Raw genomic sequence first — 72,089 nt, 5'->3', positions numbered from 1 at the left:
CGCTAGTTTATCAACAATAGTGCTAAAACCCTATCAAAAGCACTCAATCAGCTATACGAAAGTGCTCAAACCTCAAACGCGCTAAAACAACCTCACAATAGTGCTCATTAAAAGCCATAGCGCTCAAATCAGCACTCAATAGCACTTATTAATCAAAAGCACCTAAACATGCATGTAATAGCGCTAAAACAAAACAAAAGCACTCAAACAATAGGCCAATAGCGCCATTACGGCACAGTAGTGCTAGTTAATTGAGCAAAAGCGCCAAAACATAGTTCCAGCGCTATTGCTCTGACTCAACTTGGACTCAACAAAAAACGTATCAAAAATGCATAAAAATTAAAATTTCAAATTTGCATACCGCTGGTCCGTAGCCGTCTAGCCGCTAGAATTGACGGACTCGCTCAAACCGGTGCTCAGCAACTGGTACAGGCATCCTGACTGCTGCTCACTCCTCTCACAAGTCACTTTCAGAGCTCTGGATTCACAATGGTCGCGGTCACAAATGATCCTGTTTTCACCCATTTTTCCCTATTTAAACCCTTCGCAGTCATCGTAATTTTCCCCCACTCACCGTCGTGGTCCCCGTCACCTTCCCAAGCCTCCCATTTCTCCACTTTACTCCCGATTCCTTCTCTTTTTCACCCGCGTTACTAACTTCTTCTCTTCTACCACCGTACCAATTTTCATTCTTTTTCCAGAGATCGCCCGATTTTTCAAAAAAAATTCGGCCCATACCACCCATTAAATTTACATTTTATGGGGCATACCACCCATTAAATTTACATTTTATGGGGCATATTCTTCACACCTATTTTTCTTTCTTTGAAATGACGCGATAAACCACACCGTCTCAAAGAGGGACAAATGTAGTCACATAAATCTGTCCAGTTTAATTAAATGAATAGTTGCTATTTATTTAATTAAAAATCCACTAGCCATCAGTTAATTAAATTAATATTTAATTAATTCATCTTCAAACATTCTCCTATTAATTAAATAAATTATTCAATTTATTTTAATTAATTCACTATACCAAATTCACAATCAATTAAATGAATAAAATCTATTTATTTAATTAAATCCCCCTTTTCCTCTTTTAAATAAATTAACATTTATTTAAATCATTTAAACCCCCCCCCACTTGCATTTTCCTACAAATGCAACTTGCACACATTTATTGAAATAAACTAATTTTATTTTAAATAAAAATCCTATTTTCCCTCACCCACCAAATAAAAATCCTATTTTCCCTCACCCACTAATCGAAAATGGCTCTGAGTCATTGAAAACTGAGATAGGTCATTGTAGAGGAGCCTCTACAACCCCATGGGATCAAACAGATCGACCATATGTGTCCTGGATTGGAAGAAACAATTCGTCAAGTTTTGACAATTTTTTGGACTAAAGGCACTTAAGAGATCGCACCGATATAGTATGACTCTCGACGTTCTGGTGCTTTGGGATGCAATATAGGGGCATTCCTAGTGTAAACTTGCCCACCCAGACGCGCTCGCAACATCGGTTTGTGCACACGACGAACCGAATCAATTCTAGCCAATCTTGCAACTTTTCATTGCATGCAACTAACAGTTTTTGGAGCAGGCGAAAAAATGCTACTAATTGAAAATGGCTCCAAGTCGTCAAAAACTGAGATAGGCCATTGTAGAGGAACCTCACATGATCCCACGGGATCAAACGGATCAACCATATGTATCCTAGATTTGAAGAAATAGTCCGCCAAACTTTGACAATTTTTTGGACTCAAGGCACTTGAGAGATCGCACTGGTACAGAATGACTCTCGATGTTCTGGTGCTTTGGGATGCATGACAGGGGCATGCCTAGCATAAACCTTCCCACCCAAATGCTCTTGTAACGTCAGTTTGTGCACACGACGAACCGAATCAATATTTATATATATGTATAAAAAAGGCATGTCTGCCAAGTCAATACAAGTATTACAAAAATGTGGCATATGCCATGTCCAAATCGATATATAATAAAAATGTAAAACATATTTACATGTATTGGTCATTCTATGACCAAAACTAACACTATATGATCCTAAACTTGTGTTGGATCATCAAAATCAAGCCTCTTTGATGCAGTACGCGGCTCTGTAGATGGCTGCAAAACCACAATTCAAAAGCCAAGTTAGAATTCTTTTGTAGAAAATAGTTCACAATTAACAACATAACTATGCATTTAACTATAATTCCTTTGCAATTGAAATATAGATTACCTCATCAACTAATCTAGGAGCTAATGTCTTTGCTCTCCTCTCCTTGTCACTCTTAGGAATTTTCTTGAAGACATACTTAAATGGATCCATGTTATGGTCGTACCGCGAAGGGGTCTATTGTAGATTAAATCTACAATTAAATATATTAAAAACATTGAAAAGCTATAATATAGAGAACAATGGCGTACCTATGCCTAAGATGCTTCTCCAATGGACTAAGGATGGCTCGCCATCGATGTAGAAACTGTCACTATTACCTATACAAAAAATGTTCAAAGATTAAATAAAATTAATATAATGATAAGTATTGAAGGTTAAAAACAATTAATTTTACATATCAAATAAAAGTGTACCGGACCCTGAGATGCTTCTCTAGTGCACGGAGGAGGGTTCGCCATTGATGAAATAGGTATGGATATTTCCTGTATGAAAAAACTATAAGATTATAATATATCACAAGTTGACATGTACGCGTGCATATAATCATGAAATCAAGAAAATAAAGTAGAGATGCATACCTCCTCCCTCTCTTGATCCACAGGCGAATTAGGTGCATTCAACAAATCCACATAGCTCAATAGTCGTTGTACATGTAAAATAGACAAAAAACACTAATCAATCTGCAAACCCCAACTAATACTTGATTTCAACATTTTCAAACAATTTTACAACTAAAAATGTGTTCAATTACCTTCTTCCCACGTTTTGGCGTCTTCGAGGAATTCTTTTTCTTAGGACGAACCCTAGATGCGGAGGGGGTACCCTAAAAAAACAAAATTAACATGAGATATTAGTACAGATAATAAATTAAACATAATTTTAAAAATGTAAAATGAAATGACTTGCATATTCCATCAAAACAGTACATAAAAAGAGTTGTACAAAATATGATACCGTATAGCCTTGTAGGCCAAAATCGATTATTGAGAGCATGATATCATCAATCTGGGACATTTTGTCCCCTGTCAACACCTACAAACCAGAAATTGGACCAAGCACTAAAGATAGTTAGTATATCTTGTATTTTTTTGAATTCAAAGTGTACTATTCTATTTTAACATGTTACAAAATTTATACCTCAGACATCGAAGTTGCAGCTATAGTAATTGGGGGAGGTGTATGGGATACCGCTGCTGCATCCTAAAATGCATATTATTTGTCTCAATTTAAATCGATATATAAATGCAAATTCATTTATGTAATTACAAATTTAAAGTGACTGATAAATAAAATGTTATGAATTCAAATCAACACACCTGTGTTTGTGGCTCATGGGCAAACACCATGTCCATCAACTCATCTGTCAGTGCGACATCCTCAACCATGTGAGCCTGACATCTATAGCCGTAAATTGTGCACAGATGATATGAGAATCCATCTACACCGGTTGCATCATCTATCCCCGAGAAACTGACACACATATGCTTGATGGGCTCTTTGTCACCCTCTAATGGCTCATCATCCAATACAATAGGGTGTGCTAATGGCGTCCCATGCTGGATGATGGAACCAATCAATGTTGTGGCTGCCTGAAGAGTTTGTAGCTCCATCAACTCTTTCAGCTCTAATGGGACAGCCTGATGCACCTTGGGTTTGGGTGCTAGGGGGCGGCGACTCTCCGCGGGTAATCACCTATGCGCTCTAGGTCTATCTTGGGCAAAGCCACCACCTCTACCATGAAACTCTCTCATGTCAAAATAGTTTGACCGCACATTGAGCACAAACTCACAATATATTTGTATCAGAAAATATAATGGCACCTCATAATTATTACAAGGTGGATCATCAAAGACCATCCACCACCTCTGCCAAAAATGATTCTTCATCTACACATTGGTACACCAATGTATGGGAAACCTCTTTGCATTAAGAGGTAATGACTGAACAGTTTTGGGATCAACAAAAAGGGCACATATTTATTGTTTAGTAATATTTTTGTTTTTTACTCCATCGTATGATAGCCCATTGGCATAGAATTGACGACACCTATCCCTAAAGCTTCCCCATTTGGTAATTTCTGTGGAAACAACTATGGCACCACTAGCTAATGTTTCTAGGCTAGTGGCGAGGGATTGATGATGGTCAAGTTTAGGAGTTTTCAATTTAACAATCAGTCTATTTATTTTAGACGTATTTTGTCCTAACTGATTAATTAATTCTTCCTGTGTTTTGGGTGTGCGGTCAAAAGGAGGAATTGGGGGTTGTTCTTGTGTGTTTTCAAGAGGTGCATTTGGTTGTTCTTGTGGGTTTTCAGGAGGTGCATTTGGTTGTTCTTGTGGGTTTTCAGGAGGTGCATTTGGTTGTTCTTTTTGTGGATTAGAAGAATCTGGTTTTTGAAACAAAAAATGAAAAAACCTAATCAAAATTAATGAAATTAAATTCAAAATGTAAAACAAATTGCATAAACCGGAAAGAAAGACAAAAATAAACAAAAACTAACCTTGATCCATAGCTTGGAGAACAAATCTAGCACCCCGTTCGCGGTTTAGGAGAGGAAATGGGGAAAAAACGATGTTAAAAACGCGCTATTCACAGGTAAATGAGACCCAGTTTTTTTTTTAACTTTTTTTACCAGGCACCACGTACGTGGTTTTATTTGGATTATTAGCGTGTACGCGCTCATTTTCCTATGAGCAGCGCGTACGTGCTCATTTTCCTAAAAGCAACGCATACGCACTACCTTTTCTAGGCTCGGGAAAAACAAACCTAAGCGCGTATGTGGGAATTTCAAATTTTAAAACTGCGTACGCGCTACTTGTTTTTCCATTTTTTTTTTGGGTGGTGTCCACTTTTTTGACCACCATCTTTGTGCACATGCCCATAGGGTATATAGGTCAGTTGGATTAGATCATTTTGATATAGACATGAAATAGGATAATATGGATATGCGAATGTAATCAAATGTGAAATATATCAAAGAGATTTTGTATGTGAGGATATTTATGTAAGGGTTATTCCGGTAAAGGGTTTGGGGTTTCAAGTCAGAACAGATGGAGCTTAAATCGGAACTATATTCTGGCATAAAAGATGCTATCTTAGCAGTTCATCACTTCTCCGAATTGTAGTCTGGATTTATATGTAGTCAGTGAGGCTCCTTTTGTGATTGAGCAGTGTGCTCTAGGCTGTAAGCCTTCCTACAAGTGCAGGCCCCTCATAATTTGTAATATCTCTTTATATGGCCAGTGGATTGATATTGTGGGTCATGAATCCCATCGTGGTTTTTCCTCTTTGAGGTTTATCATGTATAATTATGTGTGTTATGATTATCATTATGTGATTGGGTTATTGGTTGCTTTACTTCTTTCAATTTTGTATGTACCGGTATATTGGTTGGTGTATGCATGTTTTAATAAGGCTAATATTGATCAATCCGGTATAACATTGATTCACCCCCCCCCCCCCCCCCTCTCAGTGTTATTGGATTCCAACACTTGGAAATTATACATTAGATTCATCCACATCCATAATATGATGTTGATGAGTCTCAACCACGAAGGCAACACAGGAGGAGAGCCCAGGTGGTGGGATTTGTGGGAGGAGATGGATGAGGTGATGACAATGGAGGTCAAGGAGGTGGTGGAGCACAAATATAGTCACCTATCCCATAGGTGGGGTTACCACCAATACCACCTAGGGGACAAGGATAACAACCCTAGGCAAGGGCACAATTGGTAGTTCAGATCTAGGATTATACTAATTTATAGACATAGGAATAGGGACATGATCAAGGGGAGGGAGAGAGTGATAATTATTGGAAAGTTGTAACATTGCAAGCATAGATATATGTCCAAGATTCCCAAATCAAATTACTACAAGGAGTGATAGCAGTGAGAGACATAGATATTGCATCTCTACAAAGACACATAGTAGACCTGACTAGGTAGAGGGACATTATCATCATATGGTATAGGCGATCAAAGGCTATTATCAAAAAAGATAGGACTATTTAACATGGTGATATGACTGGAACTAAAGAGTTTATCTTCCAATCTTATCAAGAGACACTCTACTACCAACAGTTATATGAGTCTGTAGTGAGTGATTTTGGGGCTTAGAGTAGCCATTTTTGTAGTTATAACATTATTGTACTCTGAAGCTAATATATATATATATATATATATTAGACAACCAGTCGATGCAACATCCATAGAACATAATCTTTACCATCCGAAGGAATGCAAATCATTCTACCAATGAAACATTAAATATTGTTTCCTTCATACATTAAATACTCTTACCTACATATTGAACTTGCCACAACCAACACCAAAACATCAAAGCAATACCAAACACTAAACAAGGAAATCTGCAATAGTACAAGAACATATTGTAATGGTGTGGATTTGGAATTAGGGTTTCAACAATTAAAACCACTAACTAACCAAATTAACCATACATTAAAAGAAGGGGGTAAATCTAATAGATCTATCCACAATTTGATTAGGGGCTAAGAATACTAATCAGATTTACCAATTTTGTGTGGTGGGAGTCTCCTTCTTTCTTAGTTGAATTTGGAATGTAATAATGAAAATAGGGCAAAATGACGGATAAGTGAAGTAAACTGACAGAAACCAATAAAGTACAAATGTCCCACAGAGCCACCAACTGAGATGTAGGCAAAATAAGATGTTTATAACCTATTCCCAGAAGTTCGGCCTAATTTTTTGGGACTGGGTTGTATAGATCCACCTTGGTCCTCTAAATTTTCTATTGTCAAAAGTATAACCTATTCGTCAATGTCGAATTAGCCGAAATTCCCGAGTATAGCTCTTGTACGTGTTTCCTACACACAAAAATAAAGGTAAAGATGTCGGGAATAGGTGTTTTCGTAAGTCAAATCTCGGTATAGGAATTAACCTTGAATGAAATAATGCAAATACTAAATTTTAAAGGAGATATACCTCAAATCTATAATTACTAATGATGATGCAATGTTATTTGAATGTAATCACAAATGTTGAATGTAATGGCATGAAAAACACATGGACATGAATAACCTTAGTCACACACACACACACACACACACACACACACACACACACACACACACACACATGTTTGCATGACGATTGATGTAACTGTGCTCCATAATGCTTGAATGATGTATATGTAGCGTTGAATCTGAGAATATGCTTGATGATGAATGCTTAACGAATAGATGAATGATTGAGGTGGAGACTTAGATCTAAAATTAATTGATAGGATGTCTTTATATAGGTTTCCCTAGGTAAATTACCGATTGGGATTACCTCTAACAGTCATGTGTAGCCCTAGGAATCAGATGCTATCGGGGATATATAGACCCTGCCTCATTTCAAATTGGGGCCCATTTGAGAGGGACCAGGGTGTTTTGGGGTGCCCTAGTCCAAACTAGGGCATCCCACGCCTTGGTAATTCTACAAACAGGACCAAACTAAAAAGCCAAGGGCAAGGGTATCCCATGATAGGACCCACCAAAGGGTGTTCATGACATCAAAGTTGGAGAATAAGGTCAAATTGGACCTAGAGAGGGCATGGGGATAGGACACGCTAAAGTAGGAGCACAAACATGAGGTGTAAATTGGACTAGTTACAATTTATGATGCTACACATATCCAAACCACCAGGTTTGACATCAATGACAACCAAACTCAAATATCAAGCAAATAGCTCAGATTTCCAACACTTCTATCTTACAAAGGGCATGTAGATCATCTGGATCTAACTCATATCTAGATGGTTACAACCACTTGTGATAATAAGATCCATGATGATGGGTTTAATGATAATAAGATCAGTGATGATCATTAGACCCATCATCATGGATCTTATTATCACAAGTGGTTGTAACCATCTAGATATGAGTTAGACCCAAATGATATACTTCTCGTTTGTGAGGATAGAAGTGTTGGAAATTTGAGTCGTTTGATTCATATCTAAGTTTGGTTGTCATTGATGTAAAACTTAGTGGTCTAGATGGAGTTTAGTATGGATATGATCGTGTACTATTGCAAGTTTCCTTGTTTAGCGTTTGGTATTGGTTTGATGTTTTGGTGTTGGTTGTGGCAAGTTCAATGTGAAGGAAATGGTACTTAATGTATGCAGGAAACAATATTTAATGTATGATTGGTAGAATGATTTCCATTCCTTCAAATGGTAAAGATTATGTTTTATGGATGTTGCATTCACTAGTTTTCTAGTTCGTGGATTACAGAAGTTGGTTGTTACTATTCTCTGACAATAAGGGTATCTATCAAAATGGTATGGAAAGTGTTTGGTGGCCTTCAGATATGTTGAATTGTATGTTGTGGTTTAGTGGAAATGGTTATGTGGCTTGTGCAATATTTTTAATGTGATTTTATGGTGGTGTTTTTGTTTCGTAAGTGAGTTACATTGATTCATGATTAGTATATTCAATTGTGTTATGGTTCGATGTGTCTGGTTGGATTATCTTTTTTGGATCATGCCTTTTGGTCAAAATATGCTCTTAAGGTTGAGCTAGAGCATTTTTATGGGTCTCACCATGGTGTATGGAAATCCACATGGAATAATTTGTATTAGAAGATGTCTTTTTGTCGATTGATTTCTAAGTTCTATTGTTTATCTACACATTACATTTAGTGGCATATTTTGAGGTTGTTTTAGCGTATGTGGATAATTGGATTTGACTTAGCAAAATGTATTTTGATGATTTTAGGTCCTCTCTTTCTTCTAGAAAGGACCACCCTAAGTATTTTTAGTCAAGTGGCTTATTTTGTGCAATAATGTTTGTTCAGGTTGTGATTGACCCTCAATTAGATTTTTTATGATCTATCTTATATTTAAGGAATGTAGATGTATGAGTTGAGTGTGGTGTGTCTGGGATATAATGTGGATTGATGAGAAGTGAATTTGAATGATTTGCAAGCAGATTTGAGACTACATATGTGCAAAACTCAGTTTGTGAAGAGCTTTAAAAGAGGTAATTTTGATGAGACAATGTGTTGAGATAGTGGTGGTTGTAGATGTTTTCCATGATGTTGGTCGCTTGATACAAATGTTTAAGGAAAATTTAATGGTTAGAAGATCCTTCTCATATCAGTTTTTTTTATTTTCTTTGTTGATGATTGACAAGGGGTCTTTTGGCAACACCTTGTATCTTGCTCTGAAGCAATGTGCCTCGTTTGAGAAAATCCATGTATTTCCCTAAGGTAGTGTATCTTATTCTTGCAAGTCCATTAGGTGAAATTTTTCTCCTTGGTTGTAAGCTTGAAATATTGTAATCATTTCATTCATATTGTGAGTTTGATTCTCACCGTGGTTTTTCCTTATTTGGGTTTTCCACATAAATCTAGTGTCCATGTGTTGATGTTGATTTTTTCTCAATAGTATTGTATAATGGTTAAATGTTGTTTATAATTTCAATCTGTATTGAATTTTTGGATTGATTCACCCCCCAGCCTTTCCATGGGTATAACAAGAAGACACTTATAGGCAAGAAATGCACCTTTTCACACTAGACTTGTAGGTCCTCGACAATCATAGACAATCATGTCCTAGGACAAGCCATAGTGTTACTAAAGAACAATCCACAAACATCAATCAAGTGATCATGCCCCATACCAACCACCCTAGTCAATGGACATCCTTGAGTAGCATTGGAAACATGTCAAAAAAGATCAAACCAAAAGAGAATTAAAGAACTAAACAAAATAGCCAATTAGATCTTCTTGTCCCAAGTTGATTTGGTCTTGATCAAGGATAAACGTTGTCAAAGATTGTTTCAACAATAGGATCACCATCTGAGTTAAATCTTGGTCATGATCACAAGATGATTTTCTTAGAGCACGTCGTTGCATGTATTTGTCTGAATTTTTTTTGATTCATGAAATGGATGTTTTTTTGTGAAGAAATACAACATGTTTATCATGGATCAATGGTGCAAGTGAGATTTATTGTGGATTATGAGCATGCGAGAGGCTAAAAAGTAAAAATCATCTTAACATGTTGTGTCCTAAATACAATTCCAGCACTATGTCAAGGATATGTCCCTAGTTAGGGATAGGACCTACTTATTACGAATGAAGCAAAAAAGGTTTATTACAAATGGATAAGAAGGATGATGTGTAGGAGAGCAATAACAAGCCATGATGGGAGTGGGAGATTGATTGTGAGGTGAAAGAGTGTTGCATATGTGGTGGAAAGAATCCTGAAGGAGGAAGGAGTGAAGTCACTACACATAGCACCGATTATTTGGTTTTCACCATGTTACTTTCCCAAGGTGCCACCAAAGTGTTTTTCACCATAGGATAGATTATTTGTCTTCTTTTTTCAATTTATAAATTTTTGGTATTTTTCATATTTTATTTTTATTTTATGTATTTTTTAATATAAAATGGAGTTCCCTAAAGGACTATGCATAAAAAAAATTATTTTTTATATAAAATGGGGTTTCCTGAAGGACTAGGTATAAAACTTGTGAGGGTACATGCTTTTGATAGGATCTTTGAGTGGTTCACCTTTGGGAGTAGCTAGCTCATAAGCTTTGAAGCCATCAACTGCAGTGATAGCATAAGGGCCCAACTAGTTTGGTTCAAATTTTCCCTTCTTTTCTCAATCCTAAATTGATTTCTCATATTTTCCTTAAGGACCAAGGCGCCATTCTCAAATGAGCGAGATTCAACTTTATTATTATAATTGTGTCGCATGCATTGTTGATATGCTCAAAGATTATTAAAAGCATGTTGTCAACACTCATCCAATAGCTCTTAATTGGAGTTTGGAGACTTGATGCTCATCATCATTAATGAGATCACGCAAGGAGGCCCATAAGGATGGTAACCAGACCTCAATGGGTAAGATGGCTTCAGATCCTTAGACAAAAAAATATGGAGTAGCACATGTAGGAGTGCAAACACTTGTGCAATATTACCCACAAGCCAGGTTTGAGTCAAATGTGTGTCAATCATGGCCAGCCTCATTGATTGTCTTAAGGATTTTCAAAATAGTTTGATTAGAGGCCTCAACTTGACCACTCCCTTGAGGGTAGTATGGAATGGAAAAGCGATGTTGGATATGAAATCTATCACAGAGCTCACGAACATCCTAATTTTTGAAAGAACGCACATTATTAATCGCAGTAGACATCAGAATATTATACCAACATATGATGTAATTGAGGATGAATCTATGTATTTCCTTGTCAGTGACTTGTGTGAGTGGAACGGCTTCAATCCACTTTGTGAAGTACTCAATGGTAGTGATGATGAACATGTAGCCATTAGGAGGAGGATGAATATTACCCACAAAATAACTTTAAGAAACCCCACCTCAAAAAAAGATAAAATATTGGTGAATATTTAAGTTTTTTGGAAAAAAAAAATTATTAGCGGATCTTTATTTTTCTTACAGAAAAATATTAATTTTATTGGCGAATTTTTTTACATCAAAATCTTTTGGTAGAAAATCTTGGTGAATCTTAGAAAATAATAAGAGTATGCATTAATTTCTATATTTTAGTTATTATCATTGATTTAAAATAATCTAATAGCCCTCTTTGTATTTTGTGAGATAAAATCTACCAACAATTTATAATAGTCATGGGATCCAAATTTACTTTTAGACCATTCATTTCCATTGAGATCAACCATTCAATTTAGCAACTTGAACCCGCATGAGTATTACAAATTTTAGGTACATTTTACCTCATGGAATACAATGACGACCATTGAAATATATTTTAAATCAATGATGGAAACTAATGATTGGTGATATAACCCTAAAGTAACAAATAATTATCATAATTATTGGCAATTTAATTTAAACTTCTACAATAAATTATAAAAATCTAGTGAATATCATCTAGTCATGTATTGAATATTGTGGCAAGTCTTTGAGTTAAAAAAATTAATAAAATAAGTTCTCTAGTGATTTAAATAAGAATAAAATGAAATTTTGTAAAAATGTGGCGATTCGGGTCACCTTAAAACTTGAACTATTAGCCAAATTTTGATTCTCGAATTTTAAAAAATAGCCAATTGGGTGAATATTAGCCACTAAAAATATCATTGGAGTCCCCATTGACAAAACAACCAAGGTGTTGCGATCAGTTGTAACTCTTGTGTAGGCACATGTATCAAGTCTACATGAATCTGACATTGTTTTCATTTCTTGACAAATTGTTAAGTGTATTTCTCCATAGTGGGCCAGTAGTATCCAGTCATCATAAGTTTCTTAGCCAAAGTTAGACCACTAGAGTGAGCCCCTTATATACCCTCATGAACTTCTCGCATTGTATTTTAAACTTCCTAACACTCTAAACATGTAAGAAGAGTACCGTGGAGACCTCTTTAATACAAGGTGTCACAAATGTTTACATAGCAGGAGTTTTGGCAAATGATTATACAATATTTTTTGTTAGAAATGTTAGGTGGGAGGATGTCATTGCAAAGGTAATTGTGAATGTCGCATACAAGGGAAAATTGAGACCAACAATTTGACAAACAAGTTGAGACGAAGAGATCTCATAAGTGAGGGGATCAAGAGATGTTCTACAAAGAATCCATAACATGTAGCATTTTGTGGCTTATCAATGAGGGAAGCAATGGTAGTCATAGCATAAGTATCTTTTTTGTTGACTCTTTGAATTTTCTCAAAACTGATTTGTGTGAAATACTTCTCAAAGCCATTAACCATGCACTTGTAGGGCATCAATTTCTCATCTTTTATTTGATAATCATCATTTACTTGTTAAATGACCAACTGGAAATCAATATTGATATGTATATCTTGTACATTACACTACACATCCATTCTAAGTCCTATAATAAGTGCTTCATACTTTGCAATGTTTTTTGTGCAAGAGAATGCTAATCGATATGACATAGGAATGCAATCCCCTTGTGGTGTGCAAACAAAATACCATCACCTGCTCCATGTTGTGTGAATGATCCATCAAAGTATAGCTTCCATAGTTGTGTAGTAGTGACAGAAAAGATGGACTTGTCTCGAAAGTATAAAACCAATGGGTAATCATCAGTTATAGGTGCCTCTGTGAGTTGATCTCCCATGACATTGTTAGACAGTTCAAATAACCGGAAGACAACTAAGAGGGGGGTTGAATTAGTTGTCTTAGATTACCAGAACCATTAGCAATTTAAACTTTAATACCGGAACCCAAAACATTAATATCGGAATAGCATATAAACCAATTAAGTATAAACAATAATCACAAAATAAATACCATCCATATGACACCAAGATTTGTACGTGGAAACCCTGGTAAAGGGAAAAACCACGGTGGGAAGCCTACCCACAGTCAGATAGTACTTTTGCAGTAAGTATGTGAATTACAATTGAGGGGCCTACACATGCAGGAAGGCCAACAGCCTAGAGCACACTGCTTGTCACAAAAGGAGTCTCACTAACTACATATAAATCCAAACTACAATCCGGAGAAGTGTTGAACTACAAAAGATAACATCTCCTATGCCTGAGTACAGTTTTGGTTAAGCTCAATACCGGAGGACTAAATCTTCTTACATAAACCCAATTTGATCTCCAATGATCGACCAACTCCTCTGCCTAAATGATATTACATTATTCGCATATTACATTCCTTGACCGTGACATCTAATATTATGATGACCTTCAACGAGATCTTACATCTATATATATATATATATATATATATATATATATATATACAAACCCTTGACCAAAAACAATTAGGTCGGCCACAAGAAAATAAACCAATTACATAATTATAAACCATGTCGGCCTAAGGCCAAAAAAATAATATCAACACATAAGACATCCCAAAAATACATCAATAGGTCCTATCCACACATTTCGTCAATGTCGATCCATAACCTAGATCAAACGGGACCCAGTATAGGTCCACACGCTTCAGCAATTATCTCCATCTACCAAGTCTCGAACATGTCACCAACAGCATCCTGAAACTCCACCATAAGCTGCACCAATACCACTTATGCAATTCATCAAAGATCTCCACCAAAAGCTCTGTCAATGAAACCCTCGCCAGAACCAGAAACCAAGCTTCTAGGCAAGCAAGATAGAATCCGATCATCAGACCAAAACCAATTGTCCAAATATGAGCATGAGTATCATGAACAAGCCAATTCCATTACCAAACTATACTAAAGCCTACCGGATCATGCCAGATCCAAGTTAACCAGAAACCACTCAACCTACCAGGACTCAAAGGGTGTCGGTAAAGCATCCAAACAACTAGTGTTGGCATCAATTAAAAAACATCAATGCAACACATAATCAATTCCACCAAATGGCCAACAATCTCCCCCTTTGGCATTGATGGCAACACTAGATGTGAAAAACATCCAAGTACCAAGAAATGTGAAACAAGTCTCCCCCAATGGAAGACAACCACCAATAATCTCCCACATACAGCTCTGAATATCAATATCTCCCCTTGTGAATAATATCTCTATAAATCTCTAAATTTCTCTTCTTTTTTCACAACAACAACAATACCACTCCCCCTTCCTTTTTCTTTTGCACTTTCTTTTTCTTTTTCACATCAATATCACTCCCCCTTTGACATCAATGCCAGAAATTTGACAAAAATATCAAATCAAAGACATAAACTACTGAATCACAAACCAAACTACTCCCCATTAGTAGTAACATCCCACATCAGTGTCGGAATGAATGATATCTCTGATAATGCATGTCGGATTGATGTCAAACCGCATCAATCAAGTCTCTACCGGAGAGGCAGAAACTCCCAATCTGTCTCTCAAGTACTCAAATGATTCCTTGGTCAAAGATTTAGTGAAAATATCTACAATCTTCTCTTTAGTGTTCACATAAACCAGTCTAACTTCATTTGCTTCCACCTTTTCCTTCAAAAAGTTATACTTGATAGATATGTGCTTTGTCTTAAAATGAAATACCGGATTCTTTGATATATCAATAGCAGCAAAGTTATCACAGTGAATAACTATCGGTACATCACAATCCACCTTTATATCCTTCAACATTTGTTTCATCCATAAAACTTGTGTACAGTTAGTAGCAGCAGCAACATACTCATCTTCAGCAGTAGATAAAGAAGTACATGACTTTTTCTTGTTGATCCATGAAACCATCTTCTTTCCAAGAAAGAAAGCTCTACCGGAAGTAGTTTTCTGGTCATCAATATCTCCAGCCCAATCAACATCTGTATATGCACATAAAGAAAAGTTATCATCCTTAGGGTACCAAAAGTCATATTTTGATGTACCTTGCAAATATCTAAAAATTCTTTTCATCGCAGTCTCATGATTTTGTCTAGGATCACTCTGAAATATTGAAACAATACAAATAGCATTCATAATGTCAGGCCTCGTCTGAGTCAAATGAAGCAGACCTCCAATCATAGATTTGTATCTTGTAGGATTTACCGGTGCAGAAACATCTTTTCTTGTCAATTTCGCACTTGTAACCATAGGAGTACTTATCGGTTTACAATCTCCCATACCAAATTTCTTCAACAATTCCTTAGCATATTTAGTTTGATAGATGAAAATACCTTTGTCAATCTCAGTAATTTGCAAACCTAAGAAAATTTTCATCGCACCAATCATAGACATCTCAAATTCTTTCTCCATATTCTTAGAAAAATCTATGGATAACTTATCTTCGCCTCCAAAAATAATGTCATCAACAAATACTTCAATAATCAGTATATCATCATCAGTGATCTTATAATATAAATTACTATCAGTACTACCCTTAGTAAAACCAAGCTTCAAAAGATATTTATCCAACCTAGCATACCAAGCTCTAGGTGCTTGTTTCAATCCATATAAATCTTTCCTTAACATGCAAACCATATTTGTGTCATCTGATAGTGAAAAACCATCAGGTTGCTCAATGTAAACCTCCTCATTAAGATCCCCATTCAAAAATGCACATTTAACATCCATCTGATAAACCAAGTGTAGTTTTTATAAGCAGTATAGGCAAGAAATAATCTTACAGCTTCAATCCTACCTACACGTGCAAAATTCTCTCCATAATCAATTCCTTCCTCTTGAGAATATCCTTTACAAACCAATATAGCCTTATTCCTTATAACTTGACAATCCTCATTCAATTTATTCCTAAAAACCCATTTAGTTCTAATAACATTTTTATTGTTAGGTCGGGGAACCAAGGTCCATGTGTTATTTTTCTCAATCTAATATAATTCTTCTTCCATAACTTTCAACCAATATTCATCTTTACATTCCTCAATTACTGATACCAGTTCAACTTGTGAAATTAAACATACCTCATTAGTTGCTAGTCTTCTTCTTGTCATCACTCCATTTCTCTTATCCCCAATGATCTGATCTTCTGAATGATTCAATCTCACATACCTAGGAGTCTTCTGACTTTTTGTTCCTCTTCCATGTTCTTCAGTTACTGTAGAATTCTCTAATACTGATGGAGTAACTGGTTCAACTCTATGTTCCGATAAAGGTTCTACCAGTTCCGATATAATCATCTCCACTACCGGTTCCTTCTCATAAATTCCGATTTGACTTTTGTTCAGCTCATCTACTTTGACATTAGCACTCTCCACATTTCTTTGCAATCTCTTTTTATAACATATATATGCTTTGCTTTCATTAGAATAACCAAGAAATATGCCATCATCACATCTAGGATCAAATTTCCCAATGATATCATCTCTCCTGTTGTAACATTTACTACCAAAAATTCTGAAATACTTAACTGTAGGTGTATTGCCAACCATAATTCATAAGGTGTCTTACCGGTTTCTCCTTTGATATGTACTATGTTGAATGTATAAATCATTTTACTCGATGCTTCTCTCTAGTAGATATGAGGTAGACTAGCTTCCATCATCATTGTTCTAGCAACATCCAAAGATAGTTATGTTCTTCCTTTCCACAACTCCATTCTGCTGAGGTGTCCGGGGAGCAGAAAATTGTCTTCTTATACCATGCTTGTCACAGAAGTTATTAAACTCACCGGATGTGAATTCTCCACCATGATCTGATCTTAAACATTTAATCTTCAATCTTGTCTTAGTTTCCACTTTAGCCTTAAAGATTTTAAACTTTTCAAATGCTTCAGATTTTTCCTGAAGAAAAGTAACCCACATCATTCTAGAATAATCATCAATGATTAGCATGAAATATCTATCACCGTGAAAACTTTTAACTCTAGCAGGGCCACATAAATCAGTATGAATATGATCAAGAACATCATTTGATTTATCTTGTACACTCCTAAAAGAGGTTCTGACCTATTTAACCATTTGACATTCTTTACATACCGGATTATAAGGCTTCATAATCTTAGGTATATCCCTAACTACCTTAGTTGAACTGATCTTCACAATGCAATCAAAATTCACATGACACAGCCTTTTATGTCATAGCCAACTCTCATCGATCTATGTAATCAAACATGTCTTCTCACCGAAGTTCAAATTAAATATATTACCTTTTGTCTATGTACCAGTTGCAATCTCCATACCAGATCTGTTAATGATTTTGCATTTTCCATTCTTGAACTGTAATTGAACTCCCTTGTCTACCAATTGTCCTAAACTCAAAATATTATGCCTCAAACCTTCAACATAATAAACATTGTCAGTATTGTTCTTACCATCCAATGATATAGTTCCTTTTCCTTTGATCATACATGCTTTCTCATCTCCAAATCTAACTAGACCACCATCAAATTCTTGCAAAGACAAAAACTTCCCTTTATATCCAGACATATGATGTGAACAACCACTATCAATTACCCATTCATCCTTATCTTCAATTTTATCAACAAGTGCCTTCTCTTCCAATGTCAGGTCATCTTCCTTGATAGTCAGGAACACCCATTCCTTCCCATTGTCGGATCCACTAGCAGAGTCTTCTACCAATTCATCATCAGAATCAATAATGCCTTCCTCATCTGCTATGTAGCATGATTTGTCTATGATTTTCTTGAACTTATACTTGTTTTGATATCTAGGGTTAGGCTTAAATGATATTCTATCTCTTTCTTCAAATCTTGAATTTCTTTCAAGACATCTAGATGCAAAATGACCAATCTTATTACATGCAAAAAATTTAAAAGGTGTTTTTCCTTCATAGTTACTTCCTACCAGTCCTTTAGGTACTCTTCTAGCAAATAGTGCTTTAAGTTGCTCAAACTCATCATCTTCTAATTCCTTTGCATACAAAGCTTTCCATTCTTGCTTACCAGTTACAGATGTAGATGCATGAAAAGCTAGTTCAGTCTTCACAGCTCCAGAAGGTCCAAATTCTTCAAGTTCAAAAGCAGATAGTTTCCCAACCAAAGTATCTTTGTTGACAGATGTATTAGCCAATGTTCTCAACTCATTAATAGCAGTAGCCTTCATTTTGTAAGTCGGTGGTAGGGCTCTCAGGACTTTAGAAACAATTTCATCTTCGCTCAGAGTTCCACCACAACATTGAATTCCCATAACAATCTCATTTACTCTTTCCATGAATACAGTAATCCTTTCATCTTCTTCCATCTTCAGGTTTTCATATCTCACCCAGTAACCATCAAGTTTAGCAATCTTCACTGTAGGGTCACCTTCATTAAGAGTCTCCAACTTATCCCATATAGCCTTTCCAGATGATTTTTCGGTTAATCTCATTATTTGTTGATCAAAAAGTACACACAAGAGGGCTTCTCTTGCTCTACAATCGTTCTCAAGCTCCTTGTCCAGGTTTGTCGGAGGAGGATTGTCATATCCCGGATTATAGGGTGTGATACCATTCTGCGTGATCTCCCAAGACATCTCAGATGAGTCTCCATTCGAATCTTTGTTCCATCAAGCCTCGGAATATCCCTCTGAAAGATAGCTCCAGAAGAACTGGATGAACTTGAACTAATAGTCACCATAGGATCTTCCTCAAGTGGTTAATCTTTCTACAGAGAGGATCACGGCTCTGATACGAATTGTTAGATAGTTCAAATAACCGGAAGACAACTGAGAGAGGGGGTGAATCAGTTGTCTCAGATTATCAGAACCATTATCAATTTAAACTTTAATACCGGAACCCAAAACATTAATACTGAAATAGCAGAAAAACAAATTAAGTATAAACAATAATCACAAAATAAATACCATCCATATGACACCAATATTTGTACGTGGAAAACCCAGTAAAGGGAAAAACCATAGTGAGAAGCCTACCCACAGTCAGATAATACTTCTGCAGTAAGTATGTGAATTACAATTAAGGGGCATGCACTTGCGGGAAGGCCAATAGCCTAGAGCACACTGCTCATCACAAAAGGAGTCTCACTGACTACATAAAAATCGAGACTACAATCCAGAGAAGTGTTGAACTGCAAAAGATAGCATCTTCTATGCCTGAGTATAGTTCTAGTTAAGCTCAATATCAGAGGACTAAATCCTCTTACATAAACCCAATTCGATCTCCAATGATCGACCAACTCCTCTGCCTGAATGATATTACATTATTCGCACATTACATTCCTTGACCATGACCTCTAATATTATGATGATCATCAATGAGATCTTACATCTATATATATATATATACAAACCCTTGACCAAAAACAATCAGGTCAGCCAGCAGACAATAAACCAATTACATAATTATAAACCATGTCGGCCTAAGGCCAAACAAATAATATCAACACATAAGACAACCCAGAAATACATCAATAGGTCCTATCCACACGTTTCGTTAATATTGGTCCATAACCTAGATCAATCGGGACACAGTATAGGTCCACACGCTTCAACAATGATCTCCATCTGCCAAGTCTCAAACATGATCACCAACAGCATCCTGAATCTCCACCAGAAGCTGCACCAACACCACTTATGCAATTCATCAAAGATCTCCACCAAAAGCTTTGTTGATGAAACTCTCATCGGAACCAGAAACCAAGCTTCTAGGTAAGTAGGATAGCATCTGATCATCAAACCAAAACCAACTATCCAAATATGAGCATGAGTATCATGCATAAGCCAATTCCATTACCAAACTATATCGAAGCCTACCAGATCATGTCAGATCCAAGTTAACTAGAAACCACTCAACCTACTGGGACCAGAAGGGTGTCAATAAAGCATCCAAACAGCTAGTGTTGGCATCAATGAAAAAATATCAATGCAACACATAATCAATTCCACCAAATGGCCAACAGACATGTCCTTTAATAGATTCTCTCAACGCACTCAATGTCAAACTCACTCAAAATCATGACCCATTTTGTTAAGCATCCTATACGAGTTGCCTTGCTAAGTAAGTACTTCAAGGGATCAATTTTCATTGAGCTTTGTTTGGTGACTAACTATATAATGTCATAGTTTCTGCAAAGAAAAGACTACAACATGACATACACACTCAATAGGGGTGTAATTAAGCTCATATCCCACTAAAGTAAAAATAATTTAATAGATAGCCCTTTCTTTTCCATCATAGTCATGTTGCGCCAAAAGTGCCCCTAGTGTTGTGGTTATTGCTGATATGTATAAAAGAAATGCTTTTCCAACAATAGGTGGTATGAGGACTAGAGGTGCCAAAGCATAACCCTCATATTTATAAATCAAAAATATCCTTTCCGCATACATCTAGATGCATCTAGCACAACAATAGGTTTGGTATCAACACTCCAAGGGACAAAATAAGGATCATTCAATAGCATTTTCCTATATAAATTTGGCTACAACATAAAAGAATTACACAACTACTAAAAGGGAAGCACTAGTCATGGTGTATTCTTTGCAAAAGTTTAGATATTGTCTATACCTTGTTAGCCCTATATTTAAATTTAAAAAATATTAAACTTTTGACATTTAAAATCTTATCTGGGATAGTTCTTTGTCTCAAATCATCCTCGAGTGCCAAGTCTCTTTCCATTTCAAAATGAAGTCACTAGCTATTTTGATTGAAGACCATAAGGAGCTATGGTGCAAAGCCTGATTCAATTATGTTCTCCAACATTGTCCCTTCATGACGGAAGAAAGAATGGGTAGGCATGGTGAGTTTCGGATGGCAAGGAAATTTATCAAAGTTGAAGAATCAACATAGAACTTGATGACAGCGGGTGGTTATAAGCTTATTCGGTGACTTTGAGTAAGTTTGTAATATCACTCAAGACACTATAGAAGCATAGTAATTGGTCTTTCTACATAGTTTTTAAAGCTACCCAAATCACCAATAGAAATGAAGTCATTCGTAATGCCAATGAAGCATTTTTTTGAATCGGCTATTTCTTTGAAATTGGGTAAGTTGTTGGTTTGTTCAAACACTTTGAAGTGAGAAAGTCATTGTTGACAAGTTGGTTAACTTTATAAAGAGGCCGATGTATATTAACTTATCAAGTTGTTCCACTTTTAAAGTGACTGCAGTGAGTTGCTCCAGTTTCGAAAGGGACTGATAAAGATATTAAGCGGGATAAGGATCAATTCACTCCATCATCCATATTAATTGACAACTTAGCTTGTTCAAGTTTTACTTTCTCATCAGTAACTTGTGGCGCTTTCACAAATCACCAATGGAGTGAAGATGCACTTTGGCTCATTATTCATTCAAAATTTTGGCAAGTTGTGGTGTGTAGCAAAGTCACCGAAAAGATTTGAAGAAAAAATTTCGACAACTTGTGCTACTTTCTAAAGTCACCGATAAAATTTCAAAACAACTTTGATGGGTAGTGTTGGCTATGTCGGGGGTTTTAAAAAGAAGAGAAAGTTGTTGATCACTAGATGAAGGCACTTATTATAACTACCCGACGGCTCAAAGAAAGTAGTTATTATAACTACCTATTCTACAAACTACTACATGTCATGATCATAAGCAAAATGAACTTGGCAGAAATCTTTTAAAACTTTCATGCAAAACCATTTAACAAGATCAAAGACGAATTCCACAAGTTTTTCTAGCATTCAATAAGAAGTTTCGAACAGGTTGAAACCATTGATCAAATCATTTTGATCAGGAAATTTTTGGCAAATAATATGGTTGGAAAAGATCTTGAACGGGTTATGGATAGCTATCAAAGCTTAATATATAGATATTTTGTCAAATGCATCTCGCAAGTGGGGGACCGATTTCATGATCTTAGCCAACATGCTCCATGTCCATGCCAAATAATTTTTTTGCAACAACGCTTGGACATTCATCAAAACATAAATGGTAGAGAATCTAGTAGAAGGTGATGATGGCAAGATAAGCATAGAAATGATTTGGATTGCAGCATTGTAGGATATGAACGATGTAAATTCGGTGACCAGTCTTTAGAAACTTTCAAGCAATTTGCAAATGACAGGTAAACAGTTGCCTTTCATAACTTGTGCAGAAACATAAGACTTTGAACAGAGTGTCTCAAAGAGATGTCATCGGAACAAAATGAAATGATTTCAGAATGTGCACCAAACGGATTTTGCAAGGAAGGTCCCAAAGTCTTTGAATTAGTGAAGCGCCTTCGAACAGACCCTAGCATTGTAAGTTTTGTTTGCTTGCGGTTGACCGTCATGGCCATGGTAGCCATCTTGAGGACATCCTAAATATTATTATTGAGACACCTTTAGACTGTGATGGTTGTGTGGACGTGTTTTCTTGAAGTGTTCAAGCATGGTGAAGTTCATACAATGAGGAAGTTCGTGAAAACATAAAAATCAAAATGATACCTCTATATAATTGAATTGAAGGAAATAAAATTGCACATGCTTCTTGTGTAGAGACAAATCATGTCAAACAAGTAGAAAAGATTTGTGCAAAGTTAGGGAATTGAGATTCACAAAATGTGGAAGCTCGGTTATCTCATGAATGCAATGTTCTCATTTTCTACATTCAAATTGCAAAAGTCAAACCTTGAACATGTAATGTTTTACTAAATTCCATGGAGAATGTGGTTTGATGAATGCTATGATTGTGGTCTGTAGGTGGTAATGTAGCATTATGCATGGAATTGCACAGTATGAATATGATCGAAACAAAAGTAAGGAGTCCATGTTTTCAACTTGTGATGCTGACCATGAGCATTGAGCCAATGTTTTGGAGGTTCATGAACTTGTTCATCTTTATAAGGTCTTAAAAGAGACTTCAAATGGAGTTTTCGTCATAAATCTTTTATTGTTATCTATTGATTGTGATGGGAAGATGTTTGTGCCTAATTATATTAATGCATGGACACAATCAATTATATCATTGTGAAGAGGCCTCAATGCACCATTTTTTAGAATGCCATGGAGACTTGATGATCATGACAACAAGGAGGATTATTGGTGTCATTTGGAATACTCTACAAAATTTCAAGAAAGATGTGGCTTACATAGTGTTCTGTAAAGACCAAATAGGAAGATACATTGCTACTTCGACAAATCCAATGTCTTATTCTCTTTATGATGTTATGTGCTTCACCTTTTTGTAAAAGTGACTTATGTCACTTCATGTAACTAAAGTTAGAATTTGGATCTAATGTTTGTAAAAGTTAGGTAAATCCTAACTTATCTTCAAAAAGGTAGTTATTCAAAGTATTGGATTAGGTAGTTATCCTAAGTGGATCAGCCAAGTAGTTATCCTAAGTAGTTAGACTAAGTGGTTACAAGGTAGTTATTCTCTCAAGCCTATAAATACAAGGCCTTTTCATTGTGAAAGGGGGGAATTTTGGACTTGTATATTTTCAAAAGGATAATGAAGAATACATCTTAGTTCTTGTGTTCTAAATGTATTCATGTGCTATCATTGTTGATTTCTCATATGTCAAATTGGTAGTCTTTTTATGCATGTTGATTTCTACGTATGTCGAGATTTGTCATTCTTCTTTATCGTCATCTCATGTCTAAACATATTGTGTTATAAACTCCTCTTGTAATTTGTTACAAATGTTGAGAAATCGCAGTTGATGTTCATATGTCTATCATTGGGGTCTCTATCTATTATTTCTCTTTAGTTTTATGTTTTCTCCTTTAATTACTTTCAAGTTAAAAGTACACAAAAAATCTCAAAAAATACCATCATACGAGGGAGCTACCCCTCTCAAACGCAGAGGAAGATTGCAGTTTGATTGCAATCTCTCCAACTGTTGGAACGGTTTGTTGGAACGGTTGTCACTGCTCTTCGTTCGAGCAGGGTCAATTTTGAAAGAGAATTCATAATGATAAATCTGTTTACCAACACACCTTTTAGTTTCTTTGTGGGTCATGAACCCTTGAAAATTCTAATGAACAAATCTATGAACATAGAATTTACAAATGGTTAATGTAATTCCAAGAGTTCAGTGGTTCAAGATAATGGTAAAACCGAGAGAGGAAAATGAGGGCCTAAACTATTTGTCTAAAAGAGTGACAAGGGAATATAAGGGTCCAATAGATGGATTTTTAGATGTGTATTTTTAGGTTAAAGGCAATACAACATACGTAAAATAGATAGTATACTTCCTTGCAACAAGAGAATAACCAAAATAATTTAGTGTAACAAAGGAGGAGGTTAATATAATAGGCATTTCCACTTTCATTAATATAGGGCCAATTATACAAAATGGGGTTAGATGAGGTATTGATAATAATGGTCTTAAGGTATAAGAGAAGATATACTATGTGAAGCACATGAAGGAATATTAGGAAGCCATAATTCTAAAGTTGAAGGAGGTGAAAATGTGTAGTTAGCAAGCCTATAGTGGCCCATATTTTTCATGGATACCAATAGATACGCAAGGTGTGATGTGTCAAAGAGTGAGGAAACCCAATGCAAGGGTTGAAACACCATTTAAACCAATGTCATGTCTAATGTCATTCAAAATGGACTACATATTTCATTGATCTTATAAACCCTCCAACTGGTAAATTCGATGCTTGATTCATATTGACGAATACAAAATATCTAACCAAATGGACAAAGGAAATAACTACTAGAAACTACATAGACAAAATATAACAAAAGTCCTTCCTGAGAATAATATTTCTAAGTCTAGATGCCTACTCAATATTACAAGTGATCAAGGCAAAAAAAAAATTAATAGAACAATATAGGAACCGTTGAAAAATCTTATGATTGTTCATAATAAGAGATCATTATATCACCCCTAACTAAATGGAACAATAGAAGTTAAAAGTTGAATTTGACTTTACCACACAAGTTAAAGATTTTGTCCCTTCCCTAACTTGTTGCACTTTCAACAATGTTTGGTCAACATCTTTATTGTTGAAACATGTAACCTCTTGTGAACTATGTTGACTATTGGACAAACTAGAAAACCTCTCAACCTTGTAATTTTGCACTTTCAACGAACCAACAAACCTTATCACACCTTTGCACTTCCCACAAATCAACGAACTTGCAAACAGACAAACCTTTAAACCTCGTCACACTTTCAACAAACTAGCAACTTGTGAACCTTGTCACTCTTTGAGGGGGTTATGAAAAGCATAAGTTTTTGACAGCTTGACCTTTTCCATAGCTTTTTCAAACTTTCAAGGATTTGACGATCACACAAAGTTATAGAAGCACAAACCTACCAACACTAAAACTTTTGTCCTTTCAATAACTTAGGAAATTGAAAGACATCTTCTAGACTTCGATTTTTAGACTTGTCAATTTCAAAAATTAATTATCAATCCAACTAATTCCTTTTTTTCATACCTTAGCCCACTAGAAAAAGGGAATGGGCTAATATTACCTATACTTGGAAATAATTAGAAAGAGGACATTACAAAAATATCATAAAAAGCCATACCTAAAAAGTGTATTGCATAGATGTAGGGGATTGAGCTATAATAAAACCCATTCAAGTAGCTTATATCATGTTGCATGGATACGACCACTATGAGACATTGAGACTACATTTGATTGACAATCTAGCAAAGATGAAGAAAGGTAAGCACGATTTTTTGTTCTTTGCTTTCTTCTCTCTAATTTTCTAATCATGGCCTATGTTTTCTTCTACTCTTCAAAAATATTTTTTTGGTCATTTGATGAATACGAGAGATAAATTCACATCAATATAAGTTTATTGATGGCAATTTTTTTGTGTGCTCACCCTCAACATTCTAATGTTGTTTAAAATATTAAACATGTATTACACGTGATAGACACTCTTTTGTGTTAGTTGTGAATCATCAAACCAAGCAAAGAACCAATTACAACTCAAATTTGTCAACTTGTCAAATAATATTTGGCATACAAGATTTACTAGGATCGGTCTTCCCTTTCCTTTTGTAATTGTTGCCCCCCATTAAAACAAGTATAGCTTAAAATTAATTTAAATTTAAATTTTGGATGGTGTATTTGTTTTATACAAAATGATGAACCAAATCTTAAACTTTACGAGTCAATAATCTCAACTTCCATTTCATTGCCATTTGAAAATGCAAAATTTTAGAATAATATGTACTTATAGACAATTAATGAACACTTTCATAATCAAAAAAATAAACCGGCCATAGTTTCCCCTCGTGATTCTATTGCAGATAACATAGGACAGACAATATTAGGCTACTTAAGTGCTTATAAACTCACATACACATTGCGGATTACATCCTTTGGAGCAGAAACAAATCTATTCCAGGTGTTGATTATGTATTCTCATTGTCCCAACGTACCAGATTTTCTAGAATAAATTTTGCCTATAATGTCAGATGTTTATAGCGTATTTGACAATTAAGTCAAAAAAGAGGAGGTCCAACGGAGTAATATTCTTATCCAAACAGCTAAAGATCGTAACAGAGGCAAAAGGAAAAACATCATAACAGTAAGTTCAATTTGTGCATTTGTTATTATAATTAAACATACAAAAATGTTTGTTGGACAGTGTTGTGTTATTAAAGAACATCACAGCATCCTCGCAGATACATACTAGACTTAACTAATTCGCGGAAGATGACAACAGAGAGTGCATGAAGAGTAACAACCTGCATTTGTGTCGATCACCAAACAGCTTTCTAATGCTTAGGCTGATCAAACTATTTAAGGGTCGAGTTAGAAAAATTGCATAGAGCCATACAACCACCACTTTCTTTTTCTGACTTTTTGGCATGTAATTCCAATAAACCTTTCTCCTATAGGTACTTCACATCAAAATATTGTTTATTATATTCTGTATTTGAATTCCACAGATACAAAACTCAGATTGTTAATGGAGTCCTGATTTTGTATGATATGGAAAGAAATGTGTCACGACATTATACTTGCCAGGCTTTTAATAAGACCATAAAATCTCCCTTATATAAGGCTGAGAGGTGTTTCCATTCGAAGTGTTATTTTTGCCATATTTACATTATTAAAGAAAAGTATAACCTTGACCAAGAACCATAACCAAAACAAGAACTAATTTCAAATAGCATTTCTACTTGAAGAGAACAAAAATGTAAATAAACATGTAATTGAATGCACAAATGTATATCGACATCCACTTGTTACCTTTCAAATAGCCTTTCTACTTAAATTTTATACAAAGTATATCATATTAATGCACCTTCAAAAAGAAACAAAGAAGAAATATATTGACGTCCACTTGTTACCACAAAAGGCCAATGTGACTCAATATATCCGCATATAATTTAAAACTGCAAGGATGCCTGTCGTACAACAGTATGCAAGACAAGGAAGCAACGCAAAATGAACAAAACCATAAACATACAGTAGCAAACTAGAACCCAGAAAGACCACCCCATAAGCCTCAACTCTAAACACAAGCTCAAGAAGTTAGTGAAAGATCAGAGTTAGCAATGCAATAGCAAAGTTGATCATCATGCCATGAGGTGGCATAAGGGAAGCAGTGGAGAACGGAAACCTTCCTAACAATTCACACAGCAGATGGTTGGAACGGATCTCTTTCTTCAAAACACATAATCCAAAACGTTAAAAATAATAATGATGGCTTTTGAAACCTTTGACTAATCTTCAATTGAGGCTATGTTAACAGGTAAAGGATTTAATTATAACAATCTAACACACACTTTTATCATGATGAGTATAAAGAATCTAATGACTCAATTAAATGAAACCACATGGTCAATCATACTTCCAATAGAATACAAACTGCAAAAAAAATATCAAATTATATAGAAGTGTGTAGTAAGGTAAAGGAAATATAAAGCCTAGTGAAAATGAACTTTGAAATATATATGAATCACTTACGTCAAAACCATCCTCCAAATGGGAGGATCAAATGACAAAGAATTTACTATCATACGCAAGCTTCTCTCAGCTACAGTTATATAGATTCTAGAATCATTAGTCAAGAAGCATTGGAGACGAACCTGAGAGACCATTACCTTTAAGACATCACAATTACAAACCATACAAGAGCTTGCTGTCTATTATGATGGATTAGTACACACATGCCAAATGATGACACCTATTTTAACAGATGTATTGTCAGGGAATACCACATAAACCTCAATCTAAGCCTGCATCGGAGGATGGTGCTTCTGATGTTGTTGAGTAATATTGCCAGCCCAACTGATTCTGTGATATGAATATCTTTCTAACCTTCTCTACCACAGATGCCAAACTCACAAATGAAGCAAGCCAATGCAGTATGCTTCATGCAAAACAAGCCTCATCTATACCCAGGATATGGCTGCTGTTGTGTAGCATAACCACCCATACCAATCATTGGGTTCATTCCAATTCCAGTTGCTGGTGGCATGCTCATGGGGGGCCTCATTCCTATTCCAGGCATTGCCGGATTCATTCCTGTGCCAGGTCCCATAGTCATCCCCATGCCCATACCCATGCCCATACCCATGCCCATGCCAGCACCCATACTCATGTTAGAAATTGGTCCCATACCATAACCACTAGTGCCCATACCCATACCCATTGAATTAACCATTGGGGGAGGTGGAGTAGATATTACACTTGCTCCTGCTCGGCCCAGGCCAGTACCTGATCCCATTGCTTTTCCCATAGATAAACCACTTGATGACACAGACCCAGATCCAGTAGATGTTCTCTCCTTTGCCTCCCTCCTTTTCTCCAACCTGTTGAGTGAATCTAGATCAATTCCAATGTCTGCCAGAGGGTTAATTTTGGCTGCAAAAACAACAGGTGGCAAGCTCAGAATGCTACTATTGTGGTTACAGTAAAAAACAAAAACCATGCTTTTTAGTAAAGAAAGATAACTTACGTCCAGAAATATTCAAATCAACAAGACCCCGGCTTAATGTATCAGCCCAAACAGCTGATTTTGGTTCAAATTTCTTTTGCTGAGACTTTCCTTGAGTGTTTGTATTCACATTTTGGGTCTGTGTAACCTGCATGATTGGCTGATCCGGCGTCTTCATAGAAGCCATTTTATGAGTAGATTGGGGTTGAGCAAATTCAAATGCCAAAGGTTGTGGCTGTATTTGCATCTGAGGAGGTGCTTGCATCTGCATTGATGCAGACTGTGGCTGTGTTTGCATCTGCATAGGTGCTTGCATCTGTGGAGGTGCTTGCATCTGCATAGGTGCTTGCATCAACGTTGGTGCAGGCTGCACCTGTGTATGCATCTGCACTGTTGCTTGCATCTGTGTTGGTGCAGGCTGTGCCAGTGTTTGAAGCTGCATTGGTGCAGGCTGCACCTGTGTTTGCATCTGCATTGGTACAGGCTGCACCTGTGTTTGCATCTGCATCGATGCTTGCATCTGCGATGAATCTTGCATGTGTGTCTCTAACTGGTAAAGATTTGACGGACCTGCACCCTGTGCTGGCAGGACAGCCCCAAATGGATTAGGTGGCCCTGTCTGAAAAGCATCTGAAAGACCAAAACTGCCTGCACCGTTAGCATTTGGAGCAGCGGTAGCTGAGAATGTCCCAAATGCTGTGTTGTTCTCAGTGCTCAAGGAAAGGGCTGCAGACACTGAACTACTGTCTGTTTGTGCAGCAAAAGGATCTTGTGGTGAAGTAGATGACACCTTAAAAGGAGACTCACCAAAAAGATCTTCACTTGGCTGTTTGACATAGACAAAGTTTTTTGATCAACTCAAAAATGCAATCAATGACTACCTTAAAACTAAAACCAAATACAAAATCTGATTATTTTAAAGGCCCCACCATGCAATCCAGATTTTTTAAAGTAACCAAGATACATTGAAGTCAAGTAGAAAGATGTTAGTAGGGAATGGAAGTTGCATGATACAGTACATTATATAGCAACATTTACCTGATTATGAGAACTTGGAGCAGGCGTTGTAGTAAAACTTGTACCAAAATTGGCATCTCCAAAAAGATCAGCTGCTGAGCTCAGCTCATTAGTGGATGTGCTGTTTGGTAAAACTGTACTTGTAGGTGGTGCTGGAAGAGCTAATGGCTCAGAGGGCGGACCAAACAAATCAAAATCCATCTGGGATGATGTGACAGAAGGGGGCACTGTTTTAAGAAAACACAGCTGAGTTTATTAAGACAGGCAACATTTTTAAGGAGGTAATGCAAATCAAGAAAGATGAGTCTTGCATCCAACTCAACAAAAGACCTCTGAAGAAATATTGGTCTCCAATATGAACACAAATTGTTAGCACAATGTGACAGTATCAAACTAGAACAACTAATCCCTTTAACTCAAATAAAATGCACTTGAGTAACAAACTTGAACAACTACATCATTTTATCTCAGACTACACTTGAGTAACAAACTTGAACAACTACATCATTTTATCTCAGGCTTCACTTCAGTAACAATTTAGAACCACCAACCCCTTTAAATCAAACAGCTTGCACTTGAAACCCTCCAGAGCAACTTGACCATGAGAATGCAAGAACCCAAACTTGCAAAGAGAAACATGCTACTTAACCTCCAGCCTTATTTTGAACATAACCTCGTAGCATTCAAAAATTATCAAAACCAAGCATATTAACCTTGAATTTAACAAACCAAAACATGTTAATTGATCCAATCTCTAGAACTAAAATATGAAGCTTCTGAAAAATGGCAATTGTCGTTAAAAATTTCATGAGAAGTTCATTTTGAGTTTAAGCTGAAAGCACATTGTGTATGTTCAAAAATATCTTAAATTACACTCATGATAAATTTGACATTTCCTATTTTTCAAAGATAATGCATATAATTTCTGCAGCATAAACATTCCAATTTTCAACCCTACTCTAGTACAAAGCAAAAATATTGGGCATACTTAATGTTATACATTTCATCCATGTAATACAGTTACACATTAAGGTTCTCCATTCAACCTGGTCCAAAGGGATGTCCAGTAGCACTTGAAATGTTCAATTATAAAAGCATGTACCATAATTAATTTGTTTCCTTTCCTGCATCCTACCAAAAATATTCAACTTGCTTATTTCCCCCATCCATGGTAGTACTGAAAAAATTTGTAGAAATGGGAGCCGATGTGAGACAGATATAATAATCCCTTTATTTCTCTCAAACAAGCTTCACAGCAGGAATTTTGAAGACATTCCCACATTCCATGCTGCTACAAATTTTCCTAATAGTTAAAATATGGATAATGGAACCCGGGAGTGGTAAACAAATTCTTCTGAAAACTCATTTTCATTCAAAAAACAAATCACTGGAAGACAACTGCAAATCAAACTTTTGTTTATTCTAATGTAAATCAAACCAATCTTGTCATGGCTTGAATTCCCTAATTGTCACAAACCTACATTAAGACATAACTCCAGTGTAGTTTAATAATACTTCAAAATATATCTAAATTTTTCTTGAAATATGTTCTGACCAAATAGATTTGCAATAGATACTGTAGTCAGCATGTGAAGATTAGACAAAGCCTTTTAGAAAGATGTATTAAACTCAAAAATAAAAAATGCACTGCCATAGATAGAAACCCAGGGTTCCCAATTACCAATTCTTGATGAAACTTTCTAAGATATGATTCAGCAAGCATAACATGAGTTTGACTCAAAAAACTAAACAGTTGAATCCTGATAGCAATTGCAAATGGGGTTGCAAGCTAAGTGGGCTTAACCTTGGAGGAAACTCCATGGTTAAGCACGCTTCAGTTGTAGTACTGGGATGGGTGACCTCCCGGGAAAGCCCAATGCTTCACCTCTGTGAGCATCACCTAGATGCAATGAGTGCTAAGTGTTCCATTCATTCTCATGAGAGATGGGTTCTTGTGAACCACGACTCATGAATCATGGGTCAATGAGTTTAACTCAAAAAACTACACAGTTGAATCCTGATAGCAATATCACAACATGTTTGTCTTAATTAAAACTTGAAATGATACTTCAATGGCCAAGGTGTTTTCATGGGGTGATACCATGGCAATAAGGAATAAATGTATATATTAATATATAAATAATATAATCAATTACAAAAGTCATAACGTAATTTAGGGGTTTTCCATATCTAATCAGCTTCAAAAAAATTCTGCCAACGGAATAAGCACTGGATGTGACATTTGCATATAATAAATACAGAGTTGCCGGAAACTCCTTTGTCCCTCCCTGGGAACGCGTTTCCCCATATCCGTTCCCGTTTCTGAAACGGATACGTATCCGATACAGCCCAGATACACATCGAATATTGTACCCATGCATGCCCAAAAATACTTGATTTCCAACTATGCTAAATATTAATGTGATTTGATTTTTAAACAAAATTGATGTAAATCTTACTAAATTTAATTTTTTTAAACTTCATTAACGCATTTAAAGAAAAAAATGGTATTAACAAAACCTACACCAAATGAAAAAGACAAATGAAATGTTTTTCTATTTCAGTGACCCATTTGTTGGGTTATCTTCCAATGCAACTCTTCTATTTTTGCGTATTGTAAAATGTTAAATCTACTTATCATTATTTATGTAGCAATTATGTGTCTATATTGCTTTTGAAGTAATGAAAATCTCCTCGAATAACTTAGAAAATTGTGTTAAATATATGTGTATGTGTTTTTTATGAATGACGTGTCCAGCCGTATCCATATTGAGGATCTTAAAAAATAGCTGTATCCGTATCCGATACCGTATCCATATTGGATACCGTATCCATGTCCATGCAACTTTGAATAAATATCCACATAATATAAGGCACTGGTAAAAATTTCAGTTATAGGATTAGTAACAATTGACAAAAAAGACTAACTTGTATCGAACGTGAATTTACTGTAGCCTTCTGTGAATGGCTTCAGCATTTTGAGCAACTTTATCTTAAAATATTTCACACAAATGTGTTCAAAATTCTGAGCATTTTTACTTTGAACTATTTCACAGCAGAAGGGTTTTGCCTGCCAAGCAAATTTATTTGAACAAAGATTTAATGTTGATAAACAGAAAAAGTCATAGCAACATTGATTCTCAATTTAAACTTGGCTTTAAATAATCCTTAAAAAAGTGTCACTTCATCATTTTGAAGTCAAGAACCATGCCCAATTTTACCCTCTTCCAGTGTCAATTATTAAACCAATCATTTAATTAACCTTTTCAATCATCTTCCTAACTTCCATTAAATTAATTCCAATAATTTATTTGATTAATTAATCCTTTATCCCCTTTTTCTCTATAGTCCACCCTTAATTAGATAAATTCAACATTTATTTAATTAAGTTCATCCTTCACATCCTCTATCTTCCAAAAATTAGATAAATTCAACATTTATTTAATTAAATTCATCCTTCACATCCTCTATCTTCCAAAAATTAATAAATACAATTTATTTATTTAATTTCTCAAAATTCCATCTCAAACCATTAGTTGGCTAAAATCAATAAGTTAAGTATTAAATCCACATGCACATTTCTAAAGCATACTTAAGACATGGTCAAACTTACACATGTCATTCATGTCCATGACCCATGCTTTGCATTTCCCCAGAAAATCTTCTCATCAAATCTCATCCATCCATTTTCCCAAAAAGATCTTAACCCTTCATCTTCATGCCTACAAAAAAATAATATTTTGGATTTCCAATAAAATCGTTTTTGATACTCACCCTTCATCATTTCCCAAACAATGTTGACCATCCAAATCCCTTTAATCTTGAACCTCTTCGAGCATACCAATCACAAGTTATCACTCGGAGGCTTCTCTTTCTCCCAATCCTCTCAATCAACCTCGTCCATTGATCTCTTGATCAATCATTTTCTCAATCTATAAAGCACCTCTTGTAAGCCATTTTTGAAGAGGCTCATAGATGCAAAGTAATGTTGTCAATTAGGAAACCATGTATCATCTCTCAAGCACAAATCAGTTGAAGCACCACCATACACATCTTGTGTGTGCAATAAGGTGATGTGGGTGAGAGAACTCTTGTTTTCTTTCATTTTTTATGCAATTCCTTAGCTTCAACTGAGGTGTTAATTAAGTGTACAATAGAATTTGATTTCATATTTGAGTCCTTGTTTTATGCAACCACCTTGACTTAGCAAATCTTATCTAGCTTATGTATAGATGAACTCTGTTTATATTAGAGAAAACATTTGAAACTATTAATGTTTCCAAAATTTGATCATCTGCAGAATGTGTTTGACAAAAACTGAAAGATTAGCAGGCCATTGTCTCACATCAGCACCCATTTCTACACTCAAAAGATCCAAATCTTTTTTCTCTATGCATAAGGATTGACATGCCATAATCTGCAAGTTCTCTTCCCTCTATGACCACAAAAAACCTTAAATCCAGCAGCTGCAGAAAGCAACCGCAAACAACAAAAAAACTTCCTGCAGCAGCCACGCAAAGCAACCAGCAACCTACAACAGCTACAGGACAGCAAAACCACCTCTTCAGCCACAGTTGCGGGATGCATGCAACAAACTACAGCAGCAACAGGACAGCAAGACAACCTCTTGCCATAAATTGCTTCTTGTTTTGCAAAGGAGAAGGTAAACACTCTGAGGAAAAGTGGGACTGTCATATGGTTTTTACAGGCCAAATTTCAGCATTTTTTACATTTCTTTTTTCAGGTTTCAATTTTTGTCATGTCCAGTGAGACCAACTCATAAAATCAATGTGCAATTCTAACTCACACAGATTTGACAGCAAGTAAATGGAAAATCAGTTCATTTACATTCCAACTTGCAAGTTGAGCGAGTACTCAAGTTTTTGAACTAGAACTAAGGACTACAATACAAGTCCACACTAATTACAAACAAGCAGCATACAAAATACCTGAAAATTTCTATAGAAGAAAACATTAATGGCTTCTTTCCTCAATAACTAACAGAATTTATGTTCGACTGCTACTTTTGGAAGTTTCAGACCTAGTGGAAAATTTATAAGCCATCAGTATTTGTGCTTTCACAGCACTATTATATGACCATAGTTCCACTGAGTTTCATGATGAGGGGATGGGGGGACACAAGGATGGGTCGCAGGGACCGGGGGAACAAAGGTCTAAATTTGAGGACAGCGGGGGGACAGCAGCAGAGTGGTCCTGATATAAAAATAGAGGTGAATTGAAATCTTCAAGGAAAAATATGCAATATAACATCTCTATGAGTGCCCCATGAAAGGCCAACACAAAGTTAAAGGTTGCAATCAGCATGTAATGGCACATAACATATAGCAAGCGCCCCCGCGGCATCCCTGGCAGAGGTGGTGGTGCCATGGGGAGACATTTCCCCCAAGTCCCCAAGTCTTGGAAACGTCCCCCTACAGGGGACACGGGTTTTTTTTTGTTGTGGGGGTGGGGGGTAACACATCCCCGTAGAACACTTATTTTATATCAGGGTTTAGGGCACTGCACTTGGCCAAAAAGACAAATGATTATAAAAAGAAAATTATAATTAAAGCTCAAATATCACAAACATATGGTAGAATAATCATAAATGATCTTATATAATATAAGGGACTCGAGACTGACCATAAAATACCAATTAGTTCAATGTTCCCCCACGCATGTTTTAATACCCTTTCAAACCCAAAAGCAGCACATGTTTCAAACAAAAGGCAATAATAAGTAAATCTTATGCTCCATAGAAGTCAATGGCCCAATGCCCAGAGTCATCCAAATAGACAACATATCATTTTTCCAGACATGTTACATTTTACTTAGTAGTAATATATCGCAACATAACCATACTCATACAGTCATACTAACTTGACAATTCTCAAAGCTAATCTCTAAATTTGCAACAGATTTCCTGACAACCTCCATATTGCATAAATAGTGTTCACTGTTAACCATGTGAGCTAACCCAAATATATTCTTAATCTAAGGAAATGTATCTTAAAGGTAAACGTAAATTTTTAGGTCACTGGTAGGTGACAACAATTTGATGTCTCCAACTCCCCTTATGAAAAGCCCACAAGACAATTATTTTTCCGTTCACCTTATGTATTGTCCATATTAGGCACACATGCCCCATCCCCCTTCAGATGCAATTCTGTGCTTCCTCTATGGAATACACAAGTTTTAATCATTAGACCCTCTTGGGCTGTATGCTACTGCCAGATTGCATGTATAGATTTGTGAGGTTTGTGCATAGCTATGTTTTCCTGTTCATGGACCCCAATGTTTATATTTATATAAATTGAAAAGAAGGCTTCAAGCATGATAGTAAATTTAAGGCAATTTATAACATTTAAAGGGTTGTAAATCTTTAGATGGTATGGAAGAGACGAGATGAAATCAGATGCTCATTCTGAAACTCACCTCACTGTAAAGCACAAAATGATAAATTGGTTCCTGGCATTAACTACAGAAAATCCTACTTTGTCTTCAGGTGAACATCAGTGAATTGATGAACCAGGCCCGCTTTCTAATAGGTTGTAGCTGAAGGAGTAAGGAGTAAAACACTTTAAGATTACTATTTAAATCAATACAGACAATTTGCAAGTTCACTCCCATTAACCTTCCTATAAACAGAATTTCATTACATACAGGAATAAAATAGATGAAAAGTTCTAAATTTACTTGGCTTTAGAGTTTACAATTTTAAAATTTAAACTACCATGAGTGCCAGAGGGTCTTCAGGCACATTCAAATGAGAAGTGAACAATGCTCGACCTAATGGTGTATTCATGGTTTCCAGATGAAGATCCCAAATGGCATGATCTTTGGGAGTGATATTTCCTCTTAATGCCAAGAACTCAGAAATATGGTGATTACCACACAAAGCAAGTCATTCAAGCGCTGGACCACAACTCGCATGCCACTTTTACCAGCAAACCAACCAAATCTTTGTGACTTTGAAGCCCAGGATTTGATGTATTTACAATAAGATGTGGTCATATTATATACAAAATAGAATCAGTACAGCAAACAAGTGTATTATGTTATTTATCAGGGTTGAGTTCCTCAGCCTAAAGATTGAATGCATTAATAAGTCAATGACTATTCCTCTCTCTCAACATTAAACCTAAAGCGCTTTGCACATGGACAAGTTGAACCCAAACTGCTGCTAGGTTCCTTATATTTCTTATATAACATGCAAAAACTTTAACCAACTAATGAAAGCTGATGTAATGAACTACCAACGGTGGCAATATGTATACTCTCTGCCTATTGTCTAGCATGGTTAATAATGAACTACCAAGAGTGCTATAATTAATATTATTTGGCTGTTGTCTAGAATGGTTATCTCTTTAGGCCGAAGACAACTGCAGTAAATGCATGCCAAAAAGGAGCAAATATGTAATTTGAAAAGATGCTTCAGTCCCAGAAATAATTCTAGCTACAAGGATGCCAAAAAGGATCCCATTGTTGATGGTTTAAAACTCTAAAACAAGCTCCTAAATGAAAGCCATAGTTCACTCTGTTCAGATGACTGTTGATGACTTTAGGGCTATTTGAGCAATTGACTGCTTAAGCAGACTGAAACAGTGTCCAAATAAGGGCAATTAATTCACTTTAAATAGAAAGATGAATCCTCATTTAAATGTTTGTCAATGTTAAGCCAATTGCAACTGACAAGTGATTTGGCAAAATAGCAAGCCTTGACATTCAAACAAATAAAACTACAAACAGAAAAGAAAACTCATATTCCCACAGAAACTCCAAAGAATGCCTACATGGCTACAGAAAGAAAATCAATCCTCACATTCAATTTCCTATCAATTACAAGAAATCAGTCAAATGTAAAAAATCTAGGCAGATGCTGTGAGAATTGTGTGGTTACATTATATGTGCCAGTTATTGTGTACTAAAACAATTTTTCCTGCTTAAGTAATGATGGTTGTTCCCAAAAAATAGCCAATTAAATCCTCCTCAAAGAATTAACCAATTTCTCAACCAAATAAAATGGGCATTGTTAATATAGCAATTAATGTGTTATTATCACCTGCTGTAAAAGAATTACGTGGATCAAAATCATCAAAGCTGCCAGAGGGAATGCTTGTAGAACTTTCAACATTCTCTGCAATGACTGGAGCATCTTGACCTTGACTTTTAGTAGCTTGTCGGGTAGTTGCTTTTGCTACACTAGCTGCCAGATTCCCTCCATCCCTAGCCTCACACAAAGGCAAGAGTGAGATATGTAGAATAACTTCAAAAAAGTATTGATTGGACTGATTAGATTCATCAACTTAAGACAGACATACTATATTCAGAATACCTTTCATCACTTTGGCGATGAACAGAATCATTAACCGATTCTTCATAACTTGGAGGAGCTCCCATTTTTCCTCCTGACAGTTTTCGCTCATACCTTCAGATAGGAATATTCAATATTTCATTAATTCCCACTAGTACCACTATCTATATGACAATTTTCCAATATAACCAAACATCTCAGTGAAGATGGCAAGAAGAAACAAAATAAGCATGTGAATCTCCCATATCTTCATATATGCAGTTTACACTTGCACTCACAACAATTCAAATTTCAAAACAGGGATATGCAAAGAATACCTGTCCTCCGGCCCATAATCACTAGTTCTGCCTCCATTCCTGAAATAAGAAATTGTGTCAGTGCACTAACCAAAAAAAAAGAATTTTTTGTCCAAAACATCACAATTAAGACAGACCTTGAAGAATATCGGTCATCATCTTCATAGGAGTGATCTTTCTCTTTTTCATAGCTTCTATCACCTTTTCTTGAGCCATAACGGTCCTCTTCGTTATCTTTACCTACACCATACTCATCATCTCTATAGCGCTCCCCATCTCGACTGTAACGTTCACCACCATCTCTACTGTAACGGTCTCCATCCTTACCATAAGAATCTCCATTCCTTCCATATCTGTCATCATCTCTATACCTGTCCCATTCCTTTTCTCTCCCATATCCATTTCGATCATCATCTCTCCCTCCAGAACGACTTCCATATCGGTCTTCCTCGTATGGATCACCGCGATAACCACCTCCAGTACTTGAATATGAACTTGGCCTGTACATACCTCCAGTTGCTGAGGCTCCTCGGTATCTACAACCAAAATTTTGAAGAAAGTGAAATTGAATTCTCAAATCTCTTTCCAAAGTATATCACTAAAAATTCACAATGCACTTGAAATCATCCATGCATCCCCTGCAATGATGCTTACTTGTCTCTGTTGGCAGCAGCCTTCTCTCTCACTTCTCGTATTCTCTCTTTGTCATTAATAAGAGCAACAATGGCCTGTGCCTTCTTTCTAACATTCTGTCCTTGATCTTTCCCATGCGAATCAACATACTGGAAATCGGAGAGAGTCTTCAACCAGAAAAACAGTGGCAAAGATCAACAATTAACAATGTTCAAAATAAATTTTTAAGTCACTAATGCTATCAAAATCCGAAGGGAAGCTGATAATATAGCACCATATTTTGTTAAGATTTCTTTAGTACCAATGAGCAATTACTGTGTCACCAAAACTTATAATATTCACAAAAGAAATTAATATTACCGAAATTTGGTAAGCATGCTCTCGAAGATCATCTATAACACGCTCTGAGCCGTTTCCCACTAAATAGTCAAGAACTGTCAAAGACTGCAACACTTAGCTGTTAGAGATAATGAAAAAATTTGTAAACATGGAATAATTTCTGAAAATGTGACATTGGTGTCAGAAGGTAAAGTAGTGTCTACCTTATAAACATGGCGCCAGTTTTTACCAGTATCATTTAGCCTTTTCCAGAGCACAGACATGATTATCTGATATTCATGACTATAGAAAAGCAAATTAAGTGTCTGAATCTTTAGAAATACTTGTTAACAGCAAATAGCAAACCCATCATAATAAAAAAAACTGTCCAAACCAAAGAATCTTACTAATTTCTAGTGGCTTGTGCAATATCAGCCATTACAGATCCATGAGGGCCCCATGGCTCATTGCTTGTAATATCAAGTACCTGGCAGACAATCAAAATCAAGAGAATGTATTAAAGTACATGCATGTTTTAATCAAATTACATTGGCCCAGCTTAACAAATTTCATTACAAAGAATCCAATGTCTAAAAAGAGACAATATCAACCTATTTCGTGTTCCTTCACACTCAAGTTTGAAATATGTATTGAATGTAACATATAAAACCTTGTAGGTATTTTTATTGGCTTTCTTAGAGGAATTCATCAGCAGTGGAGATTCTATCATTTACTAACTTCTGGAGGATACATCATTGTCAGCAAAAAGAGGTTCAAAAATTTGAAAATAAGATTGCACCAATCAGTAATACTAATAACCCTTCTAATTATCAATCAAGAAGATTCAGAAAACCTTTGAATGTTATTTCCAAAGAAAAGCTGCGCTGGTAGTTTTTGTATGACAAGGTAGATGGAGAAGCATGCTTAAAACTGGAAAGGTAAAAAAATTAAAATATAAGAGAGATTGCGGTGTTATATTGGACTGTTAGAAGTCAACAAGTTACAGCAAAAAAAATACAAGGCAATTGGAATAAAGGCACCAAAGTTCAATCAGGATTTAACACTTCACAAGATAACGATGAGGGATCCTATGAGGTCTGCCTGAGATAATATAAAATAGAAATGAATAAGGCAATTACATTTAACGTGCAGTAAGAAATCATGTGTAAAGCCTGGCATTCATGCAAAAAGGCTTGCTAAGGTTTTGTTCTTTGTGTTGTTTGTAACTAGGAAAGAGGGTTCAGATTGCCCTAAGGCAACATCCGAACCCCTACCATTAAGTATAACGTGGAGGACCGGCCCTAAAAGGATTAACGTGGCCCTAAAACAAAGACCAGCCCCATTTACCACGCCACATTAAATTGGCGCCAAAATGAATATGTAAATGGAAGCCGACTTAGAGGTTATGTGGATTAAATGATCATATAAATAATGATCATATAAATAATGGACATTTACCAAACACAAACACATTCTTACTTTCCCTCTTGCAAAGTGAAATACCTCTGCAACTAAGTATGCGAAATTGAGAAGTAAAATTGGGCAAACTCATCCAAGAAGGTAAAAGGCATTGGTTGTTCCAGAATTCTGTTAGAGAGCAGATTTGATGCAGACTTGGAATAATTAGAAGGGCAGATCTGACCATTAAACATGCAGATCTGATAAGAGGCTGAAGAGTTCAGCTAAGTATTGTATTGGTACAATTCAGATTAAATACTGATAATCTGATTACTAATCTAGGTCACAAAATTTACATGGTATCAGAGCTAAGGTGTTACTAACTTCTGATTTTAGTAAATCATTTGTTGCATATAGCTGCTGTTTGTTTTCAGATTAAAATGTCAGGTTTGAAGGCTGAAGATAGACTTGAGGGAGCCATTGATTTTGCTGCTTGGAAGGTCCATATTCTATTGATCCTTGAAGAGAATGATCTGCTGAAATTTGTAGAAGAAGAAGGGCTCTCCTCCAGAAGATGTTGAAGAGCTAAAACAGTTCAAGAAAGACTCCCTCAAGGCTAGGAGGATCATAATTGAATCCGTCAAGAATCATCGTGTCACTGTCGTATCAAAGTTTGTGTCTGCCAGGGAAATGATCAAACACTTGGAAGGGATGTATGAAGTCAACAACCTCAGCAGGGCACTTGCACTAAGACAGCAGCTTCTTCACATAAAAATGAAAGAAGAAGACTCAATCATAGCCTACTTCATGAAGATCAATGAACTAAAGGACAAGCTAAGCACTCTTGATTGCCAAATCTCGAACAAAGATCTTGTTATGACAGCATTAAATGGTCTACCTGATGAATGGGAACCATTCATTCGTAGTATTGGTGGAAACGCTGATCGTCCCAACTTTGAGTGTCTTCAATCTGATTGCATCGAAAACGAATCTCGAATTGAGGTAAGAGGAAAACTCAAGAACTCTCACAAAGATAATCATGTTCTCTTAGCTAAATCTAGGAAAGGTGGACATTGGAAGAAAGAAAAGAGAAGCAAAGATTTTAGGTCCTCCTCCTATGATCCAAGGAAGAAGTCAAGAGATTCCTCTCACATTCGTTGCTTTAGATGTGATAAGTATGGTCACTATGCCAGAGATTGTTAGAATGATCCAAAGGAAAGGGAAGTCAACTTAAATGAAGTTGCCGAACAAAGTGAAGATTATCTTCTTATCTCTGCTCTATCCAGCAATGTTCCTACGGACAGCAATACGTGGATACTTGACAGTGGTGCCTCCAGACACATCTCAGGTTTTCGTGAGCATCTCTCGGATCTGATTGAAAAGGACACCAACCTTCATGTAGTAATCGGTGATGATGCTCGATACTCGGTAAAATGTTCTGGTCCTACCTCTTTAAAACTAGATTCTGGTATTTCCTTACAACTCTATGATATTCTCTTTGTACCTGGTATTAAAAGAAATCTTATTTCCATTTCTGCCTTAGAAGATAAGGGTTTGCAAATAGCATTTTTTGAAGGGAAAGTACTCGCTTGGCCTAAGAAATCTAATTTCAAATCTGCTAGTATTATTGGAAATAGATGTGATAGTTTATATAAGCTTGCAGCTAATCCAATTCAAGCTCTCATTCATGAGACCCCTAAATCATGCGAGCTATGGCATAGAAGACTGGGACATCTACACTTTCAAGCTCTTCCCACTCTCAGTAAAATGGTTAAAGGTATGCCTAAACTCAGTTTATCTCATGATGATGCTTGTAAAGGTTGTGTAATGGGCAAGAATGTGAAGAATCCTTTTCATAAAAGCGATAGTAGGGCTAAAGAAAGGTTAGAACTTATTCAATCAGATTTATGTGGTCCTATGTCTGTAGCATCTCCTAGCGGTTTCCAATATTATGTTATCTTCATAGATGATTTCTCTAGAAAAACATGGATCTATTTTCTTAAATCTAAAGAGTCTGAAGAAGTCCTAAACAGATTTAAAGAATTCAAAGCCTGTGTTGAAAATACTACATGAAACCGAATCAAATGTCTGAGGTCTGACAATGGAGGTGAATACACCTCAAGTAGTTTTTATGACTTTTGTGTTAAAGCAGGAATTAAGAGGGAGTTTTGTGTTCCCCACAATCCTCAGCAAAGGGGAGTTGCTGAAAGAAAGAACAAGACCATTGTTGAAGTTGCAAGAGCCATGATCCATGATCAAGACCTGCAACCTTTTCTATGGGCGGAAGCATCCAAAACGGCAGTGTATATTCAGAATAGATGTCCTCATCGCGCCCTAAAGGATGTGACTCCCGAAGAAGCCTTTACAGGAATCAAACCTGACATCAGTCATCTAAGGATGTTCAAGAGCCCGGTGTATGTTCATGTGCCTAAAGAAAAACGAACCAAGTTGGATCCATCTGGAAAGAAAGGCATCTTAGTGGGATACAGCAAATCTTCCAAAGCTTTCAGAATTTACATTTCAAGTCAAAGGTATGTTGAGGTAAGTAGAGATGTAACTTTTGAAGAAAATATTGCTTTCAAAAGATCTAAAGGTTCATTATCCAATAATAATGATATGGAAATTGAAAATCAAGATTCAATAGTTGATGCTAACCCTAAGATACAGGAGGAGCCTACTGACCTTCCAGATCAGGAAGTTCAAAATGACCCATCAGAGCCTATGCTCCCTACCGATATACCTCAAGATATTGTGGTCTGCAAGAAGAGACCACTTTAGGTTAGAAACACGATTCAAGATGCTGAAGGTTTTGCTGCTCCCAGAGGAACCTTTAGAGATAGCAAGAGATTCCAAAATCACGTCAACTACATTTCTGTGATGTGCAATATCATTGAGTCTGAACCTCACAATGTCGAAGAAGCTATGTCCCATTATGCTTGGAAATTAGCCATGGATGAAGAGTATGGGTCTATCATCAAGAATGATGTCTGGGACATTGTACCCAGACCCAAAGGTAAGTCTGTTGTTTCCTCTAAATGGTTGTTTAAAATTAAACATAATGTTGATGGTAGTATTGAAAAATATAAAGCTAGGTTTGTAGCTCGTGGTTTCTCTCAAAAGGAAGGAATAGATCATGAAGAAACTTTTGCCCCTGTTGCTAGATATACCTCTATTACATCTATGATAGCTATTGCTGCAGCCAAAGGTTGGGCACTGCATCAAATGGACGTTAAGACAGCCTTCCTCAATGGTGTCATTGAGGAGGATGTCTATATTGAGCAACCAGAAGGTTATGTAACCCATAAAAGAGATTCTCATGTTTGCCGGTTGAAGAAAGCCTTATATGGGCTCAAACAGGCTCCTCGTGCTTGGTATGAAAGAATTGATAAGTACTTACTAAGCTTAGGATTTTGCAAGAATGATGCTGATGCTAACATTTACTTGAAAGTTTATAATGATGAGATGCTTATTTTAGTTTTGTATGTGGATGATTTATTTCTCACTGGTGAAAGTAAATTAATCATAAGATGTAAGAAGGAATTAGCCTCAGAATTTGAAATGAAGGATTTAGGTCTAATACACTACTTTCTAGGGTTAGAAGTATGGCAAAGATCCAATGAAATTTTTCTAAGTCAAGGAAAATATACTATTGATATTTTGAAAAGATTTAGAATGATAGATTGTAAACCTATGCATACTCCTATGGAATCTAACTCAAAGAAGTTAAGTGTTTCTGCACCTAACTCGGATTTTGCAGATCCATCTGAGTACAAGCAGTTGATTGGTTCCCTAATGTACCTAGTCAATACTAGGCCAGATATCTGTTATGCTGTGAATGCTCTCAGCTAGTTCATGAGCTTACCTAAACTTGTTCACCTAGTTGCTGCTAAGCACATCCTAAGATACCTGCGTGGCACGATTGGTTATGGGCTGAAGTATTCACTTAATACCTCAATCCTCTTGGAAGGCTACTCAGATTCAAATTGGGCATGAAGTGTCAAGGACAGGAAAAGTACTTCAGGTATCTGCTTCAACTTAAGCTCTGCAGTGACCTCTTGGGCATGTAGAAAGCAATCTTCAGTAGCATTAAGCACTGCAGAAGCTGAGTACATTGCCGCATCCGTTGCATCCAGAGAAGCAGTGTGGCTTCGCAAGCTCCTTGTTGAATTATTTGGTTAAGCTAGTGGTCCTACCACCATTCATTGTGATAATCAAAGCTGTATAAAGATGTTAGTAAATCCTGTATTTCATGATCAATCCAAACATGTGGAAACACACTATCATTTCATTCGGGACATGGTGCAAAGAGGCGCCATTCATCTAAAGTACATTAGCACAGATGAACAGATTGCGGACATCCTTACCAAACCGTTATCCAGGGTGAAGTTCGAATACTTCAGAGATAGACTTGGTGTTGTGGAAAACAAAACCCTGATTGAGAGGGAGCTTCAATCTCAGTGACTCTATCTGCAGCACTTTGAATCATTCTTTGCTTGTGTGCAAGAATGAATTATGTCCAATCTATGCTTGTGTGCTAGATGGAAAATTGTAATTATGTAAAGACCCACTTTTGTATTACACTTTCTATGCTTGTGTGCTAGAACCATCCTATGCTTGTGTGCTAGGTGGAAGATGTAATTCTATGCTTGTGTGCTAGATCCATTCTATGCTTGTGTGCTTGATGGAACTCTAAAGGTTCAGATTATGTATTCTCCTCTTCCCTAGTTAAGAAGGAGTGTTGTTTGTAACTAGGAAAGAGGGTTCGGATTGCCCTAAGGCAACATCTGAACCCCTTCCCTTAAGTATAACGTAGAGGACCGGCCCTAAAAGGATTAACGTGGCCCTAAAACAAAGACCAGCCCCATTTACCACGCCACATTAAATTGGCGCCAAAATGAATATGTAAATGGAAGCCGACTTAAAGGTTATGTGGGTTAAATGATCATATAAATAATGATCATTTACCAAACACAAACACATTCTTACTTTCCCTCTTGCAAAGTGAAATACCTCTGCAACTAAGTATGCGAAATTGAGAAGTAAAATTGGGCGAACTCATCCAAGAAGGTCAAAGGCATCGGTTGTTCCAGAATTCTGTTAGAGAGCAGATTTGATGCAGACTAGGAATAATTAGAAGGGTAAATCTGACCATTAAACATGCAGATCTGATAAGAGGCTGAAGAGTTCAGCTAAGTATTGTATTGGTACAATTCAGATTAAATACTGATAATCTGATTACTAATCTGGGTCACAAAATTTACACTTCGTGGGGCAATAAACAAGTTATAACTTATAAGACATATGCTGTAGTTGATCACTTGAGTAGCAAGCAGGAATCACTAGTGATGACAAAGAATAACAATGGATTCTTTGGTAGAACTATCAAATCTTGTCAGTGTCTTGTTGATGCGGATTCAAATTTACATGAAGGTGGCTTTGCATTTCATCCTAACTTCTACGTACTTGTGAATTTCTATAAGATGTATGAGAAAAAACATAGCTGCAGTCTACACATTACTTTGACACTACTAAAACCTTCAGCATGGTAGAGAAGACATTGTTTATACTTTAGATCTAACATTACACAAAGATAACAATAAATTCATTTCCTCTGGCAAAACTAGGTACATCATTAAAGTGCATGTCCAATCAACAGGATTATTTCCGGAAGACCTTGGATGAATATTACTATGGATTATGTGCTGTGATAGCCTCAAACAAATTTGGATAACAATTCTTTGTGGGCGTAAGTGGATTTTCTCACATGATATTTTCATTCAGTGTAAGTAATAGTATGGCTACCAAAAAGGAAGATGTAGGGCTTGTCCTCTATCCTCTGCTACATGTAAGTCTAACTTGGAATCACCACTGAACATCAGAAATTCCAGAAGGTGCCAGTCGAGGAACATCTAACAAAGCAAGAAATCCAGTATTTTAATGTTCACAGAATCATCAATGAGCGGGATAAAGACCAGTCGGCAGTCAGCAGTCTTGAACTACTTGGAACTCTATCGGTGTTATGTTCCCCTTTAAGTGTAACTATAAGTCTATATCTTGATCTAGTTTAGATAGGCACTTGTTCATGCCAAATCAGGCTTCTCACCCACAATGGGCAAAACCTTCTGTATACATATTTGGTTTAATAGCAGTTGTTAACTTCAATATTAACTGTGAACTTTTATTTAAATCTCTAAATTTGAGGGCATTTGTATGGGTCCATATAGTTTTGTGACTTTTGTCAAATTTTTACACAAGTTTGGTCCAGAATTTGAAAAAAGTTATGGTCCAGGAGATAGCTATGAATTGTGTGTGTAGTTATATGATTTAACAACAGTATTGTTTTAGGGCTCCATAATGTTATAATATAAGAATTTCTTGTATCTATCTGCACTTCTCTAAAGTAAATCTTTAGTCATTAAGGAAATCCTTGATTTGTATAAGCATCAAAACATTGCAGCATACACTTGAAAGCAAGTTACAGTACAACTTAGCCCATCATATCCATAAATTATGCCAGAATAGTGAATGAGAGGCTTTAGACAAAATCGTTAAAATTTTATGTCAGAAGCCTTTACAAAACCATTCATAATAATGAGACTTGGCATTGGCAAAACTTAAATTTGCCTATGATGCAAGTACAAACCAACTTACAAGTCAACCTTGTTTTCAACTTATTTGCACAAAAAAAAAAGATGTCGTTTACATAGTTGAGTTATCAATTTACCTTTGACACAAATAGAAATGCTCAAAGTCATGTACAACTTACCATGAAATCCAAGAGTGGATAAAATAAAAGTAATGTGATGAGAGCATAGTTTTAAAACTCATCTTTCAGATGGACTCGCACGACCCAGAAAAAAAGACATGCAAGCTTTAAAATTGAGTTTTTTTTAAAAAAAATTGCCTTCATTTGGCATAACTGAGGGAGTGAAAAATAAAAGAAAAATAACTGAGTGATGCCCCTTGACCCCCCAACTTGGGGGTGCTGCCCCCAAACCCCCGTCGAAAAATATAAAGGGAAACTGTGCCGATGGAAGTAGGGAAAATTTAACCTCCGAGTCTGATTAGGCTCCATATAACAGCATAATTAGCATTGAAGAAATCTTGGTATTATACATTTTAAAGTTGAAAGTTTGAAACTATGAGTATGTGACATGTGTAATGTTTCAATTATGGCTCTTATGTTCTCTAAATGCATTAATTTCTTTATGTTTTTTTGTAAAACTACGGTTTTTTTTTTCGCGAGTCCTTGCCGAGTCTTTCACGAGTCATTCACGAGTCCGAGTCCGAGTCCAAATTTTTGGTTTGCCGAGTCTGTGGCGAGTCCGAGTTTTTAAACTTTGGATGAGAGTAACAAATAAAAGGCAACTCACAAGTAATGTTTCCCAGCAATAGAAATTATACTGTGCAGGAGATCGAACAATGCTTTATGTGCAAGAGCAAATATTATCTGTATGTTACTGAAGATAAATCAAATAAATGAAAATTGGATCTTGCAAATAGAATTGTTAGAGGGTTATGATATCAAGCTGGCATTCACCACCTTGATATGTTAAAGCACCACACTGGGGAACTTATAAATCCAATAAAAATTGAGGAATTTGATTACAAATACAGTTACCAAAGGAATATGAGTGAGTGAATGAGAGAGCGAGAGTGAGTGAGAGAGAGAGAGAGAGGACTTGTTACTACCCCACTAAAATCAGGTTACTACAGGAAACACCTATAAGCTTTATTTCATCAAATGGAAATGATTGCCAATATATGTTATAAATGGATAATTAAACAAGTTAGAAACAATATTACAACTTATTGAATACATGTTAGTGATATACTATCAACTTTGCAAGAAACGGAAAATGTGGAGGATGATTGGATCCAACTTGCAGATAAGTTCTTTTGAGTTATTTTTAGCTTTCATAGAATTCCTTTGGAGTATTTATTGTCAATTTAATTTTTGGGATATGGGTTGCATATTAACACTAAATATATCAGCTTTTAAATGCAATAATATTTACAAGGGGTGAACAAAAATTTGCAATGTTTGAAATTTCCAATATCACCCATGAATAGAAGTTGAGAACTATAATTTAAAATACAAAAGTACCAGCCGGAGGCCACATCATCATCACTACATGAATATGCTTACATTTTGAACCTAGTTGATGCTGGTTGCAAAGGGGCATCCATTTGAGTGAATTAAAGACTAAAGTGGGTATATATATTGGAACGGGGAAAACTAATTAGAGGAAAGACAACCAAAAATGAAATATTCAGATCCTTAGACTCAAGTAATCTACCCTGGGCCTAAAGACTTGATATATGTCACAAAGAGTAAATTGGCTATCGGAAACAAACAAAGTGCAATTTTTGCCTCCTGGATAAGGCAAGTAAATGTCCAACAAATTTAAATTTCTCACCTTTTGCTCAATTCCAGGCACCTTCAGAACTTTTTTATTCACCTCTCTCCGACTGCAAAATATTCATACAATTCACGACAAGTTACAGAGTCTTTCCAAGTGAATCATGTTATAATTACAAAAACTATAAAATCATATTCAAATTCTAGCTTTGATCAATATACTCCAAAGTAACCTGAATTAAAAGAACCCATGATCAAATTCAATTTGGTGAGGAGGTTAAATAACATGGATCATGTAAAGAGATTCAAATAATTTCAAATCTTCCTATACATGACTAAATCAAACAAGTCCATTTTAGTACATGGGTTGCCTGGCAAAATCTTCATCTTCCAGTGCCAATAAGAAAAACTCATCAAAAGAATTTAGGAGACTTTTTAATTTTAATGCAACGCTCTAACAATTTAAGAGATATGTTCTTACATGTCTCTATAAGTCTGATCCAAAACCTTTTTCATCTTGCCCTCACCAATTCAGACCTCTCAGCAAAGCCCTGTTTCTCCTGCTTTAAAACAGCCGATGATGAAAAGGGGTCATCCAACTGTAGATAAGATTTAGGATTACAATGAACAATTGCTAGTAATTTTGCTTTAGTCAAGAGACTGCTTCTAGTAATAATACAAAATTTCAATCTACAGCTAGAAGAATCCTTTATCAGACCACCAATAAGAGATAACAAGATGAAAGAACTCTAATGGCCTACAGAAGAGTGCGAAGAACTCAGAGAAAGGCACCGACAAGCTCAAGAATCAACGGAAAAACAAAAGATAAACTCAACCACGAAAGCTCCAATAACCCAAATATGAGTTCCAAAACTCATTTTAAGGAAAACTTGAATTCGTAGGCAAGCTTCAATTTTGAAGTATCACGGTCCACCAAAAGGAAACCTCATAAGCCCCAAAGCCCCACATACTAGTTCAGAATGCAAATGTTTAAAGCAGTAACGTGAATTTATCCGAAAATTTCAAAGAAAAAATTGTTCTGACCAAAAATCGAGTCAAGAAAACACAGAATAGAAGCTTCGTCCATTCAGGAACTTGGAAATTAAAATGGAAGACCTAACTTTTAATGAAAAATGCATACCAAGAAAATCGGTCAATAACGTACCAACGTGTTCCACGGCCCGAAATTCAAAGGACCAAATGCAAATTTCAAAGAAAACGAAACTTTCCAAATCAAATACAATGATAACACGGTCACACAATATGGGACTTATCTGTTGAAAGCAAATCACGTCCACCAGATCTGAACTTACAAAATTCTCAAAGTTTAATTCTCAATACTCCATCAGATAACATTAAAAACGGCAGAACCAGCACATTTGTATCCGAAAATTCAGTCCGATGATTGAAATCGACAGAAGCTTCGATTTCATTACCTAAAACTCCGTCATATACCTCAAAAGCAATCCAAGTCTCAAATTTTTGTCGCAAAACACCGTCAAATGCCTCAAAATCGAAAGAAAAATCAATTGTGTGTCCTCAACTCTGTCAGATCAATCGAATCTTCAAATTCATGTCCAAACAATACGTAGAGTGACTCAAAATATTCAAATCCATGTCCAAAAACCTTATCAAACAACTCAAATCGACAGACGACTTAAATTCGTATCCAAAAACTCCGTCAAACAAATCCGAACCGAAGGAATGCTCATAACTATTCATAAAATTGAAAACGCGGTAAAACGCGTACGATAATGCATTGGAGCGATTGGATGATTAATAAAAATTAGGAGCTCACCTCTGCGCTATCACGATGCCCTTACTTCACCCGATCCGCCACAAATCCGTCTCAGAAACCTATAAAACTGCAAGGAATTGAATTCGGCAACAAAATCTCCAAAAAACGTACCATCTAACTCGATCCGACGAAACTTCTCTGTTATCACTGAGATGTGCCTGTCAAAGCCCCTCCCGATCAATTCCACGCTGTCTTATGACAGATTTTGTATAGATCTGGCATCAAATGTTAAGGGTTTTCTTTAAGAAGAGGTCAGAGAAAATGCCCCTGGCACAAAAACTATGCAGCTGGCAAGTGACAGAAAAACATTAATAATTCGAGAATTTAAACATATTTTTTATCTGTCCTGATTCTCTCAATGTCAGGTCAAAACACTGTCGGTTGCCGGGAAACGGCCAAGAGCGACGGCAAAAATTCCAGTCAGGAATTTTTCCTCTTTGCCGTCCTCTAGATTTTAGATAGCTTATTAAGCTCTGGATTTCGAGAAATTTAGTTATATTCAGCTAAGTTTAGAGGGTAAAGATATGCACAGGGGTGTGGCAAACTGCCAGGTAGGTTTGAATTGGAAGTGAGAATATTCTGATTAGGCTTTCATTTAGGCGAAGTTAGTGGAAGTCTGGTTAAAGGTGTAGTTTTCTTTTCTTTTCTTCTAGAACGGTGGGGTCAAAGTAAGGCGGTGGGCGGAGGTCTTTTCCCCTTTTCCACCAAACATGCGTAAAATGTATCCTCCACCAGCTTTTGTTTAACGCACCACCTAAAGCAAGATCTAAACAAATTTGTCGTTGTTTTTGTTCTTATTATTATTTTTTTGGTAAATATTAGTTTAAATGCCTCAGTCTTATTCTATTAGGTACATTATTCAATTCTCGAATGGGCACCTATTCGTTTTAATTTTTCTTCCGGGGTACGGGTCTGCATTGATTTTCGGGAACATTATATGATGTAATATTCGGTTTCAAAAGTTACGAGATGTAGACTCGACGGTCGAGTTCGTAAAAATATTAGATCAAATATTTGAGCAATTAAAATATCTGGATAATAATCATAGGATTGAAATTTATTTTTTTTTCAGCAACTAAAAAATAATTGGGCAATAATTTGGTTAAATGATAAAATCTATGTTGTAAATCTTTTATCATACAAAAAATATAATATAGATGATAGTTATAGATTTGAAATTTAATTTATTTTAAGTGTAGATGAGAGCATTATTATTGGTAGGAGTTATGGTAGTTTTTCTTGTCATGAGTAGAACTCATATCAAGACACTTTTGAGTATCTTCAACAAGACATTAGAATCTCGCCAAAGTCATTTTGAATAACAAATAATACATATTTATAATATTAAATATATTTTTTATAAAATTATTTTAAGTAATTAATAAAATCATAATAATAAACAAATTTTACTAAAAAAATTATCAACAATATTTTGTTAAAGGTTAATTTGTTAATCCATAGCTTATTTTAATTTTAATTCATATGTTATTATTTAATTTTTTAAATAGTATAATATAAGTTATTATATTATTTCACATAATGTTGTTTCTTTTTAAAAATATAAGCTTTTTTCTAAATTATTTATTCATAATTATTTTAATTATGTTAATAAAAGTTATGCTATTTTATTTGTAAGAAAAAAAAATTACATTTTACTTGTTATTTCATTTTTCTTTCTTTATCTTATATTAAAAATATATTTTTTACTTAAAATATAATGTGTTCATGTTTCTAAAGTATTATTATAGAGCCTAGTAATTACTATACATTATACCTAGTATGGAGATATTTAAAGAATGTATAGCTCGTTATATAATATATGGTGAGATTCGCATGCTTTGTCACTTCCGATTTAGTTTTGTGACTTCCCATTTAGTTTTGTTCTCATTTTAAGAGAGTGGCATAAAGTAATAGCATACTAGCATATTAATCTTTAGAAAAATCTATGTAGAAGATGCCTAGAGATATCATTCTCAAACATCTATTCTACTTAAATCACAAAAATAAACACCTTGAAAATTATATCTAACGTCTTTTGCATAATTTTTTCTTAAGATAAATATGCTAATTAAATTAAGTCTATTAGTTAATTTTTTCATATAAAAATATAAATTTTATTTTAAATTATTCATTAACAATTATTTTTATTATGTTAATAAAGGTTAGGCTATTTTGTTTGTAAGCAAATTAAAAAAAAAAATCATTTTACTTGTTATCTCATTTTTATCTCTTTATTTTATATTAAAAATACATACTTTTAGCTATAATATAACGTGTTCACTTTTCCAAAGTATTGTTATAGAGTCTAATAATTACTATACATTATACTTAGTATAGAGATATCTAAAGAATTTTTAGCTCATTACATAATACATGATGAGATTTGCATATTAGTGTAACTTCCCATTTAGTTCTATTCTCATTTTGAGAGAATGGCTTAATGTAATAACATACTATCATATTTATATTTAGAAAAATCTATGTACAAGATGCCAAGCAATATCCTTCTCAAACATCTATTCCACATTAATCACAAATCCAATCAAAAATAGACTTCTTGGAAATGATATCTAACATCCTTTACATAATTTTTTTTTTAAGATGGGTATGCTAAATAAATTAAATCTATTATTTAGTTTTTTAATATGAAATATATTAAATTATTTTATTAATAATCAAGATTCATAAAAAAATGGGATTTTTTATTTTATTGAAGAAAGATAAGCTTTTAGACTTTTATTCTAGACTACTCTCAAATACTTCATCATTATTTAATAGGATTTTTTAATTTTATTTGAATTATTTATTTTATTATGATATAATGGTAAAAATTTTGAAAGACAAATTAAAATGGTGGGAGGAGCGAGTGGAGTGAATGTATGTTAAGAAGCCAAAAGGAGAGCAGGAGATCTAGAAGGAAAGGCATAGGGAGATGCTGAAGAAGATAGGTTGCGGTCAAGGGAGGAGCTTGTAGCGAAGGAGAGAGTTAGGAAGGAGCATACACCACAATGGGTCTATGAAAAGGTGTTGGGTTGATAAATGCCACCCAAATCTTAGGGCACTAGAGAGACAAAGACTAGAAAACCATAACGAGAGGATACAAAGAAACAATCAGAGGAACTTACCTTGGTTGTGGCCAAACAAATGGCAAAACCAAATTGGGAGCAACGAAACCAAAACAATGGAAATTAGGTCGCGGATCTTTTAAATAGAAATGGATACAAACAAAGGAGGAATGGGAGCATTGGTAAAAAAACATTTCTAAGGATGGACACATCGGCCATTTGGTGGGGCAAGAATCATCTGAACATGGAATCAAGGAGATGGGAGCACACGAGCAGGCCATGGGAGGGAAAGAGAAAGTTGTGAATGAGGAAGGGTTGTCGAACCAATATGTGGACTTAAATGGTAAGCAACTAAATCCTAATCTAATTAAACATTCAATTACTGTGGATATGAAAAAAATGGGAAAGTCAATAGCAAGATTAAAGGAAATATGGATTTTGGTTGGGTGGAGTGTGGGGCATCTGTCCATGGGTGTGGGTGAGGTGGTGTGGGGGTAGTGTGGGTTGCCCTCGCCCCTCTTTTTCTCTTTTCTTTTTTCTATGGATGTTTTCTTCCAGCTGGTTGCTTGTTGTAGCGGTGGCGATTCTGGTTGGAGGGTGGGTGATAGTGAATTAGGCGATTCTCACTAGGGGTTTTTTGGTTGCACGATGCAAGTTGGTCTTCCGATCTTGAATACAGCTGGAGCTATGGGGTCTTCTGATCCAATTTTGAATACGATTGGAGCTATGGAGTCTTTTGATCTGATTTTGAGTACGACTAGAGCTATGGAGTCTTCTGATCCAACATCTTTTCTACATGTGAAACATAAGGAGCATAATAGAAATTATTTTTCAGGGGAGGGATCTATGTCCTCGAAGGGTTTTCCTGGTATAAAAAAAATTAATGGGTTCTTGGAAAGAAGTCAGGATCGGCATGTTCTAGTTATTCAACTGGACACAATCTCAGAAGATGTATCTTATTGGAGAAATCATGCTCTTATCTGCTAATTCATGGGTTTACGACTTTCTCTATCGGTTTTGGAGTCTTGGGCTCGCCAAATGTGGAACCCTGAAGGAGAGATGGAAATTTTATTGGCGGCCAATAATTATTTTGTGGTTGTTTTCTCTTACATGGTTGATAGGATTAAGGCCTTTGAGGGTGGACCTTATTTTTTCAATCAAGTGGGACTTTTATGAAGCCCTGGCATGTTGGTTTCAACTCGGCAAAAGAACTCTCGTCAAGGGTCCCCATCTGGATCCGACTCTCAAGACTGCCACTGGAATTTTGGAAGAATGATATCCTACACTCTATTGCACTATTATTAGGCAAGCCAATTCGAATGGCTTCTCATACCCTGGATAGAAAGATAATATCCTTTGCACGCATTTGTGTTGAAATTGATCTTAACAATCCTTTGCCAGATTCAATTGAGCTATGCCTTGGATCCTCTTCTTGAATCCAACCACTGGATTATGAAACTCTCCCCTTTAGATGTCGCATTTGTCATGAGTATGGTCATCTATAGAGGAAATGTCCCCAATCTAATCCGACACTAAATACTTCTAATGTGGCTCTACTTTTGATCCTAAGAGGGATAAAGGGAAAACCCCTATTCGGGATGGTAATGCGGATAAGGAGGGTTTATCCCTGTTAAACCTCGGAATAAGGGAAGAGGGCAGAAAAGAACCTTTAATGATAGATAGGATGATGTGCACTTTAATAGATTTGATATTCTAGAGCATCTCTCTCTGGAGGAAGGTGTTCCTATGGAGCTTTCCTTGGGGGTGCGGTTTGTGGAGGGAGTAGCTACAGAGAATGAGGGGAATGATAATCAGTATTTGCCACCAAAGGATCAGTACGATGGGCCAATGGACACATATGTGTGCATTCAGGGCCAAGTTGGCCCTGCGTCGAGAGTGATGTTGGGGTCAAAGGATGGGGTTGCTATTGGGACTCAAGATCTTGCCTTAGTTAAAGGGGTTGTTAACTCTGGGAGGACCAATAAGTCTTCTCATGTCTTAGTCTTGCATCAAAATCTCTTAAAAAGGGACCTTCAGAGAAATCTTTGAGGATTGGCCGCAAGACAGATCAGGAAAAGGTAAAGTTGATTGGGTATACATTGATGGAATCTGGGTTGATGAAAACCATTGACTCGCATTTCTCTCAACCCCGAAATGATTATTTTATCTTGGAATGTGAGGGGTATGAACAACATCCCTGGAAAAAAGGTTGTTCGTGATTTGATTAGATCTCAGTGTCCAGATTTGGTCTTCATTCAGGAATCAAAGTTGACTTTAGATGGTTTGTTGGATAAGGCTCCTAGTATTTGGCCTCGTGGACTTTGGCAATGTGTTGGTGCTTCTGGGAACTCGGGTGGATTGGATTGCTTTAATATTTCCCCTCTCTGGTGGATTTCATGTCAGTCGTCTCTATCTATGGTGGCATCATGTTTGGATTCAGGGGAGGTCTACCTATTTTCCAATGTTTATGCTCCTATGAATCTCCTAGGTAAGTTTCTTCTCTGGGAGCACATTAATTTTGTATGATCTCTTGTGCCTTATTTTCCCTGGATTATGGCAGAGACTCTAATGCAATTGTTAGTTTGGAAGAGAAAAGAGGGGGTGTTGTAAGACTAGAACCCTCTTCTTATCTTGGAAGAGAAAAGAGGGGGTGTTGTAAGACTAGAACCCTCTTCTTATCTTCTTAACAGGAATATTGAATTTTTAAATGTTATTGGTGTGAAACCAAATAATGGAACTTTCACATGGAATAATAGAAGATGTGATGAGGAGGCTATCTCAGAGAGGATGGATAGGTTTCTACTTTTTGCTTTCTAGATTAGTGATAGATCGGTTACTTATTTAGAGATCTTGGATTGGAGAGGTTCAGGCCATTGGCCGATCAAACTCTCTATGACCTCCCTTTGTCCGCTTAGGAATCCTTCTTTTAAATTTTAGTTAATGTGGCTTAGAGATCCCTCTCTTCAAGATTTAATTTCTACTTGGTGGCACCAAGGTAAACTGGCTCATGGTAGAGCCATGCACTCCTTTGTCAAAAGGTTGCAATTTGTGAAATACAAGATAAAGAGATGGAATGGGCAAGGATCTGGGAACCTCCATTATAACAGAATTGTTGCTCAAGCGCAGCTGAACAATGTCGCTTGTTTAATTCAGGACCAAGGTCTTACCTTGGATCTGAGCAGGGAGGAGTCCTCAGCTCTCAAGGATCTTGAGGAATGAGAACTTCGGGAGGATGGAAACAGAAGTCTCGTAATGACTGGCTGCAAGAAGGAGATAGGAATATAGATTTCTTTCATAATTGTGTGAGAGCCCACAAGAATAATAATCGTATTTCATCTCCATTGTCTCTAGATGGTTCTAACCTTTCTTTGAAAGTTGTCATTTCTCAAGATGTCTTGAGGTACTTTTCTACCCTATTTACAAAGGACTCTCCCCTAGTTGAGGAGGAGGAAACTGCTATTTTGGATTACGTTCCTTCGGTTGTTTCTCAGAGAATGAATGATTACCTCACCCATCCTATTGATATTCAAGAACTAGAGAAAGTAGTATTTAGCATGAAGAAAGGTAAAGCTTTGGGCCCAGATGGTTTTCTTGTTAAGTTCTTTTAGGAATTCTAGGAGATAATCAGTCTTGATCTTCTTGAGGTGGTTCAGGAATCTTATAGTAGCAAGAAGATATTGAAGGCTATGAATGCTACTTTCTTGGCCCTTATTCCCCAAAAAGATGGGGCTAATAGACTGGATCAATTTAGGCCCATTACCCTATGCAATTTTGTTTATAAGATCATTGCCAAACTTATTGTTGAATGCCTTAAGGGATGTCTCAAGGATCTGATCTCTGAATAATAGGGGGGATTTGTTGCTAGAAGATAAATTATGGATGGGGTCGTGATAGCAGTGGAGGTTATCCATTCTAAGGCTTCATCTAGGGAGAAAGCTATGTTTATTAAGCTTGATATGGCAAAAGCATATGACAGGGTGAAATGGTCCTTCTTGCAGAAGGTGTTGTTAGCTTTTGGTTTTTTCTAGTGATTGGGTTAATTGGGTCATGAGCTACATCACCTCTACTTCCTTTTCTATTCTTATCAATGGAGAAACTTTTGAATTATTTATGGCTTCTAGGGGCCTCCGACAGGAAGACCCTCTGTCTCTATATATGTTTATCATTCTTGCTTATGGGTTGGGAAGGTTCGTTAAGTCTCAAGTACAATATGGATTGATTCAAGGCTGGAGATGGGGTAATGGGATGCCTCCTTCCTCGCATCTCCAATTTGTTGATGATATTGCTCTGATGGGTATGGCTAGAATTAATTAAGCGGTTAATTTCAAGAAATCTCTGGATATTTATTTGGCTACTTTGGGGCAAAGGATTAATGAAGATAAATCTTCCATTTTTTTTTTATTACCCCTCGGCTTATTCAAAGCAGGATTGCTCGTATTCTTAGATTTCAAATTGGTACTCTTCCTATGGTGTGTCTTGGGATTCCTTCGAGTTTGGGATCTCAGCGCAAGGATCTTTGGCAGAATATCTTGGGGAAATTCTAAAAGATGGTTGGCCATTGGACCTTCTGATGGTCCTCTTCTACTGGCAGGGCGATTCTTTTGAAGGCGGTGGTGCAGGCTTCACCTCTTTACATATTTTTTGTACAAGTTGCCCATTCTAGTTTTGTGAAGGAATTTGATGCTTTGTCGCGATAGTTTCTTTGGTCTGGGAATCTTCTCTCAGATAAATGGAGTTTGTTGAAGTGGGGCTCAGTTTGTAGACCGAAGCAGGAAGGGGGGTTAAGGCTTTGCACTGTTGTAGCGAATAATACGGTTTTAGCTGCTAAGCTTTATTAGCGATGGTACACCTATCAAAACCAGAGATGGGCTAATATTCTGTCCTACAAGTACTTATGGGGTGCATGCGGAAGTGAAATCCCTAGATACCATTTGGTGGGGAAGGGGTCCATGATTTGGAACACTTTAAAGAGAGGAGATAAGCTCATCAAGGATGGCCTTTTTTGGATATGCAACAGGGGTGTTGATGTTGTAATTTGACTAGATCCTTGGGATGGTCATCCCCCGATCATTTCTTAGTTTTCACATCTTTATCCTTTGTGTAATATCTTTACTGAGGCTGGTTGGTGCAAAGTGCAGGATTGTAAGAAAATTAGTTTACAGGGTCAAGTGGAGGTTTTTTGTTGGAAAGAGCCCCAAGATTGGCTTGTGGGAGGCTTTAAGGATGATCAACAAGAGCTTGTAGGGATCCTTGCCGAGAGAATTTGCAAATCCCTTACGGGGAATGATGTTTTGGCCTGGGGTATGGACCCAAAAGGTAGGTTCTTTGCTGCCTCGAGGTACCTTGAGTTGGACAGACAATTGTATGGTAGAGAGGGTGTGGTTTGGTGGAAGCAAGTTTGAAACAAATTTTCATGGCCTAAGTGTGTTTTTTTTCTCTAGTTGGTAGCTCAAAATAAATGTTTGACTTGGGATAATTTGAGTAAATGTAGATTTCAGGGTTCATCAATTTGTGTCTTGTGCAAAAATAATGAAGAGAATTCTTCTAATATGTTCTTTCAATGTCCCTACTCAAGGGGATTTGGCATCTCTAGTGGGAGTTTTGGAGTCATTCTTATGTTCATGCCACCTCTCTGGTAGAATTTTGGGAAAGCTTGGGTAGGCCTCCTACCCAAAATCGTTTTCTCCAAATTGCATGGACAATTGGTCCCTCCTTTATTATTTAGAATCTTTGGCTTGAGAGGAATCGAAGAATTTTTCAGGAGGTTGCTTTAGATAGAAATTTCTTGTGTTAGAGGATTTTTTATAAGCTTAGAGAAACTATTGTGGCTAAGTGTGATATCTCGATTACTATTCCTCCTGAGGATTTGGATGTAGTTAGGAGGTTGAATCTGGTTGACTATGGCGAGAATTCTCTTATTGGCAAGAAGTTGAGGAGGGCCAAGCAAAAAGTTCATAAAGAGGGGAGATGGTAGCCTCCCCTGAAGGGAGTTTTGGAAATTAATACCGATGGTTCTTCAAGGGGGAACCCAGGTCTGGCAGGTACTGGAGGTGTTGGCAAAAACAATGGTGGTAGGGTTGTGTTTTTCTTTTTTATATTTGAAGGGCTTCACTCAAATAACCTTATGGAATCCTTGGCTATTCTCCATGTGATTGAGAGAGGTTATGCTCTTGGGTGGAGAAGGATTGCTTGTGAATCTGATTCACAGATAGTGATTGATATGTTGAACACTTAGCGTCTAGAGGAGGTTAATTGGTAGGTTGCTACGGTGGTTAGATAGATCTTGAATGTGTGTTCTTATTTGGATTTTATCTCTTTTAAGCATATCCCTCGTGAATGGAATAGGGTTGCAGATTGCTTGGCCAAATGGGCCACTGAGAACCCAAGAGGGTGGAATATTAAGGATTAGGGGATCCTTCCTCTAGAGCATTTGGATGTTCTGAACAGGTTAATAAAGGATGACCATATGTTGTAGGTTTTATTTTGGGAAGTTTCTTTGGGACCTTTTATTTGTTGTTGTCTGGTCCCATTTGTGGGCTTTTGGTCCTTTGCTTTGTATTCATGATTTTCCTTGAATAAATTTTTACTCTTTTTATTTCAAAAAAGAAAAAGGAAATAGGGATTTTTATGAAGTGGGGGGATGGTTAGAAATTAAGGAGTTCAAAAATTGGTGTTGCAAAGAATGAGGAGACCAACTTCAAGTTAGGTCACTATCAAACATTTTTTTCCTAATAGAATTCTCATCCAACTTAGACAAATGGGAAGCACTAAATAGTGGACTACAAATAATATACATTTATAATATTAAAATATATTTTTTATAAAATTATTTTAAATAATTAATCAAATTATTAAATAAACAAATGTTACTTAAAAATAAAAGCATCACAAGAATAAAAATATTTTGTTAAAGTCTACTTTTATAATCTATAACTTATTTTAATTTTAAGTCATATTTTATTATTTAATTTTTTAAATAGTATATTATAAGTTATTATATTATTTCACACAATGTGATTTTAGTTTTTAAAAATCTAAAGTTTTTTTCTAAATTATTTATTAACCATTCTTTTAATTATGTGAATAAAGGTTAGGCTAAGAAGAAAAAACATTACATTTCACTTGTTATTTCATTTTTCTTTCTTTATCTTATATTAAAAATATATTTTTTAGTTAAAATATAACATGTTCACTTTTCCAAAGTATTATTATAGATCTACTATGCATTATATCTAGTATAGAGACATCTAAAGAATTTATAGCTCATTACATAATGCATGGTGAGATTTGCATACTCTCACTTTCAATTTAGTTTTATTTTCATTTTGGGAGAATGGCTTAATGTAATAGCATAGTAGCATATTTATCGTTAGAAAAATCTACATAGAAGATGCCTAGACGTATCATTCTCAAACATCTATTCCACTTAAATCACAAATCTAATAAAAAATAGACATCTTGAAAATTATATCTAACATCTTTAATATAAATTTATCTTAAGATAGGTATGCTAATTAAATTAAGTCTATTAATTAAAAAATAAGAATTTAATTATAAATTATTTATTAACAATTTTTTTTAAATTTATGTTATTACATGTTAGACTATTTTGTTTGTAAGCAAATTATAAAATAAAATAAAAACTTACATTTCACTTGTTACCTAATTTTTACATGTTTATCTTATATTAAAAATATATATTTCTAGCTAAAATATAACATGTTCACTTGTCCAAAGTATTATAACAATTACTATACCTAAAGAATTTATAGCTCATTACACAATACATGATGAGATTTGCATACTTGTGTGACTTCTCATTTAGCTTTGTTCTCATTTTGAAAGAATGGCTTAGTGAAATAACATACTACCATATTTATATTTAGAAAAATCAATGTATAACATGCCAATCGATATCATTCTCAAACATCTATTCCACTTAAATCACAAATCCAATAAAAAATAGACACCTTGAAAATGATATCTAACATCCTTTACATAATTTTTTTCTTAAGATCGATATGCTAATTAAACTAAATCCATTATTTAGTTTTTTGATATGGAATACATTAAAATATTTTATTAATAATAAAAAATTCATCAAATAATAGAATTTTTTATTTTATTGAAGAAAGATAAGCTTTTAGACTTTCAAGAGTATTAGTGATGTATATTATATAATAGACTAGTCTCAAATACTTCATCATTATTTAATAAGATTTTTTATTTTATTTGCATTATTTATTTTATTATGATATAATGGTAAAAACAGTTGAAAGACGATATGTTTAGGTACTATTTATGAAAAGCACTTGAAATTACATTATAATTTTAATAATTCTTTTAATTGGTTTTGTTTTTATAAGTGAGTTGCAACCTAAGGGTTGCTCCTTGTATTAATCATAATAAAAATTTGCATAGAGTTTTGAATTTTTGCCTATTTCATTACAAAAACTAGGTGATAGACAAAAAGCCCGATGACTTCGTTACATTATAGTTATCGGGCTACCTAATAATATGCCCTTCCATGTTAGGACAAAACAAAATGTCATACTTTAACATACGTGTTTAGACATATATAACTTTGAACATACATTTAACCTCTACTAAAACCATAGACCTAAATGAAATGAAGTTGAGTGTGGAATAACGCGTCCAACACTAATCAAACAGGAGAGTGAATGCAAAAAATTTTACAAACCCTTAAACAATTACACATTAAATGCACATAAAAATTTCATATTTAAATAAAGAAAACCATAACACCGTATTTACGTGGTAAAAAGCTTTCAGGAAAAAACACACTCCAAAATAGAGAGTTTAATTGCATTACAACAATAAAGAGCTATAATTTGAGCCAATTCTCTACAAGAGTAGATACAACAACAAAGAATTTTGGAGTGATATCGGTAGTGTAACGGTGTCTCAAACAATAATCAATCGGTCTCCTAAAATCAAGTACAACACCAACATATTTATAGGACTCAACATGAAGACACAAGCGCCCATGGTTTCCAAAGCCATCTTTCATGCCTAAGAGTTAGGTGGTACCAAAAACAACAACTTGTCATTCCCATGACACATTACAAATAGCAACTTCCAAAGCACTAACACATATCTCATCCAAAATGGTCATCTTGACTAATGTAATGTAAGTTCAACATAGAAATTGCCATAACCAAGGATAGGCACTTTCCTTACCTCACATCGCTTGTAAAAAGTGAACTCCATCATAAATGTCAGTTGATAAACATTAACTCCTCATGACTCTTCCATTGAACTAGTAACCATCATTGTCATAATGGAAACTTGTCATAGTCCCAAAATAACATCTTATGACACAAGTCCCCCAAAATTTAGAACCTCTAAAGTGGGCACCAAATTCCTAGAAAATAGGGATCTATGTCATACTCTCACATTCCATGTAGGATACCACCTTACCAAGAGATCCCAAATAGTTGACATGACATTGAGAAGTTAGCAACATAGGTTATAACAATATATGTAATAATTAATTAAATAATTCAACATGTTAGGACTCTAGGGTGGAGACAACTTAATCCCAACATTCTCCCACCTATCAGAGGCATGTCAAGAGTCAATTTACATCATCTACTTAGGGCCCCAAGACCCAAAAAATTGGCATGCCACCTAAACTTTACTATGCTCACAAGCTTTATTAGTGCACCTACAACATTCACCAAAGTATCAACCTTTTCCATCTTCAACAATATCACGAACAAAATGGAAGTGTACATCAATATGCTTTATTCTGGCATGGAAGATTGGAACATTTACTAAACAAATGACACTATGACTGTCACAACAATTAGTTAATGTGTCATGCATCAAAACCAATATCTAAACACAACCATTTTAGCCAAATGACCTCCTTACAAGCATGAGTAGTTGTCATGTACTCTGCTTTTATAGTGGACAAAGCCACTATGGCTTGTCACTTACTCCTCCAACTGATAGCACCACCAAATAGCATGAAAACATATCCATTGATGGATCTTTTGTTGTCTATGTCACCTACATAATTTGAATCCGCATATCCATAGATGCAAACTAGATGCCAAGGTCTAGTGCGCTAACCATGAAAACACAATGAATATTTAGATGTACCCCATAAATACTTGAGCACTCTCTTAACTACATCCCAATACATCCATTGAAGATTAGTCATAAACAGACTAAGGACTCTCACTACTTGGAAAATGTTTGGCATAGTATAGACCATACCATACATCAAACTACCAATAACACTCGCATATGGAATTTTGATCATTTCCTCCATTAGTGGGTGATTTTGGAGAATCCTCAACATAAAGTTTTGGCTCTTGTAACACCGGAACAACTAATTGATCTCCAAATCATAAGTTGTTGCAAGTGATAATAGGAACTGAATAGATGTCAACTTGACCATAAGAGAGAATATTTGATCATTATCAATTCCCTCCACTTGAGAAGAGCCCTTCGCGACCAAGTGTGCTTTATGCTTCTCAAAACTACCATTTGGACCACATTTCTTCTTGAATATCCATTTACAACAAATAGGTTTTCATCCCTCAAGTAAAGTTACTAGATCCCATGTATTATTTTTCTTTAATGTAGACATCAAGCTACATTCATGGCTTCCATCCACGAATATAAATCATGCATACCCATAGCCTCTCTAATAGTCATAGGCTCATCAATGTTAGTAATTAAAACAAAAAAAAAAACTAGAATCCAACAATAAATCCAAATCTTTCTAGTTGTCACCTAATACACACAAACCTCAATTACCAAGGTTGAGGTTCATCCTCTTCTTAAAAAAAATTAGAGTTGCTTGAGCTCTCCTCATCATCAAGTCCAACAGGAGTATGTAGTTCATTTTTAATTAAAGTAGGTGGAACCTAAACTACCAGTTTTTTTCATTTCTCTTCTCTCTCTAGTTGCAAATCAGTAGTGGAAGGTTTCATCTCTCTAAAAATCACTTTTTTGCTATAGATAACCTTCACTACAACTAGATCCCAAAGCTTTTAAACCTTTACATTGACACCATAGTCGATGTAGATACACTTAACTATCTTGTTCCCTAATTTTGATCTTTTCTCACTCGGTATATGTACATGTGCTTCACAACCAAATAATCTAAGATGTCTCATCGAGGGATTTTATGCCCCCATGGGTGTAATTTCAACTAGCACTAATGTAAGAGATTTGTTGATTAGATGACATGTTGTGACTACAACTTTAACCTAGAACTTTTGTTCAATGCCAACACCATTCAACATACTCCTCGCCCTCTATATTAATGTTTTGTTCATCCTCTCTACAACTCCATTTTGTTATGGGGTATGTGAAGTTTTTTTTTGTCTCTCAATCTCATGGCCCTTATTAAAAACTATAAAATTCTTCAAAACAAAACTCACCACCATTGTGAGTCCTCAAACACTTAATTTTTCAAACAAGGATTTGAATTCCTTAAAACAACTAAAATCTTTAAATTACTCTTAAGAAAATACACAAATGTCCTTCTACTATAGTCATCCATGAATGAGAAAAAATACACAAATCTAGATAATGAAGGAACATTAACAATGCCTAACACATTTGCATGAATAAAATCTAACCCCCGTAAGACTTATGATAACTAGAACAAAAAGAAACACAATGTTTGCAAAATTTGAACTCAAGATTACAATCAACAAGGCCTTATAAGGCTCTTGTTTTTTAAGGCTTTAAGACCCTTCTCACCAATATGGTCAATTATATGGTGTCATGGCATTTTTTTCTCCACTAGAAGATTCATCTCCAAAGCTTTGGCACTCTTAGGTACTCATAAAGCACAACCATGAGATGTAGAAAGAGGGTTTCGATCCTAGTATTGTCCATTCCATTTTTTACCCCCAAACAATTTTGGGATTTGAGCATTCTAAATTAGATCATTGTTTTGATTATAAATCTATTGGTGATCATTTCCTATACATTGCATTATATGTTGATGATATGTTATTCATAGGTAAAGGGAAAGGTACAATTTTAGAACTAAAGTCTCAACTTGTTAATTTTGAAATGAAAGATCTTGGTGTAGCTAAGCACATTCTTGGAATGGAAATTATAAGAGATAGAGTGAACATAAAGCTATGGCTAGGCTAGAGCAAGTATGTGAATTCATTTTTACAAACGTTTAACTTGCAGGACTATAGACCACTATGCGTTCCCTTTACAGTTGGAACTAAGTTATCTATTTTAGGATTTCCTACATCCCTATTAGAGATGGAAGACATGAGAAAAGTGTCTTACCAAAATGCAATTGGAAGTTTGATGTATGTTATGGTCTGCACTAGACTGATCACTATCCAAGCATCGGTAGTTCTTTACAGATACATGTTTAATGTTGGTAGAGTTGATCAGGATGTATTTTAAGGGAGTATTAAAATATTTGAAGGGTACCTTAGATTATTCTTTATGTTATTATTGTAATTTGATAGGAGATTAATTTTCCGTTGATATTTGTGGTTATGTGGATTTGGACTGGGCAGGTGATGTTAATAACAAAAGTTCTACTAGTGCTTATGTGTTTACTTTATTTGGTGGTGAAATTTGTTGGATGAGTAAACATGTTGTAGTTTCTTTATCTACTACTAGAGAAAATTATATGCTATTTACTCACGCTTGTAAATAATCCATTTGGCTTAAGCGACTAAGTGTAATGATCATTTATTGTGATAGTTAGATTGTGAACTACCTAGCTAAGAACTCAACATTTCATGCCAACACCACACACATTGATGTTAAATATCATGTTGTTAGAGATATGGTTGAGGATGGTAGGGTGAAGCTGGATAAGGTAGAGACTTTGATGAATGTTGCAGATTCTTTAACTAAGGTTGTGAGCATAGAGAAGTTCAGATGGTGTTCGGCCTCTAGAATATCAACCTCTCAACAAGCCTCTTTTTATGGTTCAAGGTGGTTATAGTAATGATGCCTTTTGCACTTCTAACAAACCAGTTATTACTGTGCAAGGGGGTTATCCCACTAAGAGTTCCTATGAATATGCCAAAAAAATAACTCAAGAGAGTTACAATTCAATTTCCTACACATATAATATGAGAAACAATAAGCAACCTAATCCTCCTTCTATTATTCACTCTTCACTTCCTACTTCTCAAACTATTCTTCAACCATCACCTCGTTTATCACAACGTCTTGGTAAAGAGTATGATCTTATTGAGAAACTTAAAGCTACTCTCGCCAAGATATCTCTTCAGGATTTAATTCAAATTTCATCCATGTATCATGAAATGTTACAAGATGCATTAAAGACTATAGACGTCCCACCTATAGTGAAAACCTAATAATGTAGCTTCTTTGATTGATTCCATGACAACACCAAAGCTCAAATTGTGTACACACAAGCTGAGTTACCCTCTCACAAGATTCCACACCAATATGATCCTCTTATGATTGTTGTCCTTATTAATGATAATGCTATAAGACTAACCCTTGTTAACAATGGGTTTGGACTTAATGTTTGTAGCATTAATTTATTGCATAAGATAAATGTGGACACTTCTCTTATTAAACCCAATTCTCTTTTTATTTGTGGTGCTGATAATGTTGCTAGGTCTTCTTTAGGTACTATAACCTTGCATATTAAGATGGGACCTGCTATTCTACCTACACCTACTCATGTCATGATCGATACTCTTACCTACAATATTTTGTTAGGACAAACTTGGATTCATTATATGCAAGATGTTCCTTCTACTTTGCATAGACAAGATAAATTCATTTACAAAAATAAGATGTACACTTTGCATGTTGATACCAACTTACAATCTTGTTTGTAAATGTCATCTTCTAAATCTTCTTCAATTACTTCTAATACTTCTTCAAGAACTCCTACTTCTCTAAATACTCCTACTTCGTCAAGTACTTCTAATTCTTCTTTCACTCAAACCGAATCACCATCTTCTCTCAAAGAGACTTCTTTGCCTGAGGAAGTACTCTTAGGTGATGATTGGTTTTCTTTAGAATTTACACCTTCTTTTGTATGAGAATATAAAGTCCCCCCAAGAGAGCCTTTGATTGAAAAGGATAATGACATACATATGAGTCTAAAAAGCAACCCACTTTGTCTAAACAACTAAGCAACAATTTTGTGGCTGCTTAAAAGTCTCAAATTCCTTATACTTCTTCTACATCAACTAATAATGAAAATAAGACATATGAGACCTCACCTTCACTTATGGATGTGGATTCCCCTTATTGTCATATTTTCTACATCTTAGCCAAGAGTGGATATAATGACAATGGTTGTGGAGCACATGAACAAGGGATAAGGGTTCCTTTAGAGAATAATGCTCGTGAAGCATCTTTTGGACTTGGATACAATCCCTTTAAACCCACCAAAGCCTCTAAGAGACCATCTCTAAATGTGAATGCTATATTAGTAGTGATGATGTCTTCATCCCAATTATATCATCCTCTACATCTCTCAACACTCATCCCACACATAAGGAAATTATGATGATTGACACATCTCTTTATGAATCTCTCCAAGAGATTGACAATCCCATTTATGAGGCTTTGCCTTTTATTCATATCATCTCTTATAGAAATGAGGCCATAATGTCCATCTCCTAACATTTCTTTTGTGTATGAGGAAGTTTGTGTGCAAGAGGAACATGACTTAGTGGCCTATTCTTCTCCTAGAGACTACTTTCTTGATCAAGACATTTCAATACTTATCATCTTATACATGTTTTTATTCTCATTGATTGTAGAGCATTTAACATGTCATGTTCAAATTTTTCATCCAATCTATCATATATTTAAATAACATTAGTGGTTATTATGTTTCTCTTTACCATGTGACATTGGTAGCTTACCTATTGGGGGCTTAATGTCATTCACGATAGTACAATTTCACGTGCAATCATATTTTGGAAGCAACATAATAGCCCATTTTTTGTGTCATATAATGTCTCTATGTAAGGGGGCAAGAATGATTCCAAACATCTCTACTTCTTATGATTAAAAACTTTCCTTTTTGTGAAGTAGTGTATTCTATAAGGATCTCTTATTGACCGTGGAGGTGTATATCCATGTTGGGGATCTCCTTGTTATTATTAGAACAGGTATCCCTAATAAGGATCTTAAGTACATTTCCTTATTTGGGACCTCTTCCTTAGTGTTGGAAGTCTATAATCGTTCATTAAATTCTTTTCTTTATTGAGTGGTATCTTTTATAATGAGCCCTTCTATATTGCGGGCGTGCTTACACCTATTGAGGATCTCATCCCTCTTGCATGAAATTGAACCTATGATGAGGATATATTTTCTTCTTTTAGAAAAATGTTTCTTTTATAAATTATCTCTCTTTTATGTCCTTGTCTCCATACTTGGGAGGTAAGAATGATATTTCAATCTTCTATCTTTTTCCAAAGATTCACCTTTCCTTTGTTGACTCACATCTTTCATTTGATATCATTTCTCGCATAGAATATGTGTGTTCCTTGTTTATGACCTATTCTCCATTTGAAATGATACATCTTTCATGAACAATCTCTCCTTAGTGAAAGTGTGTAATACTTCACTAAGAATCCACTTTTTCCTAAATATTGGAGAGGGTGTGTATTCTTATTTTCCTTCTCTTCTTTCTTAAGATGTTATCTTTATCAAAGATCCCCTCTATTCTTGAAGGTGTATGTCTTTGGATAATGATCTCTTCCTCGTTTTATCCATTAAAAGGATCCCTCTACATTTGTCACTATTTAAAAGGTAGGTCTTTTTCCAAACTTTAATTATGAATTTTGCACTTAATCTTTCACATCTTAAGCTAGGGAACTCCAATTCTCATACTGTTGGTTGTGGTGGAATTGTGATTCAGTTCTCTTCCTTACCAAATGTTCCTCAATTTTTTGGGGGTCTTGTATCAAGCTTTGTTGTGAGCATTTTTCATCAATTCACTTAACAATTCAATGCGGTAAATATGATACCCTATTTTTTGTGTCATATCATGTCTCTATGTAAGGGGGCAAGAATGATTCCAAAAATCTCTAATTCTCATGATTAAAAACTTTCCTTTTTGTGAAGTAGTGTATTCTATAAGGATCTCTTATTGACTATGGAGGTGTATATCCCTGTTGGGGATCTCCTTCTTCTTATTAGAACAGGTATCCCTAATAAGGATCTTAAGTACATATCCTTATTTGGGACCTCTTCCTTAGTGTTGGAAGTCTATAATCGTTCATTGAATTCTTTTCTTTATTGAGTGGTATCTTTTATAATGAGCCCTTCTATATTGCGGACATGCTTACGCCTATTGAGGATCTCATCCCTCTTGCATGAAATAGAATCTATGATGAGGATCTCTTTCCTTCTTTTAGAACAATGTTTCTTTTATAAATTGTCTCTCTTTTATGCCCTTGTCTCCATACTTGGCAGGTAAGAATGATATTTCAATCTTCTATCTTTTTCCAAAGATTCACCTTTCCTTTGTTGACTTGCATCTTTCATTTGATATCATTTCTCGCATAGAATATGTGTGTTCCTTGTTTATGACCTATTCTCCATTTGTAATGATATATCTTTCATGAACAATCTCTCCTTAGTGAAAGTGTGTAATCCTTCACTAAGAATCCACTTTTTCCTAAATATTGGAGAGGGTGTGTATTCTTATTTTCCTTCTCTTCTTTCTTAAGATGTTATCTTTATCAAAGATCCCCTCTATTCTTGAAGGTGTATGTCTTTGGATAATGATCTCTTCCTCGGTTTATCCATTAAAAGGATCCCTCTACATTTGTCACTATTTAAAAGGTAGGTCTTTTTCCAAACTTTAATTATGAATTTTGCACTTAATCTTTTGCATCTTAAGCTAGGGAACTCCAATTCTCATATTATTGGTTGTGGTGGAATTGTGATTCAGTTCTCTTCCTTACCAAATGTTCCTCAATTTTTTGGGGTCTTGTATCAAGCTTTGTTGTGAGCATTTTTCATCAATTCACTTAACAGTTCAATGCGGTAAATATGACACCCTATTTCAACTCAGTAATTAGCAAGCCGAAATAGGGGGGCATATAGCTACCCTCAAATTTTGTCACTTTTAGTAAGTACTTTAGGTGATTTTGTGGTTTCAACTAACAATGTGGTTTTGTAGGATGTGGTTCCTAATATTGTACTGCAGATACCGTTGGGGGCTTCATTCGACATCTTATGGACATATCCTTTTTCCCACGAATGTTTACTTTTATATACTTTAGCTTATGTATGCACGCAGTGTCATATGATAGCTAAAGTGGTGGCTAAATGTATCGTCATAAATTGTACACCCTTAATTAGTGTTCTCCAATTCCACACTTATATTAGCACCTGCCTTAGTGTGTCTCGTTGCCTTTTGCATTTTCAAGGTTCCTTTAAGCATTTAATTATTAATTTAATTAAATCTAAAGTCCTCTATGAACAATTCACATATTATAAAATTGGGCCCTTAACCCTAAGTGTGCCCCTTTTATTTTATTTAATTAATACTAATAAATTCCTAATTCTCACCTTTAAGACATATTTTCGCATATCTAAACACCTTGGATTG

At 35.6% G+C, this 72,089-nt stretch overlaps 1 protein-coding gene across 4 annotated transcripts; it reads right to left on the bottom strand.

Annotated features, from left to right (window-relative positions):
- Window positions 1-28,292: 28,292 nt before the first annotated feature.
- LOC131071103 (clathrin interactor EPSIN 2) lies at window positions 28,293-51,934 on the bottom strand. Of its 4 annotated transcripts, none has more exons than XM_058006809.2 (15): window positions 51,438-51,934; window positions 51,076-51,184; window positions 50,121-50,199; window positions 49,698-49,749; window positions 40,287-40,366; window positions 40,104-40,182; window positions 39,922-40,005; window positions 39,583-39,728; window positions 39,066-39,464; window positions 38,950-38,988; window positions 38,654-38,746; window positions 38,381-38,544; window positions 30,340-30,545; window positions 29,323-30,127; window positions 28,293-29,228 (listed from the first exon to the last, which is right to left on the bottom strand). In XM_058006809.2, the coding sequence occupies exons 3-15, from the start codon at window positions 50,153-50,155 to the stop codon at window positions 28,753-28,755; spliced, it is 2,658 nt and encodes an 885-aa protein (XP_057862792.2). In that variant the 5' UTR covers window positions 50,156-50,199; window positions 51,076-51,184; window positions 51,438-51,934; the 3' UTR covers window positions 28,293-28,752. The 4 variants fall into 4 exon arrangements, with proteins under 4 accessions (XP_057862792.2, XP_057862794.2, XP_057862793.2 ...); XM_058006811.2 differs by having other exon boundaries at window positions 51,095-51,184; XM_058006810.2 differs by lacking the exon at window positions 51,076-51,184 and having other exon boundaries at window positions 50,121-50,202.
- Window positions 51,935-72,089: the final 20,155 nt, after the last annotated feature.

The sequence above is a fragment of the Cryptomeria japonica genome, chromosome 11 (genome assembly GCF_030272615.1).
Source record: "Cryptomeria japonica chromosome 11, Sugi_1.0, whole genome shotgun sequence".
Lineage (NCBI taxonomy): Eukaryota > Viridiplantae > Streptophyta > Pinopsida > Cupressales > Cupressaceae > Cryptomeria > Cryptomeria japonica.
This window is presented reverse-complemented; position numbering and strand designations above follow the sequence as displayed.

What these genes read in the sequence shown, in the direction of transcription:
- LOC131071103 (XM_058006809.2), bottom strand. Translation starts at nt 50,155, where the DNA reads ATGAAAAAGGTTTTGGATCAGACTTATAGAGACAT. An exon ending in AGCATGCTTACCAAATTTCG is followed by an intron (nt 39,729 to 39,921) that starts GTAATATTAATT and finishes TTCTGGTTGAAG; the next exon opens with ACTCTCTCCGATTTCCAGTA. An exon ending in CATCGCCAAAGTGATGAAAG is followed by an intron (nt 38,545 to 38,653) that starts GTATTCTGAATA and finishes GTGTGAGGCTAG; the next exon opens with GGATGGAGGGAATCTGGCAG.